A 66283-nucleotide genomic window follows, 5' to 3' on the forward strand; every position below is an offset into this window, starting at 1 on the left:
GACTGTCCACATATTTCAGTATTTAGTTGACTATGACAAGTGTCTAGAGTTCAAAATGCAAAAGGTCACATGGTAGTGGCCAGTTGGTTTGTGTGAAAAAATTCTAAAGTAAGTACCTGAAAGTTGTAAGAATACTTCCTATTTATTTTTTTTGTTCCCATTTCTTTATCTTTTATTATTTTGTTTGGTGAATCTGAAAATCTGACCTGCTCTATAGAGATTCAGAACACATACAGTCTCTTGAAGCTCCCAGAACCAAGTGAGTCCGAGGACAAAGAGATCTTCTATACATATCATTCAAATGGCATCACGTTTCACATACTATGGGCGCAATTCTCCCCTACCCGGCGGGGCAGGGGGGCCTGGCGTAGCGGAGTGGCGCCAACCACTCCGGAGTCGGGCCTCCCCAAATGTGCGGAATTCTCTGCACCTTTAGGGGCTAGGCCCACGCCGGAGTGGTTTCCGCTTCGCCGGTCGGCGCCAAAACTGGCGCCAACGGCCTTTGACGCTATACCGCCCGGCATCGGATCTGGCCAAATGGCCTTCGCTGGTCCGCACATGCAACGGTGCATCAGAGGCCGCTGACGTCAGCACCGGCGCATGCGCGCTGGGGGATTCTCTTCCGCCTCCGCCATGGCGGGAGAAAAAGAGTGCCGCTACGGCAATGGCCCGCCCGCCGATCAGGGTGCCCCGATCACGGGCCAGGCCACCGTGGGGGCACCCCCCGGGGTCCGATCGCCCCACGCCCCCCCCCAGGACCCCGGGGGCCCCGCTCGCGCCGCCTGCTCTCGCCGGCACAGAGGTGGTTTAAACCACGTCGGCGGGATTGGCCTGTCAGCGGCGGGACTTCGGCCCATCGCGGGCCGGTGAATCGCCGCGGGGGACACGCTGATTGGCGGGGCGTGATTCCCGCTCCCTCCAATTCTCGGCTGGCGGACAATTCCGGCCACAGTGGGGACGGTATTTACGCCGGCCCCGGGCGATTCCCCGACCCTGCCGGGGGTCGGAGAAATCCGCCCAAGGTTCCCATAGGTCATCCTCTACACCTCCTGACCTGGCCATATATCCTGATTGGCTCACTTCGCATTCCTCAACCCTGGGCCTCTTGTTACCCAGCATTCTTTTCACCATCCTCTGCACGAGGCTCCCCTCCCCCCTTTCTGGCCATGCTTCGCTCAATTCCTTTGTTCATTGCCTGCTAACTCACTACCATCAGACCAGCTCCATCCTCTACATTATTCTAACTAATGATCCCATTTTATATCACATTCGTTTGTTCAATTCCTCATTCCCTCCTTTTATCATTTCATGATAACCTATCGGTCCAATCCGTAGCTAGGCCCTGACGACCGTCCGGCCCCTCATCTAAGAAAACTCGTCGCTGCATTGCCAATTCTTATTGCAGCACCCCGTCATCTGCTGCTCCCTCGTGGATCCTAACAGCCAGGATTCTAGGGGCATCTATCTGTTCCAGTGCACCCTGCATTTTACCCATCACTCATTTAAGGATGGCCTGGCCCACAAAGATGCAGCCGAGTGCCACTGCTAAATACATGACCATATTTATCAACCAGTCTTTCCAACCTCCAAATCCCCAGTTACCCCAAGAGCCAGGGTCCTGCATAACGTCCAGGTGATCCCGTATGCGATCCACAAATTTAGTGATGTTAGCGGTTAGGTCTTGAACTCCAATGATACACTTGCCCTGCACTATGGCGCATACCCCACCCTCACGGGCCAGAAGATAGTCATGAGCATACCGGTTCTGCATGGCAAACAACCGCAGTTGAGATAATTCCTTGGTTATTGCCCCGAGGGCTCCCAAGGTTTCGTTTCCCAGGATGGTAAAGCCGCAAATAAAATAATTCCTATCGCTGACCGCCAAGGAACTCCCCACACCTCCCAGTGTCAAGACGCTCAGAATTCCCCATCCGGCTGAGTGGCCCCGGTTGGGTGCTAGAACCTGAGGTTTTTTTCCAATTCTCGCAGAATTCGGCTGAGACTGCCCGGCATGCCAACTGATGGTGCAGTATCCACGTAGAGCGGCAGGGGACTGTGCTAGGGACTAGAGTCCCGATAGCAATTCGGCGGGGAAATGGGGATGACAAAACATTGGTCGCTGTGCCATTAAAAAGAAAACAGTATCCTTGCTCCATGTACAGGCTAGCATCACAATCAGTATATCGGTTGAGCAGGGATCCCCCAGTAGCCCAGTTTATCCAGCTTTGGAATGCCCATTCGGGCCTCCTAGCAATGCGGAACGCCCTAGTCCCAACAGAGATAGGCCGGCATTCAATGGAACGCAGGTGGTGCTGTAACAGACGCATTGGCCGGACGCCTGAGTGACGTGACACTTCCTGTCCGTACAAGTGGGTAACAGACATATTATGTTCGTTTCCACCTCTTCCAGCAAACAGCCGTACCCCTCACTGCTGAAACAATTCTCATACAACCGTTGGGAGTGAAGTGGTTGGGTATATACGCCCTCCACCGTTGAAGCTTATCATACTGTGAGTTGGGAATTATTCCGAGGAAGGGGAAGGCAAATAGCCGGTGGTGCTGGACCTGGATCGTAAGGAAGAGTGGCTTGCTTGGGCGGTGGCTCGGAACGCTGACAATGAATCACCGTTTGGGGAGTGCCCCAAAGCGGTGAAACAGAAAATAACCTAGACACCGATGCGGGGTTCGGGTCGCAGACAACCCGCCCCTGGCCATACACGCGGTGGTAGATCTGGTAGAAGAGATTCATACTGCCCAGGTTTCCCTCATTCTGGGTCCTAAATGAAGTAAGTATATCCTGATAACCTAAGTTCTAGTTGTACCCCCCTTCTCACACGCTCCGTCCTCTCTCTAGTCCTCCTCTCTCTCTCACAACCTCTTCCTACCCTGTCCGCACGGTCTGACTTTACCTTTATGGCACCAACCTTAACACATCCAAAATCAAATTCACATGTACTCCAAAAACAAGGCAATGTCCATTCAATGTTCCCTTCCCATCGCCGGGACCGGTGCAATTGCTTCATGAATCCTGCATTGTCCGTTAACCTGATGACCTTCCATGAGTCGCTACCATGTCCTCGTATATGGGGCAGCGGAGAACGTCACCTCTGCATAAGTGAAATGTCCTTGTAGTTTGGTTGGGGTTACAGATATAGATGATATTTCCCTTTTCCATTTCCGCTGCCGATATCACTCCAAGCAAGGCGAGGCCGAAGATTGCACAGGCGGCGTGTATCCAACCCATCATGCTCCACACTTGTAAAACAGCACTGGGGAAGGGAGGCAGGTTAGTGACCGACCTATTTACAGTGGTGGAGGTGGACCCAAGCACTCCGCCCCTCCACTTTGACTGCAGTGGGGGTGGTAAGGAGAACTTGGAAGGGGCCCCTCCCATCATTGCTCCGACCCTTTCCGAGTCCAATTTCTGACCATTACATAACTACCAGGCTGCACTGAAAACGAGCTATGTAATGGGGAGGGTGACGGGTGAGCTGCTCGGACCTGGCCATGGAGCTCCTTGAGGACCTTAGTGAGGGCTAGAACATAGCTCGTCATTTCTTCAGTCATATGGTGAAACTGGACCAGTCTGGGAACATGCAGGTTCCAGGGAGTTCGAAGGGGCCTGCCATAAAGGATCTCGGCAGGAGAGAGCCGGGCCGGTCCCGCAGGTGTAACCCGCAGCTGGAAGAGGGCAACGGGGAGCAACTTAAGCCATGCCAATCCCGTGTCTGCTCTTAATTTAGCCAATTTTATTTGAGGGTCTGATTGTGTCTCTCAACCAACCCGGCCGCCTGCGGTCTGTACGCACAGTGTAACTGCTGGCGTATGCCCAACTGGGAGCAGAACTCCTTGTTAATCTGTCCAATAAAATGAGGCCCGTTATCAGAACTTAACTGAGCAGGTATGCCGTACCTGGGAATGATTTCCCGCATCAGAACTTTAACCACAGTAGCAGCTTTATTATCAGTAGTTGGATACGCCTCAATCCATTTGCTGAACACATCCACAATGACCAAAACATATTTATAACATTGACACCTTTCCAACTCAATGTAATCCATCTGGAGCGTCTCAAAGGGACCACTGGGCAACGGGGTTTGCCCAATCCCACAAGGGATACCTTTGCCTGTGTTATATTGCTGACAAATCAAACACCGATTACTGATACTCTGGGCCAGCCCCTGCATTTTAGGGTGTCACCAAGTGTCCAGTAACAAATCACTAGTCCCCCGAGCCCCGCAATGAGTTGCAAAGTGTACACATTCGATGACCCATAATGCTAGCACATCAGACATACAAGTCTGATGTGCTGGTGTGGTCCATAAAGAAGAAACAGAATAATATGTACAACCTAAAAGTTTCCACATTTGTTTATCACTCTCAGGAGCGTCCTCCTGTAACCTTATGACCTCTTGGATATTTGGCATTGGCTTGTCAGAGGCAGACCTATTTATTGCAGAACGTTTAGTCTGATGTAACATTTTAGGCACCATCACTTGCTGAATTTGCGCGGCTGTCCGTGCTGCCCAATCTGCACGTCCATTACCAACGTCAACCGGGGTCTGACCGTTTGTATGGGCAGCGCATTTAATGACGGAAATCTGCGCGGGCATAAGGAGGGCCTAGAGTAGGTCATTAACTAAACCCCGGTGGGATATCTCCGTGCCGGCCGAGGTAAGGAATCCCCGATGCTTCCAGAGCTGTCCGAAGTCATTAACTACACCGAAGGCGTATCGTGAGTCAGTGTAAACATTTACCCGGCGATCTGCCCCAAGTATACATGCACGGGTAAGGGCAAAACGTTCAGCTTGTTGGGCTGAATAAGGGGTCTGAAAAGCGGCCGCTTCTAGGGTCAGGCCATCCTGATCCACGATTGCGTAACCGGATAGTCCCCTGCCAGTGGGGCTTATTAATGCACTGCCATCAACATACATAATCATGTCAGGTTGATCTAACTGAATATCGCTCAGATCTTCCCTTATCATAGTAGCTTCCTGAATCAAGGCTAGACAGTCGTGGCCAGGTGCGTCTTCATGGTCAGGGGGACCACTACGAAAACAGGCTGGATTGATAGTGATACAATATTTAAATGTCAGACGTGGATTGTTTAGAAGGTATATTTCATACCTATTCTGACGAGCTGCGGTAAGATGCTGAGTCTGCAGCTGCCCCAGTAGTGCAATGACCGAGTGGGAGCTATACACCGTAATGTCCTGTTGGAGTTGTATTGGCAGCAGCCTGCAGACTATCGCTGCCAGGATCTGAGTGCAAACAGGGTGGCCCAACGCCACTGGATCAAGTTTGGAAGAGTAATATGCCACGGGCCGGTGCTTATCCCCATGTTGCTGGGTGAGTACCGCTGTTGAACATCCTTCCAGAACAGTACAGTATATCTGGAACGGTCAGTCGTACAGGGGCCTACTGAGGGCCAGTGCTTGTAACAAGGCCTGCTTCAGGCAACGGAAGGCTTCGAGTGCCTCGGTGGTGAGAGTAAAATTCCCCCCTTCGCTAGTGTAAGGCGTCAGCAGCTTTGTATAGACAGCGATGTTTGGTATCCACTGCCTACAATAATTCACCATACCCAGCCAATGACGGACCTCCTTGGCTGTGGTAGGGGCGGGGAATTGGCATATGGTTTCAATCCTACTGGGTTCAAGACTTCTGTCTGTGGCTGTAAGTAAAACACCTAAGAACTTGACCTTTGTTTGAGCCACCAGGGCCTTTGATTGTGAAACAACGTAGCCCAACGAGGCTAGGTGGTTTAATAACTGGACCACATCATTCCTGTTACTGGGCTCGTCGGGACTCGCTATCAATACGTCATCTACATACTGCACGAGAGTGGAACCATGCTCCAACGTCAAGGCCTGGAGTTGGGTCTGCAGACATCTGGAGAAGAGCGTAGGTGAGTTGACGAACCCCTGAGGCAGTCGGTCCAGGTATACTGCTGTCCATTGTAAGGGAAGGCAAACAAATATTGGCTTTCAGACGCGAGTGGAAGGGCAAAGAAAGCGTGCTGGAGGTCAACTATGGCGAAGACCCGGGCCCGAGCTGGAATTTGAGCCAGTATGTGAGCGGGATTAGAGACGAGAGCATGTAACGGCTGCGCGATGGCATTGATTGAATGTAAATCCTGTACTAACCGATACTGGTCCGGTTTGCCTGGTTTCGGCACCGCAAGTATGGGGTGTTACATTCTGATTGGCAAGGGACCAGAATACCCTGTTGTAACAGTTCACGGATTAATTTGTCTATAGACGGGGAAGCTTGGGGTTTCAGGGGGTATTGCCGAATGGAAGGCAGCGGTACATGGTCCTTAATCGTTACTTAATGGGTGTAACATTTGCCTGTCCCACTTGTGATGGACAGGAATGGTTGTTGCAGGTTCCGGGGTTTAGGTGTTTTAGTAAGCTCAGAGAAGGGGGCAAAAGAGGGGGAGGTGTGGCGCTGCTAGTCAAGGACAGTATTACGGTGGCGGAAAGGATGCTAGATGGGGACTCTTCTTCTGAGGTAGTATGGGCTGAGGTTAGAAACAGGAAAGGAGAGGTCACCCTGTTGGGAGTTTTCTATAGGCCACCTAATAGTTCTAGGGATGTAGAGGACAGGATGGCGAAGATGATTCTGGAAAAGAGCGAAAGTAACAGGGTAGTTGTTATGGGAGACTTTAACTTTCCAAATATTGACCTGAAAAGATATAGTTCGAGTACATTAGATGGGTCGTTCTTTGTACAATGTGTGCAGGAGGGTTTCCTGACACAATATGTTGACAGGCCAACAAGAGGCGAGGCCACATTGGATTTGGTTTTGGGTAATGAACCAGGCCAGGTGTTAGATCTGGATGTAGGTGAGCACTTTGGAAACAGTGACCACAATTCGGTGACCTTTACGTTAGTGATGGAAAGGGATAAGTATACCCCGCAGGGCAAGAGTTATAGCTGGGGGAAGGGCAATTATGATGCCATTAGACATGACTTAGGATGTGTTGGTTGGAGAAGTAGGCTGCAAGGGTTGGGCACACTGGATATGTGGAGCTTGTTCAAGGAACAGCTATTGCATGTTCTTGATAAGTACGTACCAGTCAGGCAGGGAGGAAGGGGTCGAGCGAGAGAACCGTGGTTTACCAAAGAAGTGGAATCTCTTGTTAAGAGGAAGAAGGAGGCCTATGTGAAGATGAGGCATGAAGTTTCAGTTGGGGCGCTTGATAGTTACAAGGAAGCGAGGAAGGATCTAAAGAGAGAGCTGAGACGAGCAAGGAGGGGACATGAGAAGTCTTTGGCAGGTAGGATCAAGGAAAACCCAAAAGCTTTCTATAGGTATGTCAGGAATAAAAGAATGACTAGGGTAAGAGTAGGGTCAGTCAAGGACAGTGGTGGGAAGTTGTGTGTGGAGGCTGAGGAGATAAGCGAGATACTAAATGAATACTTTTCGTCAGTATTCACTCAAGAAAAAGATAATATTGTGGAGGAGAATGCTGAGACCCAGGCTATTAGAATAGATGGCATTGAGGTGCGTAGGGAAGAAGTGTTGGCAATTCTGGACAAGGTGAAAATAGATAAGTCCCCGGGGCCGGATGGGATTTATCCTAGGATTCTCTGGGAAGCCAGGGAAGAGATTGCTGAGCCTTTGGCTTTGATTTTTAGGTCATCATTGGCTACAGGAATAGTGCCAGAGGACTGGAGGATAGCAAATGTGGTCCCTTTGTTCAAGAAGGGGAGTAGAGATAACCCCGGTAACTATAGGCCGGTGAGCCTAACGTCTGTGGTGGGTAAGGTCTTGGAGAGGATTATAAAAGATACGATTTATAATCATCTAGATAGGAATAATATGATTAGGGATAGTCAGCATGGTTTTGTGAAGGGTAGGTCATGCCTCACAAACCTTATCGAGTTCTTTGAGAAGGTGACTGAACAGGTAGACGAGGGTAGAGCAGTTGATGTGGTGTATATGGATTTCAGTAAAGCGTTTGATAAGGTTCCCCATGGTCGGCTATTGCAGAAAATACGGAGGCTGGGGACTGAGGGTGATTTAGAGATGTGGATCAGAAATTGGCTAGTTGAAAGAAGACAGAGAGTGGTAGTTGATGGGAAATGTTCAGAATGGAGTTCAGTTACGAGTGGCGTACCACAAGGATCTGTTCTGGGGCCGTTGCTGTTTGTCATTTTTATAAATGACCTAGAGGAGGGCGCAGAAGGATGGGTGAGTAAATTTGCAGACGACACTAAAGTCGGTGGAGTTGTAGACAGTGCGGAAGGATGTTGCAGGTTACAGAGGGACATAGATAAGCTGCAGAGCTGGGCTGAGAGGTGGCAAATGGAGTTTAATGTGGAGAAGTGTGAGGTGATTCACTTTGGAAAGAATAACAGGAATGCGGAATATTTGGCTAATGGTAAAATTCTTGGTAGTGTGGATGAGCAGAGGGATCTCGGTGTCCATGTACATAGATCCCTGAAAGTTGCCACCCAGGTAGATAGGGTTGTGAAGAAGGCCTATGGTGTGTTGGCCTTTATTGGTAGAGGGATTGAGTTCCGGAGCCATGAGGTCATGTTGCAGTTGTACAAAACTCTGGTACGGCCGCATTTGGAGTATTGCGTACAGTTCTGGTCGCCTCATTATAGGAAGGACGTGGAAGCTTTGGAACGGGTGCAGAGGAGATTTACCAGGATGTTGCCTGGTATGGAGGGAAAATCTTATGAGGAAAGGCTGATGGACTTGAGGTTGTTTTCATTAGAGAGAAGAAGGTTAAGAGGTGACTTAATAGAGGCATACAAAATGATCAGAGGGTTAGATAGGGTGGACAGCGAGAGCCTTCTCCCGCGGATGGGGGTGGCTAGCACGAGGGGACATAGCCTTAAATTGAGGGGTAATAGATATAGGACAGAGGTCAGAGGTGGGTTTTTTACGCAAAGAGTGGTGAGGCCGTGGAATGCCCTGCCTGCAACAGTAGTGAACCCGCCAACATTGAGGGCATTTAAAAGTTTATTGGATAAGCATATGGATGATAAGGGCATAGTATGGTATTTGTCCTCCAACTCCCTGTTCTGTCCGGTTCAGCTAGGCCAGGGTAATGTGGTACAGTGAATGTTCAATGTCCAACGTCCACCACTGGGGTGTGATAGAAATATAGCACTATTGTCTCATCCTCCATAATTGAACCGTTACCCCTTCGTCTCCGTACTCTAGCTTTAGCTGGAAGATACACAGTAAATCTCTGGCCAACAAGTTACAGTCCAATCCAGTAGTCACCACAAACTGATGATCTGTAGACTTATTCTCATAAGTGACTGTCACAGGTTCAGAAATAGGATACTCACACACCTGGCCTTGGAACCCCGACAAATGCTGGGTGTGGTCGGATCGTGGTAGTTGGAGTTCTGATTGCACTGAAGACATGGCTGCTCCAGTGTCGATTACAAATGGGTGATGTTGATCTCCTATCTGCAGGGAGATAATAGGTTCCCTGTCTGATTGGAGAGTCCTTATGACTAAATTAGCTAGTCAATCTCGTGTTGGGAAAGGGTTTGCCTGGGAAAAGTCGGTGTACCTCATCTGTCCTCCCCTCGGTGGATACCCCCTCCTTTGGGTCGGGTAGTCTCCTCCTGCTGGCTGTCTTTTAAAGGGGCATTCCTGATGCCAGTGATCTGTACGGCCACAATTAAAACATGCATTGTTCCCTCTATATCTGCCCCGTCCTCTTTTCCCAGTAGACCAATGGCCCCTCAGAGGGGGCGGCAGTTGTAAAGTTGTTGGTGCCTACGGTGGGCCATAAAGAGGGGCTGAGGGTCCATTCGGGTGGGTTTGCTATCCTCCCCCTTGTTGATCGGCTCACCCAAAGTCACAATATTGGGGTTCCAGCTGGTAAGCCACTGTATCTGCCGCTGGTTGGGGTCTCAGATCATCCTTTTTCACTACATACTCAGTCTTAATCTTTGTAACTGAGCCTCCTTCCTGGCCTACGCCCTCCTTCCAATAAAATCTGACTGCCCGGGCCATCTGGGAAGGGTCGTTCTCTGTCCAATTTATGTTATTACATTTCACGGCAGTAGCCACGGAAGGTGGTAGGCAATGCATTGACATAGCACAATATTGAGGGGAATTCTGACCATTTTGGTACAGCAAGTCGCCTGACTGCTCACGGTAGATTTCACTAAAGCGTTCCAGAAATTCCTCTGGTTCCTCAGTCTTTTTAGGTTTGAGGTCTAAGATAGCAGAGATGTTTATGGGCATTTGAAATGTGGCATTCAGTGCATTCAGGATTTGTGCCCGTCTATCATCGTCCAAGGCATGGGCTTGCTGAAGTGCGGCGTGGCTAGCATAATTCAAGTGGTTGAAGTGACTGCGGTACTCTGCTGGGGTTAAAACCTGCTGGACTAGGGCCCAGAGGTCCCTAGAGTCAGCTTGATAAACTGAGATGGTAGTTCTCAGATAGTCCACGAAAGCAGCAGAATATTTCTTCCTGTCTGGGATTGCAGGCAGAATAGCTATCATCTCACTGGGTCTCCATGGGAGATAAACGTCTATTGTGGGCTGGGCTGCTGCTGTAGCAACATCAGGGTTGGGTATTTACCTAATCGGCAACTGTCTCAGAGTCTCACTAGGGGGCGCTTTAGCGGATTCCTGCGGCTCTTCAATGACTTCGATATCCTTCTCTTCCGATAGGGGGGCTCCGGCTCCTTAGAACCATTCCCGTCCTCACCCCGTGTTCTCAGACTTTTCTGTCCTATCATATTGACCTTAAGGGATCTAGGTGGTATGCGTAATTGTTTCTGGATAGGATCAGGCCCCTTTCCCATTGTTCGAGATCGGGTCCTAGAGCTAACCGGGCTTGTGGAACGGAGCTCCCCTTCTCTAACAGACGGTGAAGAAATAGGACCCAAACTATCAACTGAAGGGACTGGAGAGGCTGATGTCAATGCCTCTGGAGCTATCATGTGATCGGCCATAGGGGGCAGTATAACTGCCGCAGCCTGTGAGACTGAATCTAAAGGGGCTGGAGAGGTTGGCATGATTTGAGTCTGGGAAGCAGCGACTGGATATAAATTATGATACCCTGGTGGTTCTGGAATTAGTGCAGGAAATGCCACTGGTGCTGTCGGGACTCTACCCGACATGGTCCAATTCTCTAGGTCATTGTCTACCTCTGTCAATGCAAGGCCAGCCATTGAACTACGTAGCCCATTTTTTTACTCGAGTCTGCCCTGTTAGGTATCTCCCTCTCTTTATTTGCTCGCTTTTTGAATGCACAATCCTTTTTCAAGACCTCCAGAGTTTTCTGGTTATCCCCTTCACTAATTAGAATCCCCATTTTAAGGACATTTTCTTGCCAACTTGATAACATGATCTTATCCCTCTCCTCTTGACAACATTGTCTCCATAATCCAAACAACTCTGGCTTTCATACTTTGGTTCTTTTTCCAGATTTCACCCTGAATTTTCTTAATGATGTCCAGATCTTTAGTGCACCCTAGTGGCCATTCATCACCAAATTTCTTCCTTAAAGTTGCTGACATTTTTCTAAAATCTCTCGCTTTATCTCGATAAATATCACTTAATATTTGCAAAGAACTGTTTGAATCCCCCGTAATCTCAAACTAGTCCTCAAGACTGCGTTCTTCGCCACTACAGTCCAAGGATACAATTTTAGCTTAATTCAATTATAGTTTCCAAAACCCATGTGGAACTGAACTGTCTTTCCGACATCCCATCAATTCGGCAATCAGCCCTTAACTGAACTATCCCATCAGTCATTCTCACCCCTCAGTCGTGCCTACATCGACTGAATTTTTTAAATTTTCTAATCCCCAGACTGACCTTTTATTTCGTTGAGATGATCTCTCCGGACCAACCGCGATTGACCAGACTAATCAGACCACGAGAAAAGGGGAAAATCAACGTGGTCATTTTCCAGCTGCTCACAGTGTGGGCCCATTTCCTCTTTCCTTGTCCAACATCAGTCTAATTCTGATTTCGCAGCTGGCCGGTGACTGTCTGGAGAAACCCGGGTTTTCGGCACCAAATGACAATATTAAGTTCTTTACCCATCAGTCTGGTCTCAATAAAACTCGAGAGGGATCCGTAGGTATGGTATTGTTTATTTTTAAACAGCTTGCAAGTCTGACCCGCTCTATAGAGATTCAGAACACATACAGTCTCCTGAAGATCCCAGAACCAAGTGAGTCCGAGGACAAAGATCTTCTATACATATCATTCAAATGGCATCAAGTTTCACATGCAAGATTCCCATAGGTCATCCTATACACCTCCTGACCTGGCCATATATCCTGATTGACTCACTTCGCATTCCTCAACCCTGGGCCTCTTGTTACCCAGCATTCTTTTCACCATCCTCTGCACAAGGCTCCCCTCCCCCCTTTCTGGCCATGCTTCGCTTAATTCCTTTGTTCATTGCCTGATAACTCACTACCATCAAACCGGCTCTATCCTCTACATTATTCTAATGAATTATCCCATTTTATACCACATTCATTTGTTCAATTCCTCAAATCCATAATGGGGTGTGCCTTTAAGCAGAAGATTCAAAGTTGAAGCAGCTGCTTGCCAGGTTTTCCCAGGTTCCCAGATTGTGTACTTTGGAAGGGAGAAGTCAGACACTTCGGCATTGAGTGGATCTGAGGAACCAGCTTTGGAAGGCAGTCCATTCGATTGGTTAAATGGCAACCGGTGGGTTGGCCAGGGACAGTATTCTACCTGATAACCGTGACTGATTGATTCCTGCTTGATGCTTTCTGACAGAACCGAAGAGAAGTATTTGGACTGTCTCTCTCTCTCACTCTCCCTCTCTCCTGTTTACTAAAGTGAAAGACTGCACTACTGTTCTGAAAGCAGTGAGTGGCTGACACACCCAAAGCTGAAATGATTCTGAGTTTGCAGAGAAAGTATAATAATAATCTTTATTGTCACAAGTAGGCTTACATTAACGCTGCAATGAAGTTACTGTGAAAATCCCCTAGTCGCCACATTCCGGCACCTGTCCGGGTACACAGAGGGAGAATTCAGAATGTCCAATTCACCTAACAGCACGTCTTTCGGGGACCTCTGGGAGGAAACCGGAGCAACCCACGCGGACACGGGGAGAACATGCAGACTCTACACAGACAGTGACCCAGTCTGGGAGTGCCGGCCATAGGAACCTCACCTCTTGGTTTTATCTGGCAAGTTTGTGGCACGGTAGCACAGTGGTTAGCACTATTGCTTCACAGCACCAGGGTCCCAGGTTCGATTCCCCGTCCTGGGTCATTGTCTGTGTGGAATTTGCACATTCTCCATGTGTCTGCATGGGTCTCACCCCCACAATGCTAAATTGCCCCTTAATTGGATAAAATTAATTGGGTACACTGAATTTATTAAAAAAAGAAAAATAAAGAGTAGCATTGCCGGCCTCGCTGGACAGAGCGCCGGGAAGCTCACAGCAGTTCCCGCTCGCTACCACGCTTAGAACTCTTTTTGGAGAACTCCACGCTGAACATATTTTGCATTAATCCAAATAATCTCAATTACTGACTACTTAAATTGAACATTGTCCTTAACTAAAGAGATTATATTTGAGATAAACGAGTCATGAGTACATTAATATTTAATTCTTTTGTTGAATGATCGTATCTGAGTCCTCGTGACAATGGAATGGTTTGGTCAGAGTGGCTATAAATGCTGCAGCTCAGACCCCAAAACTTTAGGTTCTGAAGAGTCTCTGAACCAACCCAACTGACAAGATGAAGTGGCTGATCATCACCATCGCTTGCATTCAGCTCTCTGAATGTCTGTTCAGGTAGGAAATCATCACAGGGCAAGAGAGGGGAAAAATAATTTGTCATCAAGCAATAGTAAAAGCTGATGAAGCTTATAACTTTATTTCTCTGCAGAATGCCCTTGTTTAAGGGCAAATCGACTCGGAATATTCTGCGGGAGAAAGGCTTGCTGGAAGACTTCCTGAAGAATCACCCATATGATCCCAGCTCAAAGTTTGAAGGACCCTTATCCCTGAATGCATATGAACCGATGACAAACCACATCGATGTAAGTAACCTGTCAGTTTTCCAAACCAAAAGCGAAAACTTCATCTTAACTCACCTTCATTGAACTATCTGCTCGTATTTTATGTTATTCCAGAATAACATAAGGATAATAGTTAAGGATAATAATTCAGTCACATGGAAAACCGAGCTGGTGTATCATATGTTGTAGATCTCTAACCTGTGATAACTGACACAGCAAGTGACAATGGATGGGTTTCAGCTGTTCTAGCTTGGGGTGTTGATGGACGCTGAGAGTAATATGGAACTGTGGGCAATGGTTATTCTCCAGACTGGAGAACAGTGTATGGGTTTTTACACCATGAATCTAGTTTAATGACTTGGGTGCAGCGGGGCACAATTTCAAAATCTGCAGGCGTTACACAATTTGGAAGTATTGCAAACCCCAAGGATATTGGATTGGATTTGATTTGTTTATTGTCACATGTACCGAGGTACAGTGAAAAGTATTTTTCTGCGAGCAGCTCAACAGATCATTCAGTACATGGGAAGGAAAGGGAATAAAAGAAAATACATAATAGGGCAACACAAGATATACAATGTAACTATATGAGCACCGCTTCGGATGAAGCATACAGGGTGTAGTGTTAATGAGGTCAGTCCATAAGAGGGTCATTTAGGAGTCTGGTAACAGCGGGGATGAAGCTGTGTTTGCATCTGTTCGTGCGTGTTCACAGACTTCCGTATCTCCTGCCCGATGGAAGAAGTTGGAAGAGTGAGTAAGCTGGGTGGGAGGGGTCTTTGATTATGCTGCCTGCTTTCCCCAGGCAGCGGGAGGTGTAGATGGAGTCAATGGATGGGAGACAGGTTCATGTGATGGACTGGGTGGTGTTCACGACTCTCTGAAGTTTCTTGCGGTCCTGGGCCGAGCAGTTACCATACCAGGCTGTGATGCAGCCAGATAGGCTGCTTTCTATTAGTGAGAAACATCAAGGGGACATAGTGAGGTTGGTGTCTGAGGGAACATGTAACAGATCAAAATGAATGCAAAGAGGTATCAAGGGATTAATTTTGGTCAGAAGGACAAGGAGAGGCAATACAAAATAATGAATACAATTCTACAAGGGGTCCAGGTGTATGTATCCAAAGATTGTAGGAGGTGGCAGGGCAGGTTTAGAAAGTGGTTAAAAGGACATTCAGGACCCTGGACATTATGAATAGAAGCACAGAGGAGAAGGCATGTGAATTGTGACGAAACTTTACAAAAGACTGATTCAGCATCAACTGGAGCATTGTGTCCAATTCTGAGCACCACAATTTAAAAAGATGTGAACTTATTAGTAAGCGTGCAGAAAAGATTTCCGAGAATGTTCCAGGGATGGGGAATTTCAGTTCCATGGATTGCTTGAAGAAGCTGCAGCATTACTGATAGATCTTGAGGAATCTAAGCCTAATAACACCTGATGCGCTGATACATTTCCAGTTGATGTATTTTGGTCTTATCTTTTTTTCTGACAGATGGAGTATTATGGACGCATCAGCATTGGGAACCCACCACAGAGTTTCACTGTTGTCTTTGACACTGGCTCATCCAACCTTTGGGTCCCATCCGTTTACTGCTCTCAAGCATCATGCAGTAAGTATACATTACCCTGCTCTTCAACATGCTTCCCTCTGTGACATGTCTTCGCGCTAATGGTAGGAATAGGGAGGGAGTTATATTCCCAGAATAATCACAGTTGAAAAGCACGTTCTGTAAGATTGGATGAAACTAGAATTTCGCTTTGTTATCTCTGAGCTTGGAGAGAATTGAATCAGAGCTTTGATTTCTCGGATCTTTTCGCTGCGGTTCTTTGTCTTCCTCTGGGTATGAGTAAATCTGCAGATAAATTTATCCTAAAACAAATGAGCATCAGTGTAAAATAATATCCAGTTCACACTCCTGGCTCGGATGGTTACACCAGGCAAAGATAACGGAGAGTGGAGACCTTGAGCAGATTGGAAACTTGGAAGAATTTAGAAAGATAGTTAGTGAAAATTCAGCTTCATCAGTAAACTGAACAAGTCACCACAAGTGTACAGCGAAGGTATATTCCCCTTAACCCTGTGTCATAGAGTCATAGAGCTGAATATTCCGGCCGTTCCCGCTGGCTGGTCTTCCAGTTCCTCCAATGGAGAATCCTCGCGGCGTGTTCACTGTCAGCCGAGGGTGTAATCCACACAATACGTTGTAGACATTGACGGGGCAGGAAGATCCCGCAGGAGACCAAACACACCGTGATGGGGAGCGGGTAGGTTTGGGAAATCCCACCGATAGTCATCATTGCAGAGAAGGAGCCCATTCAGCCCATCGGGCCCATTCCTCACTGCGGAGCTATTTGCTCAGCACCATTCCCTGCCTCTATCCTGTCGTCCTGCTAGTTTATTTCCTCAGGTTCACCCAATTTTCTTTCACAATCATTGACACAATCCGTCCACTATGCTGTAGGCTGTGACCTTGGTTCTTGAACGTTCAGTGAATGGGAACCACTTTTTTTAATCTACCTTTTCTGAAACTGTCTTAATTTCTAATCTACTACACTTCTGTCAAATGTTTCCTCAATTTCCTTTTCTCTAAGGGGAAAAATCTCACATTCTTCACTTTAACCTGGGCTAAAATCCCTCAGCTCTGCAACCAGTCTGGTGTGGAGTTGAATTTGATTTGGTTAAACCTATCCACTGAATTGGTCAATAAGTCCAGTATGTGATATTTCCATTTGCTGATGTATACACACACACACACTCTAACACACACACACACAGATGCACACACACAAAAGCAGACACACACACAAATACACACACACGGACACACACACACACACGCACGTGTCCAGCTCAGAGCTCCACCTCAAACATGAACACCGCTTTCTGATCGTCATCACATTCTCAGGAGCTCCCTCCAAGCAAAAGGAAACTAGTAACACTGTAGGGGGGTAAATAAAATGCGTTGAGATTCTTGTTAAAATGCAAACCATTGAAAATGTGAAGTAATAGATAATTTTTTTGTGCAAAACTAAGTTCCTCCATTAACATCATGAAATGAATGCTCCTTTGCAGCGAAGCATCGCAGGTTCGACCCCAGCAGGTCTTCAACATATCATTCAAACAACCAGGCTGTATCTATCCAGTATGGTACAGGCGCCATGGTGGGAATACTGGGATATGACACTGTCAGCGTAAGTAGACTGTAACTTTCATCAAAGAAAGTAAACCACATAACAGTGATAATTGATGTCTGAGGTTTAATCTTCCAGAACAAGATACAAAGATCTTGGAATCAAGAAGCATGAGTTTGATCAATTAGAAGTTGAGTTGCTGTGTGGATGCTATAATGATGCAGCAGAGTGTGTCTCCAAACTACAAGTTGATTATTTGAAACAAAACCCGCCTGAAATTATTTCCAATGGAACTGAAGAAATTTGATGTAAATGCTGCCTTTATTCAGCCATTCAAATCGACTCACAGCCTTGTGTCTATTTGTATTGAATGTGGGATATTTTCTCTATTAGTTGTCTACCTGAGCTCAGTGGTGTCACTCTGTGTCCGAGCTTGTGAGTTCAAACGCACTTGTGCAGATAATCCATGTTGAGAGTGCCACGGTGTGATAGGAACCCTGTCAGGGGGGTGTAAATAATCCCAGGATACTATTGAAAGTAGAAGGTGTGTCTTCTTTCCGTTTCATTTCCAAAATGTATCTGAGCCAGGATTGCTGAAGAAAACGTTTCATTGCTCATCTATCCCATTGGTGCTCACAATTGGCTATGTAGGAAACCTAATTTACTGGGGAACTTGCAATTCACAGGGCAACGTTCTGCTTAATCCCTCATGGTTTTTTTCTAGATTTCAAACATGATGATCCGTGATCAGGAATTTGGTCTGGCTACAAGTGAACCTGGTGGTTTCTACTCCTATATGACTTTTGATGGCATTCTCGGCTTGGCCTATCCATCTCTTGCATCAGGAAGGGCCACAACCGTATTTCATAACATGGTGGCGCAAAACCTGTTGGATCAGCCTCTCTTCTCTGTCTACCTAACGAGGTAAACATCTTTGCTGTATCTCATTTCCCTGCGTGAAACAGAAACGGCTCATTTTGGTTTAATTGGAAACATCACTTTGCCTTCGTTGTTCGCAAACTTGTCTTTCAGTCAGAAAGTTGTGGGTTCAATTCTAATGCGACAATTGAGCACATTGCGTAAGTCAATAGTTACGTGTGGCATTATCCCCATGGTATCGTGTGCAATGTTGGTCCCCATGTCTCAGGACAAATGTATTTTTATGGGAGGCAGTAGATCAAAGGTTCACTGGATCGGTCCCTGGGTGAGAGGTCTATCCTCTGATGAGATGCTCAGTGGATTTAGTTTATATTCTTTGGCGTTTGCAAGGATTAGAGATGATCAGAGCAGTGTTCAATTGTTCGGCATTTGCTTCGGCGTCTCAGTTCAATGTTCACAGTGTGCGATTAGTTAAGCTTAGGTGAGGTCACTTGAAGAGAGAGAAACTGGACTGCAGTTGGCTGCTGCAAACATACGAGTGGGCGTTTTTCAATTATTGCAAATGAACCTTATCTTCAACACGTAGACAATGGGGTGTCATCTCTGTGTATCTCCAAGGCATGAAATACAACATTCTTGTTGAACATTCAAGATTCTGAAGGGGTTCGACAGGATAACCCTTCCATGTGTGGACAAGTCCCGCCCACTGCCAATCAGCGCTCAAGTGAGCGTTAAATGCCAGTGCGAGTTCGAGAGTTGACGTTTGCAGGTTAGATGCTGAATCTCAGGACGGTGAGCGGCGATCACTCTCCATCCTTCAAACCCTTCACTCAGGACATTTTGAATCTGTGGCATTCCCTACCCCAGAGGAGCAGATGCTCCATCTTTCGCTGAACACTGACAGAGACACATTTTCGATTGTTCAGGGAGTCGAGGGATATGGGATGCAGGCAGGAAAATGGAATCCATGGTACTTTTTGTGGTGATATGATTTGCATAGCTGTCTGCCATTGGGGCAGAACACCAGCTTACCATTGGCCCTGGTCGGTCATGTGCCTCTCGACCGATTGGTTGAGAGCAGTCATGTGACAGCTCTCCGATTGGTCGAGAGGCTGAGTTAACCACGCCTCCTTACCGAAGTATAAATAGTCGAAACGCCCGGCGGTCGTCCATTTTATTGCAGACAACCGCAGGGCTAAGTTCTAGCTTATTAAAGCCTAACTTTTGTAAAGCAACTCGTCTCTCATGCAATTGATGGCTCATCACCTTTCCACTGAGCTCCGTCAGCGTATCTGTGGGATCCTGCTCTGTACAGATTGCCAGCTACATTTGCCAGCACGGCAACGTTAAATACAGTTCAAAAGTGTGAATTGGTTGAGAAGAACATAAGGCCGTCCTGAGGATTTGAAAGACATTAGATCAATCCTAGTGCTTTCTCTCAAAGTGATTTGGTTCTAAACCTTGAATCTGTTGTGTGGTGAAATCAACCAAATTCAGAATTCAAACCGATAAACAAAGCCAGATTATGTTCTGCATGATGCATTTAAAGGCAAAGTTGCTGAGTTTGAATTTATTATCCTGAATTTATCATTAGATTTTATGGCAATGGTTCAATCAGTGACTCGTGTTGCTGATTTAGAAAGTTGATTATTTTCCATACAATATGCAATAGGCAGTCACATCGCTAAATACAAAACCGGTAGACTAGAAAACTGTCAATTGCTGAATTTTTTAATGATTCTCTTCTGTTTCATAGAGGGTATGGTGAGTCCGGAAGTGAAATTCTATTTGGTGGAATTGATTCAAGCCACTACACAGGTCAAATTCGCTGGGTTCCTGTCACTCGTGAGGTCTACTGGCAAGTCAACATTGATCGGTAAGTGATTTCCCTCGTCTACAACTGGGATGGGATATTTTCTGCTTCTCCACTGAAGACCGAGATAATGATTTTACCAAACTACATTGAAACATATGGGCCTGGATTCTATGCTTCACAACGCTGGAATCGCAAATCTTGGTGGCCCGAGGATCGCGGGTGATCGTAAACACAGTTTGTGCCAGGCGCGATTCCGATGCCATGCTCTGGTCCCTCGTTGGCGGCGATATCAACGTTTGTGCCCCGCACTGGCAGATCCATGTAAAGTGGTGATTTGCATGGATTTCTATACCATTAGTGGCTTGGCCACTTCATGTTCTATCCTTCCACGATGCTCTGCCCCTCTTTGGCAGACGTCTCGTTGGTGTGAGTTAGTGCAGGTGTTTACAAACAGGGAGTGTGTGCCATGGATACGGAGGGGGCGCAGGAGACTAAAAATATGATGCAACATCCTTAAAGATTGTCAGGCTTGCTGGGTGGTGGGGGCGAATGACTTGGTGCCATGTCCGGGGACTCGGGGTGACCCCTTGGGTTCAGGTGGTCTGGCTCTGGCCTTTATTGCTGCAGGATGTGATTTAAATACTCCCCTTTTGTGCTACGTAAAGGCACCTGACTGCTCACACTGCTGGGTGCTGCCTCTATCCTTCGAATGTTCTGAAGGCCTCTGTTCATCTGGGTACCCACACAAGCTGCCCTTCTGGACACCCTCATCTGCTTCATCAAGGGGATTGCCATGGCCAGACAAAATCAGGGGCCCACCAGGAGGTGGCACTCCTCAGAAGTGTTGCCCCAATGCAGAGGGATCAGGGGTCAGCAAAGCTCACCCCGCTCAGAGGACACCTGTACCGTGGCCTTCGGAACCTTCCCTGGTTCTCTGCCCCTCTCCAGGCAGAGGCCTCACCAGTGAACCCCACCCCTCACGATCACCAGCTGTCCCCTCCTGGTGAGGTTTCCAATGGTTCCAACACCCGTTGGGCCAGGATTTGGTGTTAATTCGCGCCGGCCGTGCTCCCAACAGAAGTGCAAATCGCACACTATTCAATCCGGCGGCAACTCATCTGGGGCGGGGTTCCCTGATCCTGAGGCTAAGTGTTGATGCCGTTTCTCGATGGCGTCAACATGGCCACGACATCAGCAATTCGGGGCCAGCACGGCACTGGAGCGGTGCACGGGGCCAGCACGGCACTGGAGCGGTTCACGGGGCCAGCATGGCACTGGAGCGGTTCATGGGGCCAGCATGGCACTGGAGCGGTTCACGGGGCCAGCACGGCACTGGAGCGGTTCATGGGGCCAGCACGGCACTGGAGCGGTTCATGGGGCAAGCATGGCACTGGAACGGTTCATGGGGCCAGCATGGCACTGGAGCGGTTCATGGGGCCAGCATGGCACTGGAGCGGTTCATGGGGCCAGCATGGCACTGGAGCGGTTCACGGGGCCAGCACGGCACTGGAGCGGTTCACGGGGCCAGCATGGCACTGGAGCAGTGCACGGGGCCAGCATGGCACTGGAGCGGTTCATGGGGCCAGCATGACACTGGAGCGGTTCATGGGGCCAGCACGGCACTGGAGCGGTTCATGGGGCCAGCATGACACTGGAGCGGTTCATGGGGCCAGCATGGCACTGGAGCGGTGCACGGGGCCAGCACGGCACTGGAGCGGTTCACGGGGCCAGCATGGCACTGGAGCGGTGCACGGGGCCAGCATGGCACTGGAGCGGTTCATGGGGCCAGCATGGCACTGGAGCGGTTCATGGGGCCAGCATGACACTGGAGCGGTTCACGGGGCCAGCATGGCACTGGAGCGGTGCACGGGGCCAGCACGGCACTGGAGCGGTTCATGGGGCCAGCATGGCACTGGAGCGGTTCATGGGGCCAGCATGGCACTGGAGCGGTGCACGGGGCCAGCATGGCACTGGAGCGGTTCATGGGGCCAGCATGGCACTGGAGCAGTGCACGGGGCCAGCATGGCACTGGAGCGGTTCATGGGGCCAGCATGGCACTGGAGCGGTTCATGGGGCCAGCATGGCACTGGAGCGGTTCACGGGGCCAGCATGGCACTGGAGCGGTTCATGGGGCCAGCATGGCACTGGAGCGGTTCATGGGGCCAGCATGGCACTGGAGCAGTGCACGGGGCCAGCATGGCACTGGAGCGGTTCATGGGGCCAGCATGGCACTGGAGCGGTTCATGGGGCCAGCATGGCACTGGAGCGGTTCACGGGGCCAGCATGGCACTGGAGCGGTTCATGGGGCCAGCATGGCACTGGAGCGGTTCATGGGGCCAGCATGGCACTGGAGCGGTTCATGGGGCCAGCATGGCACTGGAGCGGTTCATGGGGCCAGCATGGCACTGGAGCGGTTCATGGGGCCAGCATGGCACTGGAGCGGTTCACGGGGCCAGCATGGCACTGGAGCGGTTCACGGGGCCAGCATGGCACTGGAGCGGTTCACGGGGCCAGCATGGCACTGGAGCGGTTCATGGGGCCAGCATGGCACTGGAGCGGTTCACGGGGCCAGCATGGCACTGGAGCGGTTCACGGGGCCAGCACGGCACTGGAGCGGTTCACGCCACTCCAGCTGCTGATCCTGGCGTAAACTGGGCGCTGCCGGATCCACGCATGCGCAGTGGTGCCGGTGCCAACCCATGCATGCGTGGTGGCTCCCTTCTCTGCGCTGGCCCTGACGCAACATGGCGCAGGGCTACAGGGGCCGGCGCGGTAGAAATGAGGCCACCAGCCAGAGAGGCCGGCCCGCTGATTTGTGGGGCCCGATCGCGGGCCAGACCGCATCGGTGGCCCCGCCCTGGGGTTGGATCACCCTACCGCCTCCACAGGCCGTCCCCGGACACTTCCACTCCGAAATCCCGCCGGCTGGGAGCAGGTGTGAATGGCGCCGGCGGGACTCGGGTGTTTTGTTGCGGCCGTTTGACTCATCCCGGGCTGAGAATCGCCGGGGGGGGGGGTCTTCTCGTCGTGCAGCCCCCGGCTGGCACCGCGCCAGCGCCAATGACGCTGGTTCGCCATTCTGCGGAAAATCACATCCCAGTGTCGGCAGCATGGCGCGATTCACACCAGTCGCGGAGATTCTCCGGCCCCGCTCCGGGCTGAGAGAATCCCACCCATCGTCTCCCAAACGGAGAATTCTGGCCATGAACTAAAAGCAAAGAAAGAATAAAATACTTCGACTAATTTAAAATTCTCAGTTAAATCAACATTGATGGAAAATATAATTAACGTTTCAGCTAATGAGGAAACTCAGCTTATTATTATTGTTCTTACACGTGAGGCAGTTTCAGGTCTTTGACTCACTCTTCGTTTATTTTTCCCCCTCAGAATCACCATCAATGGTCAGATTGTGGCCTGCGATGGAGGGTGTCCTGCCATTGTTGATACTGGCACTTCCTTCCTGACTGGAACCAACTCAGCCATCGACACCATTCAGGAGTATATTGGAGCAAGCGGAAGCCAAAATAGCGCGGTAAACCGTGTTTGAGCAATGGCTTTGGCATTGAGGGTCTGAGTGTGCACCGATGTGTGATTGCTAATACAGCTTTTAGCAGACCGTCTGAGTTATTACAAAGTGCAAATAGATGTAATTGTAAATATATTGCAAATTGTCACGTGTACAAATTGTCACGAGGGGCTGATTTAGCTCACAAGGCTAAATCGCTGGCTTTTAAAGCAGACCAAGCAGGCCAGCAGCACGGTTCGATTCCCGTATCAGCCTCCCCGGACAGGCGCCGGAATGTGGCGACTAGGGGCTTTTCACAGTAACTTCATTGAAGCCTACTCATGACAATAAGCAATTTTCATTTCATTTCATTTCATTTCATTTCATTTCGTATGTTGAGCCAGAGAAAATGGACGAGTTACTAATACTTTGCATCAATGTTCACCAAAGAAAAGGACTTTGTGGAAGATGATCCTTGGGTAGTGTGTGTGGATAGACTGGGTCATGTTGACATGAAAAAGGAGGAGGTATTGGATGTTTTAGAAGACATTAAGGTAGATTAGGCTCCTGCGCCGAATGGGATTTACCCCAGAATACGGAGGGAAGCGAGGGAGGAAATTGCTGGGGCCTTCACTGACATCTTTGTATCCTCATTGGCTACAGATGAAATCCCAGAGGACTGGAGAATAGCTAATGTGGTACCGCTGTTTAAGAAAGGTAGCAGAGATAATCCAGGGAACTAAAGGCCGGTGAGCCTCACATCGGTAGTAATAATAATAATATTTGCTTATTGTCACAAGTAGGCTTCAACGAAGTTACTGTGAAAAGCCCCTCATCGCCACATTCCGGTGCCTGTTCGGGGAGGCCTGTACAGGAATTAAACCCGCGCTGCTGGTCTTAGAACATAGAACATAGAACAGTACAGCACAGAATAGGCCCTTCGGCCCTCGATGTTGTGCCGAGCAATGATAACCCTACTCAAACCCACGTACCCACCCTATACCCGTAACCCAACAACCCCCCCTTAACCTTACTTTTTAGGACACTATGGGCAATTTAGCATGGCCAATCCACCTAACCCGCACATCTTTGGACTGTGGGAGGAAACCGGAGCACCCGGAGGAAACCCACGCACACACGGGAGGACGTGCAGACTCTGCACAGACAGTGACCCAGCCGGGAATCGAACCTGGGACCCTGGAGCTGTGAAGCATTCATGCTAACCACCATGCTACCGTGCTGCCCTCCAACCCTCTTGTTCTGCATTACAAGCCAGCTGTTGAGCCCACTATGCCAGTAGGTAAATTATTCGAGAGAATTCTCAGGACAGAATTTATATCCATTTGGAAACAAATGGACTCATTAGCGATCGACAGCATGGTTTTGTAAAGAGGAGGTCGTTTTTTGAGGAGGTGAGAAAGATGATTGATGAGGGGAGGGCGGTGGATGGTATTTACAGGGACTTCAGTAAAGCCTCTAACAAGGTGCCTCATGACAGACTGGTATAAAAGGTAAAGTCACACGGGATCAGAGGCGAGGTGGCAAGATGGATACAAAACTGGCTCGGTCACAAAGGCAGAGGGTAGCAGTGGAAGGGTGTTTTTCTGAATGGAATGTTGTGACTCATGGTGTTCAACAGGGGTCTGTACTGGGGCCTCTGTTGTTTGTAGGAAAACATAAACAATTTGGAGGAGATTATAGCTGGTCTGATTAGTAAGTTCACAGATGGCACCAATGTTGGCGGAGTGACGGATAGTGTTGATGATTGTCAGAGGGTACAGCAGGACAGATAGGTTGGAAAATGTGGCAGAGAAATGGTAAATGAAGTTTAATCTGGACAAATGTGAGGTAATGCATTTTGGTAGGTCTAACATAGAAGGGAAATATACAATAAATGGCAAAACGTTTAGGAATATAGGAAGCCAGAGAGATCTGGGTGTGCAGGTCCACAGATCTTTGAAAGTGGCAACACAAGTGGACAAGGTAGTCAAGAAAGCATACGGAATGCTTGCCTTCATTGGATGGTGTATCGAGTATGAAATCTGCTAAGTCATGCTACAGTTGTATTGAACATTGGTGAGGCAGCACTTGGAATAGTACGCACATTTCTGTTTGTCACACTACCAGAACAAAGAACAAAGAACAGAGAAAATTACAGCACAGGAATAGGCCCTTCGGCCCTCCCAGCCTGTGCCGATCTAGATCCTTTATCTAAACCTGTCGCCTATTTTCCAAGGATCTACTTCCCTCTGTTTCCCGCCCATTCTTATATCTGTCCAGATGCATCTTAAATGATGCTACTGTTCCCACCTCTACCACCTCCGCTGGCAAAGTGTCCCAGGCACCTACCACCCTCTGCGTAAAAAAACTTTCCATGCACATCTCCCTTAAAATTTCCCCCTCTCACCTTGAAATCGTGACCCCTTGTAATTGACACCCCCACTCTTGGAAAAAGCTTGTTGCTATCCGCCCTGTCCATACCTCTCATAATTCTGTAGACATCAATCATGTCCCCCCTCATTCTCCGTCTTTCCAACGAAAACAATCCTAATCTACTCAACCTTTCTTCATAGCTAGCACCCTCCATACCAGGCAACATCCTGGTGAACCTCCTCTGCACCCTCTCTAAAGCATCCACATTCTTCTGGTAATGTGGCGACCAGAACTGCACACAGTATTCAAAATGTGGCCTAACCAAAGTCCTATACAACTGTAACATGACCTGCCGACTCTTGTACTCAATACCCCGTCCGATGAAGGCAAGAATGCTGTATGCCTTCTTGACCACTCTATCGACCTGCGTTGTCACCTTCAGGGTACAATGGACCTGAACTTCCAGATCTCTCTGTACATCAATTTTCCCAAGGACTCTTCCATTGACCATATAGTCTGCTCTTGAGTTAGATCTTCCAAAATGCATCACCTCGCATTTGCCTGGATTGAACTCCATCTGCCATTTCTCTGCCCAACTCTCCAATCTATCTATATTTTGCTGTATTCTCTGACAGTCCTCCTCACTATCTGCAAGTCCACCAATCTTAGTATCATCTGCCAACTTATTCATCAAACCACTTATACCTTCATCCAGATCATTTATGTATATCACAAACAACAATGGTCTGAGCACAGATCCCTGTGGAACACCACTGGTTACCTTTCTCCATTTTGAGACACTCCCTTCCACCACTACTCTGTCTGCTGTCGCCCAGCCAGTTCTTTATCCATCTAGCTAGTACACCCTGAACCCCATACAACTTCACTTTTTCCATCAACCTGCCATGGGAAACTTTATCAAACGTCCATGTATATGACTTCTACAGCCCTTCCCTCATAAGTTAACTTTGTCACTTCCTCAAAGAAATCTATTAGGCTTGTAAGACATGACCTTCCCTGCACAAAACCATGCTGCCTATCACTGATAAGTCTATTTTCTTCCAAATGTGAATAGATCCTATCCCTCAGTATCTTCTCCAACAGTTTGCCTACCACTGACGTCAAGCTCACAGGTCTATAATTCCCTGGATTATCCCTGCTACCCTTCTTAAACAAAGGGACAAACATTAGCAATTCTCCATTCCTCCGGGACCTCCCCCGTGCTCAAGGATGCTGCAAAGATATCTGTTAAGGCCCCAGCTATTTCGTCCCTCGCTTCCCTCAGTAACCTGGGATAGATCCCATCTGGTCCTGGGGACTTGTCCACCTTAATGCCTTTTAGAATACCTAAAACCTCCCCCTTCCTTATGCCGACATGACTGAGAGTATTTAAATATCCATCCCTAGCCTCAACATCCGTCATGTCCCTCTCCTTGGTAAATACCGATGCAAAATACTCATTAAGAATCTCACTCATTTCCTCTGACTCCACGCATAAATTCCCTCTTTTGTCTTTGAGTGGGCCAATCCTTTCTCTAGTTACCCTCTTGCTCCTTATATACGAATAAAAGGCTTTGGGATTTTCCTTAACCCTGTTAGCCAAAGATATTTCATGACCCCTTTTAGCCTTCTTTGTTGCGCGTTTGAGATTTGTCCTACTTTCCCGATATTCCTCCAAAGCTTCATCAGTGTTGAGTCGCTTCGATCTTATATATGCTTCCTTTTTCATCTTAGCTAGTCTCACAATTCCACCCGTCATCCATGGTTCCCTAATCTTGCCATTTCTATCTCTCATTTTCACAGGAACATGTCTGTCCTGCACTCTAATCAACCTTTCCTTAAAAGACTCCCACATTTCAAATGTGGATTTACCCTTAAACAGCTGCTCCCAATCCACATTCCCTAGCTCCTGCCGAATTTTGTTATACTTGGCCTCTCCCCAATTTAGCACTCTTCCTTTAGGACCACTCTCATCTTTGTCCATGGGTATTCTAAAACTTACGGAATTGTGATCGCTATTCCCAAAGTAATCACCGACTGAAACTTCAACCACCTGGCCGGGATCGTTCCCCAATACCAGGTCCAGTATGGCCCCTTCCCGAGTTGGACTATTTACATACTGCTCTCAAAAACTCTCCTGGATGCTCCTTACAAATTCTGCTCCATCTACGCCTCCAACACTACATGAGTCCCATTCAATGTTGGGGAAGTTAAAATCTCCCATCACAACCACCCTATTGCTCCTACATTGTTCTATAATCTGTCTACATATTTGTACCTCTACTTCACGCTCGCTTTTGGGAGGCCTATAGTAAAGTCCCGACAATGTTACTGCACCCTTCCTATTTCTTAGCTCTATCCATATTGCCTCAGTGCTCGAATCCTCCATCGTGCCCTCCTTAATCACAGCTGTGATATCATCTCTGGCCAGTAATGCGACTCCTCCTCCCCTTTTACCTCCCTCTCTATCCCTCCTGAAGCATCTATACCCTGGGATATTCAGTTGCCAGTCTTGCCCATCCCTCAACCAAGTCTCAGTAATACCAATAACATCATATTCCCAGGTACTAATCCAAGCCCTGAAATTCATCTGCCTTACCTGCTACACTTCTTGCATTAAAACAAATGCACCTCAGACCACCTGTCCCTTTGCGATCATCATCGCATGTGGAGGCTTTGGTAAAGGTGCAGAGCAGGTTTACCAGGGTGTTACCTGGTCTGGAGGGTGTTAGCTATGCGGAGAGGCTGAACAGACTCGGACTGTGGTTGAGGGGCTACCTGATAGAGGTCTAAAAGATTAAGAGGGACATGGATAGAATAGATGGATAGGCACTCTTTCCGAGGATGGAGGGATCGGTCACTAGGGGGCAGAGGTTAAGGTCCATGGGGCAAATTTCGGAGCATGCGCAAGGTAGTTTTTTTTTATACAGAGGGTGATGAGTGCCTGTGTTGCGCTGCTAGGGCACGTTGTGGAAGCAGATACATTAATGCCATTCACAAGGCATCTTCACATATACATGGATAGGATGGGTATGGAGGGATATGGCACAAGGAAGTGCTGGGGATTTTGGCCAAGGGTGGTTTCATGGCTGGTACAGGCTTGGAGGGCCGAAGGGCCTGCGCCTGTGCTGCATTGTTCTTTGTTCTCTTTGTTCTTTGTAAGTTGCTCCAACAAAATGCCCCCAGCATCTTGCTGGATGGGGGTGGGTAGGAAAGGAGGGAGGAAGGGTATGACTGAGAGCACAGACTGGTGTTCAATTCAATTCAATAAATCACTGCAGCTTGGACACCCAGCCCCAGAAATATCCGGGAATGAATCACCACTTGTAACAAAATTAGGGTGCAGAGTCTTTACATTCTGGAACCTTCTCATTTACTAAATGATTTATTGTCAATCCATATACTGACACAATGACTAAGTACTTTTTCTATTTTCCTACAGGCCTCAATAGACTGTAGCAAACTGGGCAGCATGCCCGATGTGGTCTTCACAATCAATGGAATGGACTTCCCTCTTTCCCCACAAGTCTATACATTGCAGGTATGATATTGGACAGCAATAGGCTGCGAGAATACACTCAAAATGTCATCAGCTGCAATGGAATATTTGTTAAATTTACTTTGTTCTCCTTTTCCCTCCAGGAATCTTTTTACGGCCGAAACATCTGCTACAGTGGATTTGCTGGAGGCGCTGCAGGCCTCTGGATCCTGGGAGACGTGTTCATTGGAGGATATTACACCATTTTCGACCATGGGAACAATCGCTTGGGCTTTGCTCAGGCTGTCTAAGGTCTTTATTCCTGTTCTCGTTAAAAGCACACCCCGATTTGCATCTGGAGCCGTCACATAGTTCCCCAGTGCAGCTGGACAGTATAATTGAGCAAGTCACCATCTCCAGAATGGCTATAAACAAAGGCGTACCATTGGCTACTTGGCTGTGGTTTGTGCACAGCATCACATTGCACCGAGTGAACGCTGAAAAGCAATGAAAATAGAAGTAAGAACTCAAGAAATGCCTTGTCAGGGTGGGCTTCTAAAGGAACAGGTTAAGAACACTGGCTCTGGATTGGAAATGAGAATGTTAATTTGGTCTAATTCTACCCCCTCTCATTGTGAAACCCTTTTACTCAGCTCTTTCCTGATTCTGACTTTCAGCTGTGATATATTCTTGGTGCAATGATTCACTCCAGAGACACACACATTGCTGCTGAAGGTGGATGAACTCTGCAGTGAAACCCGATTTGATGTAAATGTGATCCTAACATCACACAGCAGCCTTTTCTGTCCTTTGGAATCTCGGCATTTATAATAGCTGTTAAAATTGCTCAACAAAATATAATTATGAAATTCGCACTCCCAGTTTTCCTGTTTCATGTTCTTTATCCTGTGACATCTGTGTGTGGGTAGAGGTTGAATTAATTTCGCATTTGAATTGTCCTGTGAGATGATCCACTCATTTCACCTGGATTCCTGGCGCAGGAGGCAGCAGTGCTAATCACTGTGCCAGAATGTCACTGGCTCAATGGGGCTCAATAATAGTCTCTGGAGCGGCCAACCCTCTGAGAGAAACTAATTCTTCCTCATCTCTCTTACATGGGGGATTCCATATTTTGAAACTGCACCTCGTGGTTCAGGATTGCTCCAGGAGGCAATATTCTCCCACCATCTACCCTGTCCGCCCTATCAGAATCTCATACATTAGAATAAGATAACCTCTCATTCTTCTAAACTTCATCAAGTATCGGCCCAACCTCCTCCACCTTTCCACCCATGCATCTAAGGAGTCAACCGAGTGAATCGTCTCCAATGCGAATATAACCTGACTCAAATACCAACATTGTACACAATACTTTAGATCTGGTGTCACCTGTAAATATGTTCAGTAATATCATCTCCGGGGTGATGCCAACACCAACATATCTTTTGCCTGCTCCCCCCTTTTCAGTATTCCAAAGGACCGTTACTTCTGCGAACCCCCCGGTCCACTCCTCAATCACCCCCAGCACTCTCTCTCCTTCCTTTGGCTCCGCTCATGCAAGTGCATGAGACACTATACCCGCCCTTTTGCCTCTTCCCTTGTCACTGTCCAAGATCCCCAACATTCCTTCCAGACGAAACAGTGAATAACTTGTATGTCTTTCAATTTAGCATACAGTATTCACTGCTCACAACGTGGTCTCCATTGGAGAGATCAAACACATTGGGTGACTAGTCTTTTAGGACACCTCCATTCAGTCTGCATGGCCCAAAGCTTGGGCTGCCTGGCACATTAATTTCCTGACCCACTCTCGACATCTCTGTCTTGGGTCTCTTGCAGTGTTCCAATGAAAATCAAGAAACAGCATCACATCTTTCAAGAAGACACTTTATAATCTTCCAGCAGCAACGGCGAGTTCAATGATATCTGCTCATAAACATTTTCCCATTTTTTCAGACAGCAAACGTTGGTGATCTCTCTGCTTTTCCTATTTACATCTCTTCCAGACACATCCTTTGTCTCTTTACTTGTCCCCGCTATCACCACCTCTGGCCTTGCACCATCATAACTTTAAAACCACTCTTTTTTTTGGGGTTTTAAAAATAAACTTAGAGCACCAAATCTTTTTTTTCCTAATTAAGGGGCAATTTAGCATGACCAATCCACCTACCCTACATATCTTTGGGTTGTGGGGGTGAGACCCACGCAGACACGGGGAGAATGTGCAAACTCCACACGGACAGTGACCCGGGGCCGGGATCGAACCTGGGTCCTCGCGCCGTGAGGCAGCAGTGCTAAGCACTGCGCCATCATGCTGTCCCCGAAACCACTCCTGTCACATCACATGTGGTCCCATCGCAGATCATGGGTGGGATTCTCTCAGCCCGGGTCTGGGCCGGAGAATCGCCGTGACCACGCTGCCCTGACGGCGGGACACGATTCTCCGGAGAGCGGACAATCGACGCCATTGATGCCGGCGTGGTCGGTGCAACACCAGTCGTGGGCCGCTCTATGTGCCCCCCCCCCCTCCCCCCCACCCCCTCCCCCCCGGCCGATTCTCGGCCCGGGATGGGGCCGAGCGGCCATAGCAAAAAAACCTTGAGTCCCACTGGCACAGTTCTAACCTGTTCTCAGCCGGCGGGACTTCAACGTGGAAGGGTCTGGGGGCGGCCTGCGGGGGGGACGGGGAGGGGGGTCCAACCCCAGGGGGGCCTCCATTGTGTCCTGGGCAGCGATCGAGGCCCATCGATCGGCGGGCTGGCCTCTCATGCTGGGTGCCTCCTTTCTTCCACGCCGGCCCCTGTAGCCTTACGCCATGTTGCGTCGGGGCCGGCGCAGAGAAGGGAGCCACTGCGCATGCACGGACCCTGCTCCGCCCAGTTGACACCGGAATCAGCAGCTGGAGCTGCGGGGGTCGCTCCAATGCCATGCTGGCCCCCTGTAGGGGCGTTTCCGATGGCGTCAGCACTTAACCTCCGGATCACAGAATCCCACCCCTTTTCTTGTTACTCTGCTCTCCCTGACTGTGAATATACAGTGCAGGGGGAGGCCATTCAGCCCATCAGGTGTGCACTGGCCCTTGGAAAGAGTGCCCTACTTAATCCCATGCCTCCTTCCTCTCCCTGTAACTGCATCTAACCCTTTGGACACTAATTTAGCATGGCCAATTCACCTAACCTGCACATCTTGGGACTGTGGGTGGAAACCGGAGCACCCGAAGGAAACCCACGCAGACACGGGCAGAATGTTCAAACTCCACACAGTCAGTCACCCGAAGCTGGAATTGAACCCGGGGCCCTGAAGTTGTCAGGTAGCAGTGCTAACCACTATGCCACCGGGCCGTCCCGCTTTTTCCACTTCTGGTAGAAGGTCGTCAAACTGAAACATTAGCTTTCTTTCTTGACAGGAGCTGAGCATCTATAGAATTTTCTGGGTTTATAAAAAACATCTTCCATGCAGAGAGCTCCACGGTGACCACAGCTAGCTGCCAGTCAGGTGCCAACTAACATGGACTCGACCAAGTGTGAGACATCGCAGCCAGCAGACAATATAACTGCAGCAAATAGCGCATTTGGCCTTTTAAACATTGCAGTTTGCGGCAAAGAAAGATTTAAAAAACACACACATTTCCCATTGTGTTGAAGTCATAAATAAATGCACGATGTAGAGAGGTTGCATGCTAAAAATTTGTGCTTCTTTTTTTCTCCAGACCATATTAATGTAACTTAAATGAAGCCACACCCACTACAGGCAGCAAGAAGCTGTGTGACAACTTTAACATTTTGAAGAAGTAAAATATGCTCCTGAGGGTAATTTAACCAAACTTTCCACACATTCATCTCAGGAATCAACCAAGTGAATGTTCTCTGAACTGCCTCCAATGCGAATATATCCTGACTTAAATACCAACATTGTACACAATACTCTAGGTCTGGTCTCACCTGTAAATATGTTCAGTAATAGTTATAACATGCTTCACCATTGAAAACTCACTTACTCTTAATTCAACAAGGCTTACCTCTTCCATCAGCATTTACTGTGAGAATAGTGAGGAAGAGATTGAAGTTCACTACAAATCAGTGATGTTTAATGATTCCATCTGCGAACACCAAAGCCTGTGTTGGAGCAGCGTTTGAGTTACTGGCTTCTTGATTTCCATCTTTTTTTTCAAATGCATTTTATTCAAACTTGTTTCAAAGTAGGTTACAGCAAATAAACACCCCGGGAAACATTCTTCCCAACAATCAACTATACAGTTTGCACAGATTTTTCTCCTTTTTCACCCCCCCCCCCCCCCCCCCCTCCCCATCACCCACCCCCCCTGCGACGAACAGCTCCTCAAACACAGTCAAAAACATTCCCCACCTTTTCTCAAACTCCCCTGCTGAGCCCCTTAACTCATACTTTATCTTCTCTAACCGCAGGAAGTCATACAGGTCAGCCAACCATGCTGCTCCCCCGGTGGCGATGCCGACCGCCACTCCAGCAAAATTTGTCGCCGTGCAGTCAGAGAGGCGAAGGCCAAGACATCGGCCTTCCTCCTCTCCACGAGCTCCGGCTTCTCTGAAACCCCAAATATCGCCACCAAAGGGTCCGGGTCCACTCCCTGCTCCACTATCCTGGCTAAGACCGCGAACACTCCCGCCCAGAATCTTCCCAATTTTTCACAGCCCCAAAACATGCGCACATGATTCGCTGGCCCCCGCCCACACCTCTCACACTCATCTGCTACCCCCTGAAAGAACCCACTCATTCTTGCCCGAGTCATATGCACCCTGTGCACCACCTTAAACTGTATCAGGCTCATCCTCGCACAAGAGGAGGTCCCGCTTACCCTACGCAGTGCCTCACTCCATGCTCCCCAATTGATCTCCATTCCCAAGTCCGCTTTCCATTTCTCCTTGATCTTCACCACCCGCTCGCCTCCCTATTCCCCCAGCCCCTTATATATATCCCCAATTCTTCCTTCCCCTTCCACATCCGGAAGCAGAAGTCACTCCAGCAGGGTGTATCCCGGCAATCTAGAGAACCCCTTCCAGACCTTTCGTGCAAAGTCCCTAACCTGTAGATACCTGGGGCAGGATTCTCCAACCCCCGGCGGGTCAGAGAATCGCCGGGGGTCAGCACAAATCCCGCCCGGCCGCCCCGTGATATTCTCCGGCCCCCCAAAAATCCCGTTGGCGTGAATCGCGCCGTGCGCCTCGGAGAATGTCGAGGACCGGCGTGACGCAACACGCCCCAGGACCGCCCCAATTCTCCGGGTCGGATGGGCCGAAGTCCCAACAGGGGTTGGCATGAGTGGGGCATGAGGAGTGGGTACGGAGGTGGAGGATGAGGCATGTTTTATGTTTAATTTAGTATTTTTCAACTTTGAGCACAGTGCCAGACGTCCAAGAAAGGCCCTCCTCCCAGCCCCCCCCTCATACCTGGCAGCCTCTTCAGTTGTTCCCAGGTCCCCCACCCCAAACTCTAACTGCCTGCCTGTGTCTGTCCTGCCGCTCTGTCTGTGTGTGTGTGTGTGTGTGTGTGTGTGTCTCTGTGTGTTTTGCTGGAGGGATTCCACACTGAAGGTGTGTGATACAGCACCAGAAACAGTGGCCTCTGCAGAAAAGAATTGACCATCTTTTGTAGGCATACCTAAAACGTTCTCTCTCTCACTGTGGAAGAGAACAAATCAGCAAAACCGGCTCACAACTGTGAAAATGAATTGAAATCTCTCCACAAAACCAAAGGACACCTAAATCAAAGAATCAACTCTTCACTTGCAGAAGGGAAATATACAGGAATCAACTTGTGACAGTCAACATCTACATCTCGCAACTCAAGGATCTTTCCGGATAATTTATTGTTTATATTTGCTTACTCTTGGACTCAATTCTTATGTTTATTCCGTATAAATGTAGATGCCTCTGTTTTTGCCATTGTTCCTTATCTTTTTAGTCGTTAATAAAATTCCCCTATCCCATAATCAAGAAAGTCTGATTAAATTGGTTCTTTTTCAAAACAGCCATTGGATCTGGAAAAGTTATCCAAGGGAATAGGAATCTGGTGGGGCAGTGTGTCAGGTGGGGCAGTGTGAGGGGCAGTGTACCAGGGAGGCTGGCATGGGCCACGATGGGCATCCTGTGGGCTGACAGGCAAGGTGGCCATGGGCTGCGGCAATGACAGTCCGTGCCTGAACACCCCGGCCCCAGGGGCCACCCCGACGCGATGGCCCATCCCCTGGTCATCCCCCGCTGAACCCCCCAGCCCTGGCAGATGCCCCCCTCCCCACCAGCTAGCCATGGCAGCAGGACTGGCAGACCATTGTCATGCCTCTGGGAACTAGCTCCGCTCTCTCCCTCTACAACTGCATCTGCTTCCCAATATTTAAAACCAAAATTGAACCTCTCCGTCGATAATTCCTCCTGGCGGAGGTGGAGCATCGCGGGAGCCCCGGACAATACCGGGGCAAGCCCGTTAATGATATGCCAACGGCGTTTACTGTACGTGTGGCGTAGAACGCATTCACGCCCCTGTCGAGGCACGGGAGCATGGCATTCCATCGGGCGCTGGCTCCGATTTTCAGCTGACACACTGGGCGGGATTCTCCCATCAGACGGGAGTGTTTTACTCCGGTATCAGCAGCCATTCTCCGACCCACAGGGGGCTAGCACCGCCGCTCCAGCTGCCGGTGTGAACCTGGCGCAGCGGGGGTTCGCGATTGCGCAGTTGGGCTGGCGCCAACTAGCGCATGCGCAGTGGCCTTCTTCCCTGCGCCGGCCCCGATGACAAATGGCGCAGGGCTACGGGAGCCGGCGCAGAGGAAAGGAGGGCATGGGGCAGAGAGGCCGGCCCGCTGATCGGTGGGCCCTCATCGGGGGCCAGGCCACTACAGAGGCTCCCCCCCCCCACCCCCGCGGGGTCAGACCCCTCCCCCCCCCCCCGGCCAATGGTGCTGATTCTCCATTGGCGCGGCGTGGTTGGTACGGCGCTGGTCAGGGTATGCGCTGACTCTCGGCCTGGGCCGGCCTGGGCTGGCGCGACGATTCTCCTGCCGGATGGGCCGAGCAGCCGTCACAAAAAATCTGAGTGCCGCCGGCGCTGTACTAACATCCTCTGACCCGGCGGGACCTCGGCAGTGAAGGGTCCTGAGTTGGACTCCGACCCAGCGGGGGGTCGGAGAACTGTGCCCACGATTCCCCGCTCGATCGTGTTTCCTGATTTTGGTGCCGGCTGACGGCGAATCCCTTGGTCTTTAGAGCCAGCGTTCCATCCTGGGACCTTTTCGCTCAGTTATAGCGTCAACTAGGACCGTAACACGAGTGGAGTGAAGGTCACTGGGTGCACACTACTTGTGTGTTGATGTGAGTCAGGGCAGTTTAGTTAGCCACTTACCAGGCAATTAGATCTGGAGGGAGAACATGTTTCCGCCAAGCTGCCTTTTTGATGAGTGTTTATGATATGGAAATGTGGCTCCCGCCAAGAATCAGCTGGAATGTCAACGTACCATTGACCCGCCATGAGAGTATGCGGGATGGTGGTGGGGGTGGTGGTAGAGTTCCAACATCTATCTCCGCCATGCCGCCAAATTGTGTGCCCCAGTGTGCCACAGTACGGCCACTGGAGGGACTGAAAAACTCCGCCCCTTATCAAACGTTTAATACCATATTATCCCTGAGACCATTTGAAGATTCAGGTTGGGTCCACTGAAATACAATCTATTCTAGCAATGAATCAACGGGAGCTTCGATTGGAATTATTTAGATTCCCCAATTATAGCCCACACTCAACGGCATCAGCCCTGCTCCAAATTTCAGAGAACGCTATTCTGCAATTTGTTCTCGCGTGATCTGCAAAAGCTTTGTCTGCGTTTTACAATTGTTGGGGGCGAGTCCACCAGAGTCCCCATCAATGCAAATGTGAAATGAATGTGGTTCCCTCTGTACACAGACTATGAATTGTTAGGTGAATTGGACGTTCTGAATTCTCCCTCTGTGTATCCGAACATGCGCCGGAGTTTGGCGACTAGGGGCTTTTCACAGTAACTTCATTGCAGTGTTCATGTGAGCCTACTTGTAGCAATAAAGATTGTTATTATGAAAGACACAAGAAACTGAGATTACGTTTCAAGATTCTATTTTATTGAACAGTTTCAGGAAACATTACAAGAAAGACATTCCAAACTATCGAAAACATGGGGCTGGTTTAGCTCACAAGGCTAAATCGCTGGCTTATAAAGCAGACCAAGCAGGCCAGCAGCACGGTTCGATTCCCGTACCAGCCTCCCCGGACAGGCGCCGGAATGTGGCGACTAGGGGCTTTTCACAGTAACTTCATTGAAGCCTACTCGTGACAATAAGCGATTTTCATTTCATTTCATTTCATTTTCAACATCAAATGTAAACGTGTCGTGATCACATTTACATCAAATCAGGTTTGCGCAGAAATGTGCGTGTGTCGCTGGAGTGAATCATTGCACCAAGAATATATCACAGCTGAAAGTCAGAATCGGGAAAAAGCTGAGTAAAGGTGCTTCATAATCAGAGAGGTATTATAATTAGACCATATCAACAGTCTCATTGCCAATCCAGAACCAGTGTTCTTAACTTTTAAAAGTCCACCCTGGCAAGGCAAATTTTCATTTTCATTGGTTTTTTTAAAACTGTAACTTATTGCAACCAGTGCTGTGCACAAACCACAGCCGAGTGGCCAACCTTTGTTTATAGTCATTCAGGAGTTGATGTCTTGGTGTATTCATGGGTGGTGTGGTGATCATATCACTGGGCTAGCAATCTAGGGGCACGGGTTAATGCTTTCGGGACCTGGGACCAAATCCCACCCCAGCTGGTGGAGTTTAAATTCAGAAACAATCTGGAAATGAAAATTAATCTAGGCAAAGGTGCCCATGGAAACCTATGAACCATTGTTGGAAAAACCCATCTGGATCACTAATCCCCCCTCCGCCCCATTTAGATAAGGAAATCTGCCACCCTTTCCTGGTCTGGCTCACCTGCGGCTCCAGACCCATGGCAATGTGGCTGATCCTTACCGTCTGCGCTTGGCTTGCTATACACCCATACCCCACAAACAAATGAAAACAAAGGTATACTACGCTGTGCTTCCACACAACAACTGAGGAACCATCATATCAACCAGAAAATGTGAATCAGGGTGTGCTCTTAGTCGGAAACGTGAAGAGAGATATTAAAGAGCCCGGGCGAAGCCTACACGATTGCTGCCTCTGTCGAAAATGGTGTAATATTCTTTAATCAACACGTCTCCGATAATCCAAAGACTTTCACCACTGACAGCAAATCCACTGGAGCAGTACCGATCGCCCATGTCACTGTGCTGTCAGGAAAAGGAGAGTAATTAATACTGGGGTTCATCTCCTTTAGTCAGCCCCACAGTTGGTTAGTCCCTAAAAAAAAAATCCATTATTTTTTGGGGGGAACTTTAATTGTACCTGGCTCCCTGCGGCTGTCCAGTAACATACCTGCAATGTGTAGGCTTGTGCAGAAAGAGAGAGGTCAATTCCATTGATTGTGAAGACCACGTCGGGCATGCTGTGCAGATTGTTGCAGCTTATGCGGTACTGCGGAGAAATAGAGACAGTCTTCAGTCATCATGTCAGTGTCGGTGGGCAGGATTCTCTGCCTGTTCACGGCAGTCGGAGCCTCCGGACTGCTGCAGCAAATGGGAGATTTGAGTAAGCGCCAAAGTCTAACACGAGCTTTCGGAGCGCAGCATTCACCTGAGGAAGGAGCAGTGCTCCGAAAGCTCGTGTTTGAAACAAACCTGTTGGACTTTAACCTGGTGTTGTAAAGCTTCTTACTGTGCTCACCCCAGTCCAACGCTGGCACCGCCATATCAAACCTCACACAGACAGTGACCCCAGGCTGGGATTCGAACCCAGGTCCTCAGCACCGTAGTCCCAGTGCTAACCACTGTGCCACATGCCGCCCCAATTATAAGTGGGCACAAGGGACCAAGCAGATGATACAAGCTATGTTGCAAAGATGCGAGGGATTTTAAGATACGCCGACTCTTTGCATCAGGTGCCTTTAGCCTTTCAAAGTGGCGACCACCCACCATTACATAATTGATTCACTATTATACTCAGTGTTTAATTTAACCCGCATTTCTGGAGGGATTTTAAGACTTCAAAGATCAACTTATACACTGACAGTGATGTATCTATTTTCACTTTTTAGAAAGCTCGATGTATTGCTGCGTGCTTCATTGTGAGTATATAAATGATACACGTTTAAGACGTTCCTCCAGCACATCCCATCTTGTAACATGCCGTCTCTACCTGGCCTTCGAAAGTTGGAATTGCTCCAATGTGATTATGAATGGTGCTAATGGGTTTGCTCTGACCAACGAGAAGAGAAGTGCCAGTATCAACAATGGCAGGACACCCTCCAATGCAGGCCACAACCTGACCATCGATGGTGACTCTGAGGGGGAAAAATACATCAAGAGTTAGTCAAAGTACCGAAACTGCCTCACGTGTAGGCCGGTTGAACAAAGAATACAAAGTTGCTTTTGCTCACGAGTTGAGACATGCATGATGGGCGCCATTCGCCCAAAAGGGAACAAAGTCTCCTCGTGAGCGCGTTCAGTCGTGTGTTTCCCGGCGCCCGCAGAGCCAAGAAACGCATGGGTATTCAACGCACCTAGGGTTGTGTAAGGGGCCTGAACAGGAAACGCACGACCGAGGCCTCACATAGCCCATTGTGCCCAGTTTTTAAACGCCGTCCCAATCTGCAAGGCTGCCAAAGCGATCCCTGACCTTCCCCAGCCGATCGTGGTATGGGAGGGTCCTCGCCCCTTCCCCCCCCCAACACCCATGCAGGACACCCGCTGGACCGACTCCGATTCTCGGGCTCTGTCCGGAGGATCCGTACTGTTTAACGTGGGAAAAATTGGCGCCGCCCCAGCACCGATCCTCCGACCGGTGAGGGTCCAGCAGCTGTGCCACGTAAAACTCCCAGCCTCCACGACAAAAACGGCCGAGGTATTGCTGAGTCCGTGGCCGTGCATGTGCACGGTGATGACCTGCAAAGGTTGCGCCGTACAACACAGCACCAGCCGTGCGCAGACCAGATAGTACGCCCCTGGACAGCCCCTCGCCACCCTGGGCCAATTCCCCAAGTCCGCCCAGCTCTTGTTGAAGCCCCCTCCCCGGTCAGCAGCATGGCTCCCGCCCGCCTGTGGCAGTGCCAGGCCAGGTTCCTGACCACTGAGACCACACATCCCCCGCACAGTTGGGAACTCGGCCCATCGGAGGCGGAGCATCGGGGGAGGGTCTTCAGGTGACATCCCAAGGCCGCCCCAACGGTGCGCGGCGCGCTCTTCAAGGATGTCACTTTTGAGGGGGCGGAGCAGCCGATCACAGGCACCCGGCCCCGATTCCATCATAAAAAGGGATTCTCCGCCCAATCATCGATTAGGAAATCGGCGTCAGGGAGCGGAGAATCCCGCCCGAAGTATTGACGCCAACACGGCATTTGTGGACATTCACAACAGAAAATCTGCCACCTGACTTCCGGTTGCGGCTATGCGGAGCTAAGCCGCCCGTTCGGCAGCTTCCGCCAGGAACGGACTTTTGGGCTCTTTTTAGGGCCCCCAGCGGTACTTGATCGACGGTTCCTGATGTGGGAAGGTGTCAGCAGCAGATTCCCAGTGTTCTATGGTCTGGACCAGGAGTGAGGCCAGCAAAATAGCGGTGGCAGCGCCTAGGAAAAAGCGGGGGAAGAAAAACAAGATGGCGGGGGGCGGAGGCCTCGAGGAATGGAGGCGGTGGGCGTAGGAGCAGCAGGAGACTCTCCAGCGCTGCTTTCGGGAGCTTAAAGTGGAGCTGCTAGAATCGCTGAAGGCTACCACCGGTAAGCTGCTGGAGACTCAGACAGCCCAGGGGGTGGAGATCCGGGAGCTCCGACAACAAGCCTCCGAAAGAGAGGATGAGGCCTCGGCCCTTGCAGTAAAGGTGGAGATGCACGAGGCGCTCCATAAGAAGTGGCAGGAGCGGTTCGAGGAGATGGAGAACCGGTCGAGGCGGAAAAACTTGTGGATCCTGGGCCTCACAGAGGGGCTGGAGGGGTCAGACCTGGGGGCCTATGTGGTCGTCTTGCTGAACTCGCTGATGGGAGCTGGGTCCTTCCAGGGGCCCCTGGAGCTGGAGGGGGCTCACAGAATACTGGCCAGGAGGCACAAGCCGAATGAGGCGCCACGGGCAATGCTGGTGCGGTTCCACCGGTTCGTTGACCGAGAGTGCGTGCTTACGTGGGCCAAGAAGGAGCGGAGCAGCAAGTGGGAGAACACGGTGGTGCGGATCTACCAGGACTGGAGTGCGGACGTGGCTAAACGGAGGGCCGGGTACAACCGGACGAAGGCGGTGCTCCACAGAAAGAGTGTGAAGTTTTGCATGTTACAGCCAGCACGTTTGTGGGTCACCTACATGGACCGTCACTTTTATTTTGAGTCCCCGGAGGAGGTATGGGCCTTTGTGCAGGCCGAGAAGTTTGACTCTAACTGAGGGTCGGGGGTTTGTATGTAACTGTGTTCATTTTTGGTGGGGGGGGTTCTCTGTTTTATGCTGGTTGTGTGTTGTTTCTAGGGCGTGTGGGGCGCTGTCTTTTTGGGTGGGTTTGGTGGATGGGCTCGAGTCGGGGGGTAGACGGAGTGTGAGGAGCTGGTGGTGGGGGCCGACAAAGGGGAGCTACGCTAGAGGAGGCGGGGTCAGGCAGGGGGAGAAGCGCGGGCTTTTCTTTGGTTTCCCGCGCTGAGGGTGGATGGGGGCGGGGTCGGAGCTGAGAAGCGCGGGCTTTTGTTCCCCTCCGAGAGCGGGAGGGGGAAGAGGAGGGTCTGCTGATGGGCATGGGGGAGGAGAAGTAGCCCCACGTTGGGAGGGGTCGGAGGTGTGGCGGGAGTCGCCGGGGTCAGCAGAAGTTAGCTGGCTCACGGGAGAGCTATGGAGGGAGTAACGCGGCTGGGGGGTCCTAGCCTGGGGAGGGGGGAAAGAGAGAATGGGGGGGGGGTACCGGGTTGCTGCTGAAATGGCCAGGAAGGAGCTGGAGTATGCAGGGGGGGCCGGGGTGGGGTTTTGCCGCCGTGGGGAATGGGTCGAACGAAGGGGGGGTGGCCTGGGGCGGGCAGGGGATGGGTTATGGCTAGTCGGCAGGGGAGGGGGCAGGGAGCCCTCTGATCCGGCTGATAACTTGGAATGTGAGGGGGCTGAATGGGCCGGTCAAGAGGGCCCTGGTGTTTACGCACCTGAAGGGGCTGACAGCGGACGTGGCTCTGCTCCAGGAGACGCACCTGAAGGGGCTAACAGCGGACGTGGCTATGCTCCAGGAGACGCACCTGAAGGGGCTGAAGGCGGACGTGGCTCTGCTCCAGGAGATGCACCTGAAGGTGGCGGACCAGGTTAGACTGAGGAAGGGATGGGTGGGCCAGGTGTTTCATTCAGGGCTGGATGCAAAGAGCTGGGGGGCGGCGATCCTGGTGGGGAAGAATGTGCGTTTGAGGCGTCAAAGGTGGTGGCTGACAGTGGCGGGAGGTATGTGATGGTGACCGGCAAGCTGCAGGGGGAGCAGGTGGTGCTGGTAAATGTCTATGCCCCGAACTGGGACGATGCGGGTTTTATGCGGCGCATGTTGGGCCGCATTCCGGATCTGGAGATCCGGGCCAGATATTTGGGGGGGGGGGGGGGGGGGGGGAGTTTAATACAGTGCTGGATCCCTGTGATGAACGGTATTAATAACTGCCGTAAACAGTACCTGACCTTTAATACCTTGCCCCTTTAAAAGGCTTGGAACCCTGGGGGACTCTGCCTCTGGCTACGCCCCCAGGAAACAGTATATAGGATAAGGCTCCATGTTGCGAGCACACTTCTCTCGAATGCTGTCCTGTTCTCTGTATATTAAAGCCTTTGATTACTGACCTCGCTCTCGCGTCGTAATTGAGAGTGCCTCAATCCCCCATTGGATCGATCCATGTCCAGGACAGGCAGGAGGCCCGCGGCGGCTAAGGTATTGAGGGGGCTTATAGACCATACGGGAGGGGTGGATCCTTGGAGGTTCGCGAGGCTGAGGGCCAGGGAATATTCATTTTTCTCCCACGTGCATAAAGTGTATTCCCGGATCGATTTTTTAATTCTGAGCAGGGGGCTGATTTCGAGGGTGGAGGATGCAGAGTATTCGGCCATAGTTATTTCGGATCATGCCCCTTACTGGGTGGACCTTGAGCTGGGGGAGGAGAGGGACCAGCGCCCGCTCTGGCGCCTGGAGGTGGGGCTGCTGGGGGATGAGGAGGTGGATGGGCGGGTTCGGGGGTGTATCAAGAGGTACTTAGAGACTAATGATAATGGGGAGGTCCGAGTGGGGACGGTTTGGGAGGCATTGAGGCGGTGATTAGAGGAGAGTTGATTTCCATCAAGCCTATAGGGAGAGGGGAGGGCAAAGAGAGAGGGAGAGGTTGGTGGGGGAGATGGTGAGGGTGGACAGGAGATACGCGGAGGCTCCGGAGGAGGGATTGCTGGGTAAGCGGCGTAATCTTCAGGCCAAGTTCGACTTGCTGACCACCAGAAAGGCAAAAGCTCAGTGGAGGAAGGCACAGGGAGCGGTGTACGAATATGGGGAGAAGGCGAGTAGGATGCTGGCGCATCAGCTCCGTAAGCGGGACGTGGCCAGGGAGATTGGTGGAGTGACAGATAGGGGAGGAAATATGGTGCGAAGGGGGGGGTGGACATTAATGTGGTCTTCTGGGACTTTTATGGGGAATTGTACCGGTCTGAACCCCCGGTGGAGGGGGAGGGAATGGGGCGCTTTTTGGACAAGCTGAGATCTCCGAAGGTGGAGGAGGGGCAGGTGGAGGGGCTGGGGGGCGCCGATTGAGCTGGAGGAGCTGGTCACTGGGATAGGCAGCATGCAGTCGGGGAAGGCGCCGGGGCCGGATGGGTTTCCGGTCGAATATTATAAAATGTACGCAGACCTGCTGGGCCCCCTGCTTGTTAGGACCTTTAACGAGGCAAGGGAGGGAGGGAGGGGGGGGGGGCTTCCGTTCCCCCTTCTCTCACCCTCAGCAGTTATGACGCCGGTGTCATGGTTTTTTTTAGAGCAGAAGTGAACCGCGCCCACGGGAACTCGGCCCATCGGAGATGGAGAATCGGGAGGCCCCGGAGAATACCGGGCCGGGCCCACTAATGATATGCAAACGGCTTTTTACTGTACGTGCATTCCGGACCACATTGACGCCGTTGTCGAGATGATAGAAAATTGCGATTTGGCGTCAAATCGGCACCTGCCGTGTTTTTGGCGTCAGAAGCCATTTTCCGCCCAATGGCCTTTCCCGATTTCGGCATTGGCCGATGGAGAATCCCACCCATTATGTTTGAGCCCAGGTCCTTTGTCTTATTGTGTGAACAGGAGTTAAACAGAGTTGCCACAACCAAGGGAATTGTCAGGTGGTTACTATTGATACAAGCGTCAAGTAAAATATATCTGCTAATATTCCTAGAATTGGAATAAAACATTGATTATAAAACTGAAATAATGCAAATTTAGGTATCTGCAGTAACTATAAAAGCCTGCAGTTTTAGCACGCTGTCTCAATAGAAGCGGAGGCTGCATTGTAGGTGGTTAATCACTAACTTGTCAATGAGGATTTGCCAGAAGCCACTTTGAGCTACAGGGACCCAGTTAATTGGACCTGTGTAGTAATTTGAATCAATTCCTCCAAAAATAATTTCGCTTCCATATTGCCCACCAAGCCTGTAATACAAAAGAGAACTTTTTTATTAAAAAGCTCAGAGGAAAGGAAATAATCTCATTAACATTTGTCACAATAGAAGTTCAGCAGTTGGTGATGTGGCTGCCTATCTCAATCATCTTTCTTTCAAAATCCGCCACTAAAAGTCATCGATTGCAATATTGCCACATGTACTCCTGCTAACTCCTCCCATCAAATAAGACGTTACCCGTTCAAATTTATCAATAATGGATTATAAATAGATTTTCCAGAATTTAAGGCGGGCTCAGATGGATTCTAATTTCAATCCCAAATTGGGCAGATAGGGCCAAAGAAGATATTATGAGTGCGATTTAACACCCAAAACACAGAATGCCAATTTGGGCAGGTGTAGCGGGGTGTTTATTGGGACCTGCTGCCCCGAGAACAACCCCGGTCTCGGTGAGGAATGCCCCACCGATCTGCAATTGCCTCAATTCCCGCACTGCCGACCTGTGCTGAGCTGTGTCAGTGCCAAAAGATATTGGGGCGCCATTTTTAAATACCACCCTGATCTTTTGACCCCCCCCCCCCCCCTCGAACTCCCCACCGCGGCCTCCGGACCTTCCTCCAAACACCCCAACTTACTTCGTAGAGCTGCCCCTCACCCCACCCCTTAAGGGCAGGTGGGCTCCCAGGCCCAATCCCTGGCACGGCGCACTGGTGCCTTGGCACTGCCATCATGGGAACCTGGCAGTGCCCCATCCAGCCTGGCAGCGCAACCCAGGCACACTGGTACTGCCATGGTGCCTGTGTGACACTACAAGGGTGCCTGTGTGACACTGCCAGGGTGCCTGGGTGGCACTGCCAGGGCGCTGGGTGGCATTGCCATGCAGACTGGGTGGCACTGCTGATGTGCTGGACTGGCAGTCCCAAGATGCCCAGGGTTCAGCGGGCGCACCAGGGTACTACCCTCCCCAGAGCCCAACCACCTGGGGACCTTCGATGGCCTGGGTGACCCCACCCCAGGTGCCATTACGCTTGGTCCATGTTTGTGTGGACCAGTGTTAGACGGCGCCATGGTGGGGTCTCCCAGACGCGGAGTGCTCGTTCCTGGGCCTCGGGAGAATCGGAGCCGACAGTTTTAATAGCTCACTAAAATACGTAACTCTGTTCCCACCCTTACCAGGCATCCTGAGCATCAAATATCTCCCGAGAGGCCTCGCAACGAGTCGGGCACGACGAGGACATTTGATCACGCACTCAAAATTCGAAAACAAAGATTATTGAAGGAAAACACTTGCATTAATATCGTGCTTTACATAGTAACCCAAGAGTTTCTCAACTTATTGTTATGGTGGGCAGTTATGTACTTGTTTCAAAGATAAATTTAAAAACCTTGAATTAATTTAAAAAGTAAACTAAAGATCGATACGGCTGCAATCTAGCAGACAGATTTGTCGATCAGAATGTGTTTATCTTTTGAGAGGGCGGAAGACAATCAATTTAATTATGGCTCACTGTGCTCTCATTTTGGAGATAACAAAGTTGTTCAACAACTTACTGTAAGAATGTAAACTCCACCCTGGCCAGAAAAAGAGCTAACGGCACGGGTGGAAGAAACTTTTGGATCATTAATTGGGATGGCCACTTTCTTTATTTGGAACATAATTTGCCAGTTTGATACGACTGCCATCGATGACGGCCTGCCAAACGTATCGAAGGGCAGAGGAAGCTGCCGAGAGACAGAATCAATCAGAAACATCCTGAGAGAGACACCTTGTGACCGATTCAGAGCAGCTGACAGTGACTGGCAGCTTCAGTTAGAGATAGGAGTTGTCGGACTGCTATAATTAACCAGCCTACTGTGGGAAACCACTGTGTACACCTGTATTAGGGGATGTAAGGTAGGACCTTGTACTACAGGTTCTCCGGTAGCCCCTGCCGGCTGGCTCCACCCACTAGGAGGTGGGAGGGGGCTGTTTAGCACACTGGGCTAAATCGCTGGCTTTGAAAGCAGACCAAGCAGGTCAGCAGCACGGTTCGATTCCCATAACAGCCTCCCCGAACAGCCGCCGTAATGTGGCGACTAGGGGCTTTTCACAGTAACTTCATTTGAAGCCTACTCATGACAATAAGCAATTTTCATTTCATTTCATAAATATGCGTGTCCTCCATTGATCTGCCATTTCGCCAGCTGCAGCAGGAGGCCACGCATCTGACTGCAATAAAGCCACAATTGTACCCAATCTGAGTCCATCTGCAATTGATCGTGCATCAATTTATTGCAGTCAGATTTTCAACAACATGGATATCAGAATCAAACTAGATCGTCTGCCGCTGGATCTGCACTGGCCTAAAGCCAGAAAGGACTTTAATCACTGGCTAGCTTGTTTTGAGGCTTACATCAATGCAGCGACCCCCACGCCGACGGATGCTCAGAAGATACAGGTCTTGTATTCAAGGTTGAGTTCAAGCGTGTTCCCACTGATCCAGGACGCCCCGGGTTACGCGGAAGCCATGGCACTCCTAAAAGAAAACTACGCGCGGAAAGCGAACACGATCTTCGCCAGGCACGTACTCGCCACTCGCTCTCAACTCCCTGGTGAGTCCATCGAAGACTTCTGCCGGGCCCTAATCCCACTCGTCCGGGACTGTGACTGCCAGGCCGTCACAGCCACCGAACATTCTAATCTCCTCATGCGCGATGCATTCGTAACGGGGATTGCGTCGGACTCCATCTGACAACGACTGCTGGAAGGGGCCACGCCCGACCTAGCAGAGACAAAAGCTTTAGCACTCTCAATGACGGTCGCATTCCGTAATATTCAGGCCTACCTCCCTCGGCGCACAGCCCACCCCTCCTATCCCTCCTGGACCCCGCAAACAACTCCCCCAGCTGGGGCCATGCCTAGCCAATACACCTGCGCCGCACGCCAGTCCGCGCAACCCGGGGGTCCCCGCTGCTACATCTGCGGCCAACAGAAGCACCCATGCCAACGCTGCCAGCCCACGCCGCCACTTGCAAGTCCTGTAGCACAAAGGGCCACTTCGCAGCAGTGTGCCAGGCCTGCGCAGTCACCGCTATTGCCCCCTTCCAAACGCACAGTGGGCGCCGCCATCTTCTCCTCCCGGGGCCACGTGTGGCTAGTGGGCGCCGCCATCTCCTCCCCCTCAGTCCACATGTGGCCCATGGGCGTTGTCCAGCGCCACAAACGTGCGTCCCATGGGTGCCGCAATCTTGTCCCACCCCCGCAATGTGCGCCCCATGGGCGACGCCGTTCTGTTCCCCACAGGACCTCCGGACACCGCCATCTTGTCTTCTCCACGGGGCTGGAGACGCCAACTACATCCCGCGATCTGGGACGCCGACGCTCGGCCTCCGAAACCTCCGACGACCACCCGCAGCTCACTTCCATGATGCTGGACCAGTCTCATCCACACAACATGGTCACCGCTTCGACAACGGTGAAAATCAACGGCCACGTGACCTCTTGCCTGCTGGAGTCCGGGAGCACCGAAAGCTTCATACACCCGGACATAGTGAACCTCGCGGTTCACCCCGCCAATCAATGGATCTCCCTGGCCTCCGGATCCCACTCTGTCCCGATCCGAGGATTCTGTACGGTCACTGTCACAGTCCAGGGCGTAGAATTCAGCGGTTTCCGTCTCTACGTCCTCCCCAACCTCTTGCTGCACTATTGCTGGGCCTGGATTTCCAGTGCAATCTCCAGAGCCTCACCCTCAGATATGGCGGGCCCCTACCTCCACTCACTGTTTGCAGCCTAGCGACCCTCAAGGTTGACCCCCCCCCCCCCCCTTTGCCAATCTAACTTCGGATTGCAAACCCGTTGCCACCAGGACAGTACAGCGCCCAGGGCAAGGGCTTCATCAGGTCCGAGGTCCAGCGGCTCACAGCTCCAGGACCGGTCCTGCTCCGTAGGCACGTCCGACTCCACAAGGCGGACCCCTTGGTGGACAGGGTACACTTGCTCCATGCCGACCCCCTGTATGTCTACGTGGAGTTCCCCGACGGCCGCCAAGATACTGTCTCCCTCAGAGACCTGGCACTGTCAGGTTCCAACCAAACACACTTCCCCACCCAGGCGCCACCCTCCCTTTCACCGGCGCTACCAACATTAACCCCACCAGTTCCATCCCTCCTTCCCCTGCCCACGCAAGAGGACGAAGAATATTCCGGCACGCTCCCGGGGTCATCCGACTACTGGCCAGCACCAACACTGCCAGCACCAACGTCAGTGACACCAGCACCGCCAGCACCGACATCGCCGCCACCGTTACGTCGCTCCCAGCGAATTGTCAAAGCACCGGATCGACTGAACCTCTGACGGGCACTGGACCGTCAAAATGGACATTTTTTGCCTTCCCCACTCATTTTATAAGACACTGTGCATAACATTGTATATAGGTCCACACCACCCCCGCCGGACTCATTTTTAACAGGGGGTGAATGTGGTGAACCACTGTGTACACCTGTATTAGGGGATGTAAGGTAGGACCTGTACTACAGGTTCGCCGGTAGCCCCTGCTGGCTGGCTCCACCCACTAGGAGCTGTATAAATATGTGTGTCCTCCATTGATCAGCCATTTTGCCAGCTGCAGTAGGAGGCCACGCATCTGACTGCAATAAAGCCACAGTTGTACCCAATCTGAGTCTTTGTGCAATTGATCGTGCATCACCTACCAAGGGCCATCCCACAATATTGTAAAAGCAAAACAAGGGGACCACTCTCTATCTTTATCCTGTGCTAGCTAGAGTTCAGTCACTCTGTGCAAAAATATTCATCATGGGCAAAGAACAATGAACAAAGAAAAGTGCAGCACAGGAACAGGCCCTTCGGCCCTCCAAGCCTGCAGCGACCATGCTGCCCGTCTGAACTAACACTTTCTACACTTCCAGGGTCCATATCACTCTATTCCCATCCTATTCATGTATTTGTCAAGATGCCCCTATCGTCCCTGCTTCCACCACCTCCTCGGGCAGCGAGTTCCAGGCACCCACTACCCTCTGTGTAAAAAAATAAATTTCCTTTGCACATCTCCTGTACACTTTGCCCTTCGCACCTCAAACCTATGTCTTTCAGCAATTGACTCTTCCACCCTGGGAAAACATTTCTGACTATCAACTCTGTCCATCCCCCTCATAATTTTGTAGACTTGTCTCAGGTCGCCCCTCAACCTCTGTTGTTCCAGTGAGAACAAACCGAGTCTATCCAACCGCTCCTCATAGCTAATGCCCTCCATACCAGACAACATCCTGGTAAACCTCTTCTGCACCCTCTCTAAAGCCTCCACATCCTTCTGGTAATGTGGCGACCAGAATTGAACACTATAGTCCAAGTGTGACCTAACTAAGGTTCTATAAAGCTGCAGCCGACTTGCCAATTTTTATACTCAATGCTCCGGCCAATGAAGGTAAGCATGTCGTATGCCTTCTTGACTACCTTATCCATGTGCGTTGCCACTTTCAGTGACCTGTGGACCTATATGCCTAGATGCCTCTGCTGTCAATACTCTTAAGGGTTCTGCCATTGATTGTCTAGTTCCCACCAGTATTAGACCTTCCAAAATGCATTACCTCACATTTGTCCGGATTAAACTCCATCTGCCATCTCTCCGCCCAAGAATCCAATCAATCTATATCCTGCTGTATCCTCTGATAGTCCTCATCGCTATCCGTAATTCCACCAACCTTTGTGTCGTCCGCAAAACTTCCTAATCAGACCAGTTACATTTTCCTTCAAATCAATTTCCTCTAACTTTGAGGAAACACTGCAAAACTGTCCATGATTCAACTAATGCATCTGAAGTGTGTATATAATGTTGCGGCACAGATAAATGTGACAGACAGTTTGTACAGCGGAGTCCCAACCTATAAGCCGAGGGACAGGGTAGAAAGATACCACCCGCTAGGCAAATAGGCAGAGTGTCAGCCCAATGTCTAAGCAGAAGGACTCTACCATTGACAACGTGGTAAGCCCTTATTGCTGCAGAGTGTCTTCAACACTAAGATGCTTCCCCGGTGCCACCCTGAAATATTGACTTGCACTGTGCACTTAAGATCTGCATTAGGCTTGAACCTATGACACAGAGGCAAGAGTGTGGACAACTGAGGCAAAATGGCTTTTTTAGAGGAGGAAAGCAAAAAAACAGATGGTTCATTCAGGGCAATAAGGCGCAGTGAGAAATACGCAAAAGAGCTTTACCTTGTTATGTACACAGAGAAGAGGGGCTCATCCAACAGGTTCTGAGCTTGCAGGTTATCAAATACAGGTGTGGCACTTGAGGCTGTAGGAGATGGAAAGCCCAAGCCCAGAATTCCATCAAACTTAGCAAAACCTAATAACTTGCCAGATTCGGTCAAACTTAAACCAAATTCTTGACCGGAGATAACAAGATCTTCAATCTATAAAAATGACAAATCAATGATTTTAATTTTAAGACGTCAGCTTGCAGTTCAAAACATTCTCTGCCCCATCATCATAACACATCCTCTAACGCATTGGCTTGGGTGTATTTAACGGAGGCGACAGAGGTCTTGTCCGCCATATGGAGAAGCCTCTTTTACCACATGCCAGTCAGGCACATAACTGGACAATGGAGAGCAGTCCCTGGACCCCAGAAATACTACCCACCAAAAACTGCTGGCCAATCAGAGGCAGGCAGCACTTTTGACTGGTGGCGCATCTAGGGAGGCGGTGACTGTTACTGGTACGACACCCAATCAAGGCCCAGGATCATTGCCGGACCCCAGGCCACAGGTTAACAATGGTAGGAGGGGAGTCGGGAGGGGGGGGGGGGGGGGGGTTGGGAGAATGGGGTGGGGAGGAGGGAAACTAGAAGTAAGGGTAGGGTGTTAGTTTCAGTGCACACAACTGCCCCTTCCCACCCCATTCCCACACCCCAACCCACATGCCACTGCACCCCCGCCCCATCTCCTCCTCCCCACACCTTTGCCAGGCATTGAGTGCCTCGAAGCAAAGTGGCCAACACCCCTAGTCTAGACCCTGTAAGCAACACCGACAGGGTTCGCGTTTTGTGCTCTGCGCATCGCGGGTCCACACCTGCTGCTAAGTTACTACTTGTGAGGGAGGGATGACGCTCTCAAATGACAGGCCCTCCCACCATGGGACTTAACAAGGGCGGAGGGAGGGGTGTGACGTGGTTCCCAGACAGCACTCTCCTGCCTGGTTAGATTCCCCACCACCAGACTCGGCACACCCATCATGTTTGACTCTTAAGGCCTTTGTATCTTTGATTTGAACCTAGAAACACCGAAAGTAACATTACTGGTAAGAACGTTGATCTACTCAATGATGGGTAGAATTTACTTACCGTGACAGTGTCGTTTCCCATTATTCCAGTTACACTGCCTGTGCCATACTGGATAGACACATATTCACTGGATGAATCAAATGTTGAGGACCTGCTTGGGTTGAATCTGCGATGTGATACTGCAAAGAAGCAGTCCTTCTATTAAACTGATGAAAAGGTTCCAACATTTGGCCTAATCCTGGATCAAACACATGTGCCGAATGCCTTAATAGAGGAGAAGAAACTTCTTTTTGCAACCCCAAGCGTTCTTCCCAATTTTCTTTCGCCTTATCCATGTATTAATGATTCCCTTTTCCTTGGAGGAAGAACCTGGGAACGTGATAAGGGCCAGGAATCTTCATGGTTGTAAAATGTTTTGGTGTGTTTGCGCGTGTGTTGGGTTCAATGTTGAACTGCTTATGTACTTTCACACATATGGGCCAGAATTTTCACGTGCAGCCGTAGGCCTCACCCAAAAGCATATGATATAATTCCCACAGGAAGTGGTTCATTACCACAGGAAGTAGTTGCTGCTAAATCATTGAATATATTCAAGAGGGGGCAGCACGGTGGCGCAGTGGTACTACTTCAGTCTCACGTCGCCGAGGTCCCAGGTTCGATCCCGGCTCTGGGTCACTGTCCGTGTGGAGTTTGCACATTCTCCCCGTGTCTGCGTGGGTTTCGCCCCCACAACCCAAAGATGTGCAGGGTAGGTGGATTGAACACGCTAAATTGCCCCTTAATTGGAAAAATGAATTGGGTACTCTAAATTTATTTTTTTTTAAATATATTCAAGAGGCGGCTGGATATAGCACTTTGGGCGAATGGGATCAAAGGCTGTGGGGAGAAAGCAGGATTAGGCTATTGAGTTGGATGATCAGCCATGATTGTGATGAATAGCAGAACAGGCTCGAAGGGCCAAAAGGCCTCCTGCTGCCCCTATCTTTTATGGATCTATGAGAGGTTGTCAGGTGCACGTTCTGACATCATCACGTGCAGGTGCAATGTTTCTCTCAGTGGGCACGCACACGTTGGAAGTGTGTCTGCTGACAGTCAAGTGGGCAACTCAGGCGCCCATTGGCCAGGCGACGTTTACATTTTAGCTTCACGGGGCAGAGGAACTGTCCGGGCTGAAATAAAATATAAAAGGTGTCTGGGGACTGAGGTTTGTGCTTGAATGTGTTTCCTGGACACCCTGCCTGTATGGCTTTCCCATCACATGTATTTTCCACAGATCAGCTGCTCCCTGAGGCAGCTCCTCAGTGACTGTCCCCCTGAGGGAGATCATGAGGAGCGTCCGCTCCCTTCCCGGCCTCCCCAGCATGCGTCAAAGTACTGACCGTGGCCGGGGGGCACGTTTTGTGGCCCGCTGAAAGTGCACGCTCGACAGGCAAAGCATTCGAGCTCTGAAGAATTTCAACTAGTCACAGCATTTAAGGGGAATGTGCCTCCACTGTAGAATTGTAACTTTATTCAGTCTACTTATGAAGTTTAATGATCATTAAGCATCAGCAACACCCTTCTTTCTGCTTTTTAATCTGCTTTGTTCCATCAAAGTCTGAAATCCCCATTATTTTTGCCTGGAACCATCCTACACAAGAGACAGGGTTGTGTATGTCACATTATACACCTGGACAGATCTCTTTCTGACCAGGTTAAAAATTAGAAGAATGTCAAGAAAACACAGAGAATCGTTGCTCTTTCCAGCTTTCATTTGTACTGAAATAATGAAGGCAGCATATTTAATGTGATAACATTCTGCCCATAATGGTAAAACGTTTGTCATGGGCAGCACGGTGAGCTCAGTATTTTACATACGGTGTTTAAAGCGTGGGAAGGAATTGGGGGAATGGGGAGGGGGGGTAGTCAATCTTTGGGGGCTGCCCATTGCCAATTGCAGTGCAGCCCTCGATAGACTAAACACCCACCCCCTCCTGTCCACTAGTACAGCTCGGACATCCCACTCTACCCTCATCAATCAGCCCCGCAGGACGGTAGCACAGTGGTTAGCACCGTTGCCTCACAGCGCCAGGGTCCCGGGTTCGATTCCCGGCTTGGGTCACTGTCTGTGCGGAGTTCGCACGTTCTCCCCGTGCCTGCGTGGGTTTCCACCGGGTGCTCCACTTTCCTCCCACAAGTCCCGAAAGACGTGCTTGTTAGGTGAATTGGATATTCTGAATTATCCCTCTGTGTACCCGAACAGGCGCCGGAATGTAGCTGTTCACAGTAACTTCATTGCAGTGTTAATGTAAGCCTACTTGTGACAATAATAAAGATTATTATTATTATTATGGCCGCGGGGCTGGGCATTGTGAAGCATGTCAGCTTCAAGCCAAAATCAAAGCTCTGTAAACTTCTCTCCCTACCCAGGGAAAAGCAAGTGGAAGTTTAGGGTTTCACAGAGCACATTATCCAGCTGTGACTGATCTAGAAATATTACCCTCTTCCAATCCTACTTATGGCTGCCCTTAATAATAAGAAGAATCAGGAGGAGAAGCATGTTTAACAGCAGGGTAATATTTACTTACTGCATGGTCTTTGGGAACAGTAAACTGATGGGACCCAAAGGTTGGATGAACCAGTGTCAAAGATGACGGTGAAGGTCTGTGGTGGGCTCCCAATGGTGATTATTCCGAAGTATGACACCTGCCAGTAAGAACAAAGAGACCAAAATACATCAACTGAAAATATACCATCAGTGTAATATGTGTTATTCGGTTCATATTCTGCTACGCCCATCAGAAAAACGTAAATCTCCCTGTCGCTCCTTCTCAAACGACATGGAACAGAAACAGAAGTGTGCAGTTGGTCAAACTGCAAAAACGATGATGGTCAGAATTCAATCAAGCCTTCAATCAAGCAGGTATGATAGTGGGAAGGTGGGGACAATCAGGCAGAGGAGGCAGCATGTAATCAGTGGTTAGCACTGTCGCTTCACAGCTCCAGGGTCCCAGGTTCGATTCCCGGCTTGGGTCACTGTGTCTGTGGAGTCTGCACGTTCTCCCCGTGTCTGCGTGGGTTTCCTCCGGGTGCTCCGGTTTCCTCCCACAAGTCCCGAAAGACGTGGTGTGAGGTGAATTGGACATTCTGAATCCTCTCTCTGTGTACCCGAACAGGCGCCGGAATGTGGCGACTAGGGGCTTTTCACAGTAACTTTATTGCAGTGTTAATGTAAGCCTACTTGTACATAGAATAGAACAGTACAGCACAGAACAGGCCCTTCGGCCCTCGATGTTGTGCCGAGCCATGATCACCCTACTCAAACCCACGTAACCACCCTATACCCGTAACCCAATAACCCTCCCCTTAACCTTACTTTATTAGGACACTACGGGCAATTTAGCATGGCCAATCCACCTAACCCGCACATCTTTGGACTGTGGGAGGAAACCGGAGCACCCGGAGGAAACCCACGCACACACGGAGAGGACGTGCAGACTCCGCACAGACAGTGACCCAGCCGGGAATCGAACCTGGGACCCTGGAGCTGTGAAGCATTTATGCTAACCACCATGCTACCGTGCTGCCCACCAATTGTGATAATTGGTGATAATCACACTTTATTGTGATAATAAAGATTATTATTACGTTATTATAAGGTTCCCATATCAGATTCTGGGCATCAGGAAAACTGCCCTTGATTAAGTTCGGGGCAGCCTGATGCAGGTACCCTGCCCACTGATGGGGCAATGCCAATCAGGCTGATGAAGGAGCCATTTGGCACCAATTATTCCTGAGCCCACTTGAATTCTGGGTGGTTTAGGAATTAATTGACACTAACATGGCTCGCCAATGCTTCCCAAATACTATTCAGGCAAACACTGTCAGGTTTACCTGCATCCTCATTGGAAGGGGTACCAGTTGTCCCGACCCCTCATGAAAACCTCTGTCAAATCCCCTAACTTTGTCTTCTTCAAACGCTGTAACTGAAGTTCCTTACCCCTGGGACATTCTCATAAATCTTTTCCGTACTCTCTCAAAGAACATCACTTCCCTCCTAGAATGTGGTGTTCAGAATTGCACACAAAACTCCAGTTGATGCTGAATCAATCTTTTGTAAAGATCCGTCATCCCTCCCACGCCTTATCCTCTACGCCAGTGTTTTTCAAACTTTTTTCCAGGGACCCATTTTTACCAACCAGCCAACCTTCGGGAGCCAACCCGGCCCACCTTTGCAACCCATGCCAGCCGACCTTCGTGACCCACGCTGGCCGACCTTCGCCACCCACGCTGGTTGACTTCGCGACCCACGCCGGCTGACCTTTGCGACCCACCATTTTCTCTTACCTTGTTCGTCGTTGCAGACAAAAATGGAGGAAATGGTTTTGGGTCCCTTTGGCCCTTTGATCCCTTTGTCCCCCCCCCGATCTTGAACAAAAAAGGCTGCGACCATGTAAAAAAAAATGTGGCCGCACTGCGCATGCATGCCCGATCATCAGTGCGCATGCGCAGTGCGACCAAATTTTAAAAATCTGTTCCTGACCATTTTGAAGGCCGCTCGCAGCCGGCATTATTAAAAGCCGGCTGTTCCGGCCGTTGTGCGCGGATTTGCACGATTGGGAGCGCCACGACTGACGGCTCCGCGACTCTCCCGTCACACGCCCGCCACCCACCCGCGGGTTGCGCCTCTGAGTTCGACAATGCCTGCTCTACGCCTCTATTTATAAAGTCCAGGGTCCTAAATGCCCTTTTAACCAGTTTCTCAACCTGCCCTCTCACCTCCAACAATCTTTGCAAATATAAACCCGGACCCCTCTGCTCCTGAACCCCTTGTGGAATTGTACTCTTTATTTTATATTGCCTCTCCTTGGCCTTTTGACCAAATAGCATCACTTTGCACCTCTCTGCGATAAATTTGATCTGCTACCTGTTCACCTGATACACCAACCTTACTATGTCCCCTTGATGTCTATCAGTATTTCTCTAATGTTCTTACAAGAACTAGGAGCAGGAGTCTGCAATTCACCCCCCCCCCCCCCCCCCCCCCCCCGGAGCCTGCTCCTCCATTCAATATGATCATGGCTGATCTCCTCTCAGTCTCAACTCCACTTGCCTGCCTGTTCTCCATAACCCTCTAACCCATTACTAATTAAAAATCTGTCTATCTCCTCCTTAAATTTACTCCCGGCATCCACTGCACTCTGGGGGAGCGAATTCCACAGATTCAGGACCCTTTGAGATAAGTAGTTTCTCCTAATCTCTCTTTCAAATCTGCTATCCCTTATCCTAAAACGATGACCTCTTATTCGAGATTGTTCCACAAGAGGGAGCATCCGCTCTATGTCTACTTTGTCAATAACCTTGGATCATCTTGGAAACTTCAATTAGATTTCCTCTCATTCTTCTGAACTCGAGAGAGTATCGGCCTAAACCGCTCAATCTCTCATAAAACAAACCCCTCATCTCTGTAATCAATGCAGTGAACCTCCTCTTAATTGCCTCTAATACAACTAAAATTGTGCCCTGCCACACCTCAAGTCTAGGTCATTGATCTGGATTAGGGAAAGCCATGGAGCTAAAGCCGACTCCTCCATATACTTTCCTTCAGTCTGGGGAACAGCCATTCAGCAGTATCTTACTTCCCAGCCGGCCAGGGCTATGCCCATGCTGCGCCTTTCCTTTTTATTCCATGGGGTTTAAATTTGCTGATCACGCAAACTGCACCATGCTCATTACCCTGATCACCCCACACTGTTGGCTCATCAAATAACTCAGCTTAATTTAACATGGTTTATTCTTGGCTAACAAGTCAATTCCGGCTTTCCACAATTTATCAATATTTATCTAAATGACTCCCATCTACAACCTAAGCGAAAAGAGCTGAATCCCATCCATTGACACTTGCTGTGTAAATTATAATAAGTCTACCGCATATAGTCTACAACTGCAGTTCATCGGAGATGAGGAGGAATTTCTTCAGCCAGAGGGTGGTGAATCTGTGGAACTCTTTGCCGCAGAAGGCTGTGGAGGCCAAACACTGAGTGTCTTGAAGACAGAGATAGATAGGTTCTTGATTAATAAGGGGATCAGGGGTTATGAGGAGAAGGCAGGAGAATCGAGATGAGAAAAATATCAGCCATGATTTGAATAGCGGAGCAGACTAGATGGGCAGAGTGGCCTAATTCTGCTCCTATGTCTCATAGTCTTATCTGCGACTAAAGTATAACACCTGACTAGAGTCTGAGAACACACACAAACAGATTCAAAAACAGCTTCTTCCCGCTGTCACCAGACTCCTACACGACCCTCTTACGGACTGATCTGATTAATACTACACTCCTGTATGCTTCACCCGGTGCCGGTGTCTATGTATTTACATTGTGTACATTATGTTGCCTCATTATGTATTTTTTTCATGTGCTAAATGATCTGTTTCAGCTGCTCGCAGAAAAATACTTTTCACTGTACCTCGGTACACATGACAATAAACAAATCCAATCCAGCCCCAAAGAGAAGCTAAATTACAACTGTAGCGTAACGTAAATTAAGAGGTAATTTTCTCTTTTGTTTAGAAAGCTCACAGTTTACATACATCTATGTAGTTAATCATCGGTTCTGCAGTAACCAGGGATTGTGTCAAAAAAGGTCCCCGAAATTTTGAAATGGGATCGTATTTATTAGCGGTCAGGAAGTCTTGCAGCAAGCCTTTCTCCCGAAGAATTTCACGGGCAGATCTACCCTTAAACAAGGGCACCCTGCAAAGAAATAAAGCAAGTTACACATTTAATTAACTTGTTACTATTGCCTGATGACAAATTATTTTTTCCCTCTCTTGCCCTATGATGGTTTCCTACCTGGTGAAACATTGAGAGAGCTGAATGCAAGCGAGGGTGATGATCAGCCACTTCATCTTGCCAGTTGGGTTGGTTCAGAGAGTGTTCAGAACCTAAAGATGTGAGGTCTGAGCTGCAGCATTTATAGCCATTCTGACCAAACCATTCCATTGTCACGAGGACTCAGATACGATCAATCAGAAAGGACATATCAATGCAGTCATGATTTTTTGATCTAAAACTCAACCTCTTTAATTAAGGACAATCTTCAACTTAAGTGGTAACCGATTGGGAACATTAGATTATAACAAAACACATTAAGTGTTGCACAATTAAAGCCTATGTCTGGTGACCCAACCAAAAATGTATCTGCAAATTGGGCTAAAAACCGTCGTATCAGAACTGCAAAATAGCAATGTCTACCAGTGCGTGAAAAGGTAGGTTAACTGGTTCACTGCTGGAGATAACCTTTAAATAGTTAGCCACTGTGGAGATTGAAGCCCATCCGATGATGAATTTCCTGGAGGGCCCTACCTTCTTGAATGAAATGAAAATGAGAATTGTTTATTGTCACAAGTAGGCTTCAAATGAAGTTCCTGTGAAAAGCCCCTAGTCGCCATATTCTGGCGCCTGTGCGGGGAGGCTGGTACGGGAATTGAACCATGCTGCTGGCCTGCCTTGGTCTGCTTGGCCAGCAATTTAGCCCTGTGCTAAACCAGCCCCTTATGCTCTAAATGAGGAGGCTCAATTGACATCACCAGCTGCAACAGTGATGCTCTGCTCACTTCGAAAAGTCATTTGAGGACTTCTGGTGATGGTGATGGGCTGAGCGGTTGTACATCAGGTGGCTCTCCTTCCAACCACAACTAAAAAAGACACTCTTAGACGAATTTGGTCCAAAAAACAACCCCAACGAAGGAACAGGATCCATGGAGGGAAGGATGCCGGCGAATGGGAGCGCTAGAGGTCGATGAGAGGGCAGAAGTGGCGGAAAGAGCCACGGGCAACAGGCGGATGAACCGGTGGGCCCACAAAGTGAGGAGGCCCCGGCCGCCCGAGAGTGTGGTAGGCCATCGACCCGAGCATCAGCCTCCCCCTCCCCACCAGGAGATGGATGGAGGACCTTCCTCAAGAAGGAGCTAGCCACCACGAAGGAGGCGATTAGAATCGCAATCCAGGTGGCAGTGAAGGTGGTGGTGACGGAGGCGATGACCTCCCTACAACGAACAATCGACAGACTGGGAAAGAAAGTGAAGGCACAGGAGGTGACGATCCAGGACCTCGAGAGAGAGCGTCGGCAGAGCAGAGTGACAGGATCGATGCTCTGGAGGCAGAGGTGAAAAGGTTGGTGGCGGCCCGGGAGCTTGAAGGGGAAGGCCAAGGATCAGGAAAACAGGTCCCGACGGCATAACGTACGGATCGTGGGCCTGTCGGAAGGCATCGAGGGCAGAGACCCCACGGACTACATCGCCCAATTGCTGGGAAACCTAGTTTCCCCGACCCACCAGAACTCGACAGGGCACAAAGGTTGCTCAGCCCAAAGCCCAAGGTGAGGGAGCAGCGAAGAGTGACCGAATTCAATCAGGCATAATCGCCGCTTTACAGGAGTGGGGTGCGATTCGGCATGTTATTCCCGAGACTCTGGATCACACACCAGAGTAAAGAGTGCTGTTTCAACACCCCAGCAGAAGCAAATGACTTCGTACGGGCTAACGACCTGGACAAAGAACAGGCGCGGCAGCGATGAAGACGGGTCGGAGGAGGATCACTGAAATAGACAGAATCAGAGACTCATGGATATTGTTATGTGTTGGTCCGGGACTGTGCTGCCTCGTTCTGACAAGAAAGACCGGTCACAGGAGAGAGCGAGGGCAGGGAAAGCAGGTGCGGGGCAGATAGGGAAAACAGGCAGCAGGCGGACACAGGCAAAGGGCTGGAGCAGCCCTGGGAGGGGAGAGACCGTACGAGCCGGGAGGGATAGCACGGGAAGACGGGCAGTAAGGGGGACTGCGGCGTGCCTCACAGCATAGAGGGAACGCCTGGCCTCCATGAGGGAGGGGGAGGTGTGGGGGGGAGGAACAGGGACAGGGAGGGGGAACACAGGGAGGGGAGACGCAAGGAGGGAGATACGAGGGGGCCGGGGGGGGGAACAAAGAATACATAGGAAATAGGATGGGGAAAAGAGTTGTCACTCGGACTGGCTTTATCAGGCAGGGAGCAAGCCAAGGAAACAAGATGACACCGCGAGCAGCCACTTTTGAGGGCCCCTAAATAATGGGAAACCCCAAAGTGCAGGGGCACACTATATGGCGCACACATAGTTGGCGGCCATGTTGGGTGTCCCCTGGACAAAGGGAAATGCCAGAGCACAGGGGCCCGACCTCACGGTGAGAACGGTGACCCTGGCCATTTTGGACGGCCCCCTAACAAAGGGAAACCCCGGAGTGCAGGGGCGCATCCACCAGGTAAGTATTGATCCCGCAGGAATGGGGGGACAGAAGCCCCCCGTCAGGATGGTCACCTGGAATGTAAGGGGACTCAGCGGCCCGGTGAAAGGTTCCAGCGTCTTTGCCCACTTACGAAACCTGAAGGCCAACATGGTCTACCTGTAGGAGACACACCTGAGGGAAAAGGACAGACTGTGGGTAAGGAAGGGCTGGGTGGGACAGACATACCATTCATGCTACGGGATGAGTGTTAGGGGAGTAACCATACTGATTAGCAAGAGGGCAAGGTTCACGGAGACAGGGATGGTTATGGACCCAGGGGGACGGTACGTCATGGTTAGCGGTGTCCTGGAAGAGGCAAAACTGGTCGTTTTGGTAAATGTGTACGCGCCCAACTAGGACACACAGAATTCATAAAGAAGACAATGACGGAAATCCCTGACCTTGACACACCCCGACTGATTATGGGGGGAAACTTCAACCGCGTACAGGACCCACTGCCCGACCGATCAAACCCCAGAACGGTGAAAAAGACAAGCGTGGCTAGGGAGCTGGGAACATTCATGGGGGTTCCTGCACCCGGGTGAGAGGGAATTCTCGTTCTACTCACCAGTCCATAAAGTGGACTTCATTGCAGTGGGGAAATCAGTAAGAGCGGAATGCACCGCAATTGTAATCTCTGACCATGCTCCACACTACATGGATGTGAGGTTGTAGGCGGGCCGCGCCCAGGGCCCATATGGAGGCTGCACACGGGCCTCCTGGCCGACAAGGCCTTCTGCCAGGAAACATCACAGGCCATAGGTGAGTACATCACTAATAACCAGAATGGGAAAGTCTTCACCTTCTTGAAGACCGTGATCAGTGGAGAAAGTATAGCCTATAAGGCTCACAGAGACAGGGAAGAGAGAGGACGACCAGGCAACAATCGATCAATACTATCCTGGAGGTCAATAGGAAGTACTCCGAGGCCCCGACCGTAGAGCTGCTGGCGAAGCTACAAATGGAATTTAACCTGCTATCCGCTGGGAAAGCAATGTTCCAACTCCACCAGACACGGGGAGACCTTCTACCAACGTGGAGACAAGGCTGGCCGCCTATTGGCTCACCAGCTGAGAAAGCCAGGCAGCCATGAGGGAAATAGCGCAGATATAAAACAGCGGAGGCAAACTGGTAATCGAGCCAAAAGAGGTCAACCGGGCATTTGAGACCTTCTATCGAGGGCTGTACACCGCCAAACCCCCTGATGGGGGCACGGGGATGAACCAGTTCTTAGATGCACTGGAACTACCAGTAATGGGGGGGAGAACAGGCAGGGGGAACTGGAAGCACCAATAGACCTGGGAGAAATCATGGAGAGTATCAGCTCCATGCAGGCGGGGAAGGCACCGGGACCCGAATGGTTCCCAGTGGACTTCTACAAAAAATTCACACCAGCCCTGCCCCACACCTAAGGGACATGTTGGCAGACTTGCTAACGAGGGCCACCCTGTCTCCCACCCTAACACAGGCCACGATATCGCTGATACCCAGAAAAGATAAAGACCTGACGAAATGCGGATCGTACAGACCCATTTCGCTGCTTAATTTAGATGCGAAGATGCTCGTGAAGGTTCTGGCCAAGAGACTGGAGAACTGCATGCCAGAGGTGGTCGCAGTGGACCAGATGGGCTTTGTCAAGGGTAGGTAGCTAACTGCGACCATCAGGTGAATGGTGAATGTAATAATGAACCCTGAATCTCCTCCTGCATGCCCGGTCCGTGAGACCCTGGTACGACCGGTACACACCGGGCCGGTACACACGGGGCCTCATTGGGCGTATTCATCGCGGGAGCCTAATTCAGCTGCATACACTCCTCCTCCGGTTCGTTCAGGCAGATCCTGGATCCTGGATCTCTGGCTGACTTGTACCTTGCGCTCCCGTTGGCCCGTGCGGCCACATGCTCTGCAACATCCTGGCTCTCTCTCTATCGACACCGGGGAGGTATCCCAGTGAGACGACTCGGCCTTTGGCCAACGGACCTGGACCCTATGGTACTAGGGTGGGGTATTGGGGGGGGAGGGGGGCTCGCCGGGAGGGGGAAGGTCCAAGGGTGTTTACCTCCATCCCCTGGACCTCCTGCTCTCCTCTCTCAGCACTTTAGCGAAATATGCACAGCCTGCTGGAGGTTTAGAGACAGTTCGGCTGGCTACTTGCTTTGAGTCACCATGCTACTTACACCACAGGCCAAATGGTCGCGCAGTGCTGATGTTTTTATTTGCTTTTTTCTTACTTTCCTCTTCTGGTTTAACCAGTATACTTCTTGTAGTTTTGCCATTAGCTGCAGTTCCTGAAGTTGAGTTCCTGACTGTTTCTTTATTCTCTGCCCTGCTGCTTGCTTTTGGCAATGTATTGACTTCCCCTGAGGCCGCCGCCCCCTCTCCCCCCATTTGTGACCACCCTATTTATCCTATCTGGTTCCAGATTGGTTCATGTGGATAGTGTCCCAGCGGTACAGACCCCTCCTGTCCCAATACTGACGCCACTGCCCCATGAAATGGAACCCCTCTTTCCCACACCACTCCTTTAGTGTTTACTTCCCTAATTTTCTCATCCCTCTGCCAATTTGCCCGTGGCTCGGATAATAATTACCCGAATAACAGAATAATCCTGTTGCTTCCGACACCGTCCCACCGCTTGTCGACGATAAAAACCTTTCTTTCAGCGATTTTTCTGCCTCAGTCCTCATGGCCGGTTTTGTCTTCTGTTATGTACCTTTGCTGCCGGATAGAGAAAAGGAGGTGTTCTTACAAAACATGATGAAAGGTTTATGAAGAGGCATTGCTCACGCAATCAAAGATGGTGAACTGCCCAAAGCCTGCGCAAAAAACTCTGCTGACGTTACTGCACATCACGGAATCCATAACCAGCAGGAATATATTCCCTGGAACACAGGAACATAGGACCAGGAATAGGCCATTCAGCCCATTGAGCCTTATCCACCATTCAACACCCAGCAGAGGGCAGCAGAGCAGAGCTACTGATCAGCTGTTCTGGGGGAATTTGCATACGTGCAGTGCGGTCAGCCTAAGTTGAAGGGGAACCGGCGAAGGAGACCCAAGGAGTTTGAGTGAAGACAAGCATCCAGCAGAGGGCAGCAGAGCAGAGCTACTGATCAGCTGTTCTGGGGGAATTTGCATACGTTCAGTGCAGTTAGCCTAAGTTGAAGGTGGTTTGTGGAGGGGCTGTTGGCAAGTGACAGTTAAACCCAAAACACTTTGTGAGTGTTTCCCACCCTACCTCCTCCTCTAACCAACCCCCCCCCCCCCACCCCACGGTGGTTGGGAAGCGGGAGCAGGGGCCTGTCGTGAAGGTGAGTGAGTGCCTTTAAATTTGCTTAACTTTCAGCGGGAGCAGGGTTTGAAGTAATATCAGGTAAGCTCTTCCTTTCTTTTTCTTTTTCTTGTTTTTTTTTAATCTAGAGGTGATGTCAGGGAAGGCAGAACAATGCTCCTCCTGCAGAATGTTTGAGGTGAGGGACGCCGTCAGTGTCCCTGCTGATTTCATCTGTGGGAAGTGCACCCAACTCCAGCTCCTCAAAAACCGTGTTAGGGACCTGGAGCTTGAGCTGGATGAACTTCGGATCATTCGGGAGGCAGAGGGGGTCATAGATAGGAGCTTCAGGGAAGTAGTTACACCAAAGACTGGAGATAGATGGGTAACTGTAAGAGGGACTGGGAAGAAGCAGTCAGTGCAGGGACCCCCTGCGGTCATTCCCCTGAGTAACAAGTATACCGTTTTGGATACTTGTCGGGGGGACGACTTACCAGGGGTAAGCCATGGGGTACGGGCCTCTGGCACGGAGTCTGTCCCTGTTGCTCAGAAGGGAAGGGGGGAAAGGAGTAGAACATTAGTAATTGGGGACTCAATAGTCAGGGGCACAGATAGGAGATTTTGTGGGAGCGAGAGAGACTCACGTTTGGTATGTTGCCTCCCAGGTGCAAGGGTAAGTGATGTCTCGGATCGTGTTTTCTGGGTCCTTAAGGGGGAGGGGGAGCAGCCCCAAGTCGTAGTCCACATTGGCACTAATGACATAGGTAGGAAAGGGGACAAGGATGTCAGGCAGGCCTTTAGGGAGCTAGGATGGAAGCTCAGAGCGAGAACAAACAGAGTTGTTATCTCTGGGTTGTTGCCCGTGCCACGTGATATTGATATGAGGAATAGGGAGAGAGAGCAATTAAACACGTGGCTACAGGGATGGTGCAGGCGGGAGGGATTCAGATTTCTGGATAACTGGGGCTCTTTCTGGGGAAGGTGGGACCTCTATAGACAGGATGGTCTACATCTGAACCTGAGGGGCACCAATATCCTGGGGGGGGAGATTTGTTAGTGCTCTTTGGGGGGGTTTAAACTAATTTAGCAGGGGCATGGGAACCTGGATTGTAGTTTTGGGGTATGGGAGATTGAGAGTATAGAGGTCAGGAGCACAGATTTGACTTCGCAGGAGGGTGCCAGTGTTCAGGTAGGTGGTTTGAAGTGTGTCTACTTCAATGCCAGGAGTATACGAAATAAGGTAGGGGAACTGGCAGCATGGGTTGGTACCTGGGACTTCGACGTTGTGGCCATTTCAGAGACATGGATAGAGCAGGGACAGGAATGGTTGTTGCAGGTTCCGGGGTTTAGGTGTTTTAGTAAGCTCAGAGAAGGGGGCAAAAGAGGGGGAGGTGTGGCGCTGCTAGTCAAGGACAGTATTACGGTGGCGGAAAGGATGCTAGATGGGGACTCTTCTTCTGAGGTAGTATGGGCTGAGGTTAGAAACAGGAAAGGAGAGGTCACC

The 66283-nt window shown here is 50.1% G+C and overlaps 2 protein-coding genes across 2 annotated transcripts; one reads left to right on the forward strand and one right to left on the reverse strand.

The window, feature by feature from the left end:
- Window positions 1-13689: 13689 nt before the first annotated feature.
- Window positions 13690-30072, forward strand: LOC119978027 (pepsin A-like). The gene is made up of 9 exons (XM_038819353.1): window positions 13690-13783; window positions 13878-14031; window positions 15507-15624; window positions 17088-17206; window positions 17871-18070; window positions 19782-19901; window positions 23229-23373; window positions 29162-29260; window positions 29362-30072. The coding sequence occupies exons 1-9, from the start codon at window positions 13728-13730 to the stop codon at window positions 29506-29508; spliced, it is 1158 nt and encodes a 385-aa protein (XP_038675281.1). The 5' UTR covers window positions 13690-13727; the 3' UTR covers window positions 29509-30072.
- A 7472-nt stretch (window positions 30073-37544) lies between these two features.
- LOC119978026 (pepsin A-like) lies at window positions 37545-59114 on the reverse strand. Its single transcript, XM_038819352.1, has 9 exons — window positions 59041-59114; window positions 58779-58941; window positions 54775-54892; window positions 52268-52386; window positions 51139-51338; window positions 44836-44955; window positions 39495-39639; window positions 38676-38774; window positions 37545-38530 (listed from the first exon to the last, which is right to left on the reverse strand). Exons 1-9 carry the CDS (start codon window positions 59094-59096, stop codon window positions 38384-38386), a joined length of 1167 nt encoding a protein of 388 aa, XP_038675280.1. The 5' UTR covers window positions 59097-59114; the 3' UTR covers window positions 37545-38383.
- Window positions 59115-66283: the final 7169 nt, after the last annotated feature.

Source organism: Scyliorhinus canicula, chromosome 15, assembly GCF_902713615.1.
Source record: "Scyliorhinus canicula chromosome 15, sScyCan1.1, whole genome shotgun sequence".
NCBI lineage: Eukaryota > Metazoa > Chordata > Chondrichthyes > Carcharhiniformes > Scyliorhinidae > Scyliorhinus > Scyliorhinus canicula.

Coding starts and splice junctions, on each gene's coding strand:
- LOC119978027 (XM_038819353.1), top strand. CDS start 13,728: ATGAAGTGGCTGATCATCACCATCGCTTGCATTCAGCTCTCTGAATGT. Junction 15,625..17,087: donor CTGCTCTCAAGCATCATGCA/GTAAGTATACAT, acceptor GCTCCTTTGCAG/CGAAGCATCGCAGGTTCGAC. Junction 17,207..17,870: donor TGGGATATGACACTGTCAGC/GTAAGTAGACTG, acceptor GTTTTTTTCTAG/ATTTCAAACATGATGATCCG.
- LOC119978026 (XM_038819352.1), bottom strand. CDS start 59,096: ATGAAGTGGCTGATCATCACCCTCGCTTGCATTCAGCTCTCTCAATGT. Junction 51,339..52,267: donor TGGGAAACGACACTGTCACG/GTAAGTAAATTC, acceptor TCATTTTTATAG/ATTGAAGATCTTGTTATCTC. Junction 44,956..51,138: donor TTCTCTGTGTACATAACAAG/GTAAAGCTCTTT, acceptor TTTGTATTACAG/GCTTGGTGGGCAATATGGAA.